Raw genomic sequence first — 66,279 nt, forward strand, 5'->3', positions numbered from 1 at the left:
CTACATTTTTTGGCAGCACGCCTAAACACACACACACACACACACACACACACACACACACACACACACACACACACACACACACACACACACACACACACACACACACACACACACACACACACAGTCACTTGCAAATACTCTTTGACCCAGGTCTGGAAGTGAGAAGCATAAGCCAACAGCCGACAGCAGAGTCTGCTCTACTTCTTTCTCTTTCATGTGATTTCAGCCCTGATGTGTGACATCAAAGACAAAATCTTATCAGCCCCCTCTGTCCCTTCTGACATGGACATTAGTGCATCTGAGACATGCGTCCCTCCCCATTGTCAGCTTCTTTCTGTTCTGCGTAGAAAGATTAGAAAGAAGCCGACAGGGGCGAGTGACGGAGGGAGACAGATTTGTGCAGACATGAATGGCTTGCAGGTGTTTTTCTTTTCTTTCTTTTTTTTTTGGAGAAAAAGAAAATGGATAGAGTGGGAGATGTGGAGCCGTGACTTTCTTTGCATGCTGTCATTATGTTTTAAGGCAAAAGAAGTGTTTGTGAATCTAAAGCGAAATGTTGTAAGGATGGGGCATGTGAGAAAGAGTGATAGTTAAACACCAAGAGTATGTGCAGCACAAAGACTGTCTGTTTACATGTCTGCTTGTTACCAATGTATCTAAAAGTGGAGAGTGAGAAAAAGAGAGAGAGCATTGCCTTCAAGTAGCGCTCAAGGAAAACAAACAGAAATGAGTGCAGGTTGAGTGAAGGTGAAGGAGTCACTGTTAACCTAAAGGAAGGGCAGACAGAGGCAGGTAGAAGACAGCTGTGTGTTATTTCTGTGCAAAGAAACTGACATGCACCTTTAAATAAGTTCACAAAAGTAAATTTGCAAAAAGATTTTAATTGGCATTGTTTTAATCATTCTTGGTTCAATTTACAGTTTTTTTTATTCATTCTTGTCAAAGGTAAACACATTTTCTTGTAGTTGTCCTCAACATTAGTAAATGCTTTTCGCCCGCTTCCCAAACCCCGTAATTAACATTACAGAAGAGCACATTCTCTCAAACACACTTGCATATTCAGATCCTACAAACGACTCCTTAACAGGTACGAAATTTCTAAGTGCCACATACTCAGAAAGCGCGGACAAACACATTCTACATACATACGCACACAAATGTGCACACATATGTTTTTTGACTCTTGCTCGCTCCCAAACACGCACACACACACACACATGCGCGCAGAAAAGCAGGCAGATAAAGCCTTACACGCACACGCTCATTCACGCTTGTGCACGCACATTCCATAACCGGCTTGTATTATAAATATACATTACAATGCAGACTCCTGCGTTTCGCAAGCACAGCACTTGAGGAATGCTGCCCTTCCATCAACATCAGCTCTGTCTGTGCACTCACAGTTGGTTTATGACATGCTCTTCAGCAACATGATCTGGTTAGAAGTATCTATTACATGAGAATAGGGTTACTGAGTGTATGTCCCTACTGATTAGTCATAACCAATAACCCTCTTGTCTTGTTTTGTCAGGCTGAATTACATCTGACTATTTATCTACACAAGCAAATGCTGCAGTAAAAATTCCACCGTTTAAAAAAAATGATAAAAAAATGGCACAATAGCTTATTGAGCAAAGGCCTACAAATGCACACTAATAAATTAGGTAGATAAATAATATACTTTAATGTTAAAATAAATACATTTGAAAAGTAAATAAATTAAAAAAGCACAACATTGTAATCTGATTAATGCCAGCCTACGTTGTCCTGTATTACAATATAAAAAAAGTGAACTTTTCTTTATTTGCACATTCACACGTGTTGTGTTTTTTTGTTTTGTTTGTTTTTTGTTTTTTTGTTGTTGTTTTTTAACAAAATGGCGGCAGCGTTACTTTGAGACTCAAAGCACAAATTCTCCTCAGGCACCTGCCGCACTCTGGCGACTGTATGGGGTCGTTTCCATGGTGACTCTGACTGCTGTAATGGCCATCAGCACTGATTGGCTAGGAACCTCTGAAGTGGAAAAGGAAAAGACAGGGTTGTCTGGGATTAAAAGGGAACTTGCTGCTGAGAGATGTTCTAAGAATTGTAAATTAATGGTATTCTGAATGACTCTGCTGATTGCTGTGAGGAGAAAGGTTTGACATCCGGAAAATTTACGCCAAGTGCTTAAGATAAATGCATCAGAGCAAAACACACATCTACCACTGTCTAAGTGCCATCAAATTACTAGTCCTGGGTCTGTATTTTTCTAGGGTTGTTACAGTGTGAAGGCAAGAAATGCAGACAAAGGACTAGTTCTAAGAAGGCACTCGCTATCCTCTAAGAAATGCAGGCTTTGCATCTGTACCTATCACAAAGCCAGGGGTATTTTTGATGTCTGGAGAAAATGGATTCTTGAAAGGCCCGTGGATATCCTCACAAAGTCCTTTCCTTTTCTTAAGAAACACCTTGGGCTCCTATTACCGGCAGCTCCCTCACACCAACGTGAAAACATTCCTCAATGTCCAGGACAATGGCAGCAGTTCTCATCACTGACTGATTATATAAATATCCTGTATAGCTCAGGTAAGATCAGTACAGTTCCAGAGTCCAGCTTGCTCTTCACTACATCAAAGTAGACTTTAATCCAGGAGCATAATTGGTCCGTGGTCCAAGGCCTAAAATCCACTGCAAAGTCCACTCCTGTTATGTTTGCCGCCTTCTTCAAATCTTACAGTTACAAAAACCTAAGATGCAGCTTAAAATCCTCAGGTGATTTGATATCCATGCTACAATAAGTAAGAGTGTGTAGTCTACATCCAACTCATTACTAGTTCACTTTCTCACTGTCGGCTGCCAGGCGTGACAGCAGCACAGAATTCTGATTTTGAATATAGATTGTGGTTGTGGTCTCCATGTTGTGGCGAACACACCGGTATGAAATTCTGTGGTATTCATATGATAATGATGTCCAAAAACACATGGAGTGTCAAAATACACTGGTGTAATTATGACAGCAAAAAGGCCTCTCCTTTTTTCTTTTTTTTAAAAAAGTTCAATAAGTAAAGTTGATGTGATGTATGTCCTTTTGATTGTGGTTTTGTTGCACTTCTACTGTGTTTCTGCAAACTTTCTCATCAAAAACTTGCGGTTGGTGGATACAAAGCCCTTTGGACAAGGCGGTCCAGCTATGTGTTAAGCATCACTCATGGTGACAGTCGCTAGGACAAGAGCACAGCAGACACGAGCAGCATTGCCACTGTGAGAAGAAGGCGGTCACGTGAGGGGCTACTGCCACTGACACTTTTCTCCAGTTTGGGAACTTCAGGGTTAAATTCATCTGGAGAGAAAAAGCACAAGAGAGAGAAAGTAAGAAAGTGAGAAAAGAGAGACTGTGAGTATGAATCAGCTAGAGAGATAGTGTGTGCATGTGTGACACAGAGGGAAACAAACCATTACTGTACTACATTATTAATTCATCAATCTCCAGACAATGTGTGATTCATGCAAATGGTGCTTTAACATATACAGAGAAAAAGACATGATGCAATTATCAACAAACCACCAATTATCATCAGCACTGCTACATATGGCCATTTCCCCCCAGGGAGAGAAAATTAAAAGCTCTTTAGTTTTTGATCAGATATATTTGTTTTTTGTTACTCACGTATTCCTATTTTCACACTAATGATGTTTTTATCCTAGAGGGATTTCAATCAAACCAAATTACTTAGGTCTTGTCATTGATTAGACACAACAGAACATTAGCTGGACGGGAAAGACGCAGAAAGAGCTGGGACAACACATTTTGTAGTATTTGGTAAAAAGTGGATTACACTGAGTTATTATGCTTTGTCTCGACATAATGTTTCCCATTATACGTAGAGGGTTATGACCTGCCAAACTAAAGCAAAAAGGAACCAAACAGAGCCTTGCTGTGCACAATTACACATCCATCACAGATTTTAGAGCAACCCGAGGTAGCTGCAATGAGGTGTGTTAGAAAAACCTGTCTTTTTCCATAAAGTAATCTAAGTAAGTGCAGAAGAAAGCTGCAATTTCTTCCTGACGTCAGTCACATTAAGCCACATCAGACATAAAAGAGAGTTGAAGGTGAAGAGGAGAACGTTTTCAGCCTTAAGATATGACACACTGATGGTACATTGTACATTATCAGGAAATTTGAGTTTAACAACTGAAAAATCACACCGGAGACAGAAAAATATACTTGTTTTGATGCAAAATATAATATAGTTGTTTTGCAAATTGCACCTCAAAACTGACAAAATCTTGTTTGTCTTTTTAAATTCCATTACTTTTACTTCTGTCAGTCTACCCTCAATGTAAAATCCCTTTCTGAAATCTGTTCCAATGTGAAAATGTATCAAGTGAATGAAGCAAGGTGTCATCAAGATACTGTTTCACACCAACATTAAAGCCAGGTCCGGAATTTGCTGAATATAATAGAGGCAGTAACAGCTACAACTAAAAACAAGGTAGGTGATAAGAGATATCAGATGAAGACAACAAACACATGACAGGTGATGTCCAATGAATGTACGGAATTTTGTTTTTGCTGTCTCTAAAAGTAAACCATCCGACCACTCTGGTTTGTCCTGGTCATGTGGGACTCTTGCCCACGTCAAAGCTGGTTTTTGAAAACACAAAACATCTGTCTGCAGCACTGAGTCACGACATTGACAATCACACTGCCCCGCACCGGGATGAAACAGAAAACAGACAGTGAAGGCAGGAGGGAGAATATAAACCAGCATTGCCTCAGGTAGAGCTCACAGGTCACAACCTGGCCTTCATACTGTCCAGTTTCATAAAATGTACACTCAGTGACCAGAAAAGGGAACAACCTGCCTCTGCAAAATAAGTTATCTTCATTACTTTTACATAAACAAGTACATGCAGTAACAACTCTATTAGCATAGTTGCTTTGCATTTAAACGGATTCACTTCATATGATCTAACTTATTTGTGAGTTCCAGAGGCTTTGACACTCACAGCGGTGTACAAAATGCAATCATTCTTCAAAAACCTTGCTATTTAGGGAGGCTTCCCTTGGAAGATGAATGTGGGGGACATCTTGTGCCTCAGGCCATAACAAGTTATCCACAGTATGACACCTCACATCACAGTACAATTGTGGGATACAGCAATCAATTTCAGAGCACACAATCCGGTGTAGTCGTGTCTGTATAAGGTACAACAACAGAGGAGCGCGCGGGGTAGCTTTCCAGTCCATGGTAAACTGCCAAAGGCATTTACAGTGAGATAAGAAACATCAGCTTGAGACTGTCGATGAGTGGAAAAAGGTTGTCTGGTCTGATAAATCCTTGTGCCAACTCCAGTGCACCACAACAAGGGTGGACCTGCAGTGAGGCGTAAACAACGAGATGATGGACCCATCGTGCTATAGAGGTCAGTGGGGGAGGTGTAAAATGTATTACAACAGCCTTACATTTAGCCTATTAATACCTGCAGATCAATGCAGTAATACCAGAGTATAGTTTAATGTCATAGCAGGTTCATACTGTACATTTATGACCATCACAGCAATTGGTAATTGGGTAGAGAATGCTCTTCGTCACGCTGAAATAATTGTCCGGGTAAGGCTTCAACCTTGGGCAGCAGTGATGTCTTTGTGCCGTTAAAGCTGATTACTGACTTAGCTTTAATACTGGGAGGCTACATGCCCATTGTTAAGATGGGCAAAGCTACAAAGCTTTATCAGAACAAAGAGTGATTGAACATGTTTCTGAAGTAGAAGCATCTTCTGGTCATTGAGTGTACAGAGAGTGTACTCTATAAAAAGTCTTTTGGTGTTCATTGTTGTTGAGAATATTTGCATATAACAAGACACTTGGCACAGATGAATCAAGGCTGCCGGTGTCTATTGATGGTTCTTAAAATTATTTGTTTCCTGTTGCATTTTCTGCTCCATCACTTAATTTATGCTCCAACCTTTCCTCCTCCACCATTGCTGCTGACATTTAATATAGGAGGAAAGGGTTTAAGACTTCTATGATTAATTCAAGAACAAAGCAGCAAGACTGGCGCTGAATTCTTGTACAGTAGCACATCTGTGGAAATAAGTCGTTTGCTATACGATGCTCTGCCATAAATAATCTCAGCTATTCATAACTCGAATGTAGTGTACGGTCTCAACACTCAATGCGTAATTGCTGAGTTCTGGGTACACTTTGATATCGCTTCATCAAAGTCTAATGAGGCAAGAAACACAAGCGGTCAGATGATCAGACAGGTTGTAAACAAGCCGACAGCAGCCCATTTCACAAAAGTGATTCACGAGCACCAGTTATACGTAGATTGTGTGTAACAGTTCCAGTGTCTTGTTTCGGAAATGACTGTTCTTCACAAATTGCAGGCACACTCGGGAGTCCTACTGTTTTGATTAGTGAATGAGTGTTAAATGAGTGTGAAATGGGCCACAGATTCGTTAGATTATCAAAACGTGTTTATTTTGAGGTAAAATCGAAAGGGAGCACACCCGAAATGTCGGTAAGAAAGGAAAACTTCATCTTCATTTTCTTTACCATAAGTTTCTCTAACCTAGGGGTTTGTTATAAAGGTGTGTGATCATGCAACATGCAATTAACATGAAACTATGAAACTGTGAAAAGTATTACCGAAATTGATTCAACCATAACTTTTCTGAGAATGCTAAATGTTAATGCAAAAAGATTGGAAGTGTAGTAGCGAATTAACAGTCCAATATACTTCGTTATTTAAAAGATGTCAAAGTCCCAAAAGATTCAAACAGAAAAATCCCCAAGAGTCGTCCAGCTGAATGCAGTTAGAGTTTTATTCATCGACAAATAAATCCTCAGAACCAAAACAACAGAAATGATACAATGATTTTAGATAAATGTTTCCTTTTATAGTGATAATTGTCTGACCATCGTGGGAAAGTGGGAAATCCCCTTTGCCCAAGTAAATTTCAACCAATCAGATTCCAACTTTTCTTGGCATCGATCCCATAATGCTCTTTTCGTTCAAAACTCTAGTCGCAGGTGCATGGAGTTTTTTTCAGAATGTGGCCTTGAAACTTCAGTGTTTCATACAGGGGTTACTTCAGTTCAGTTTCTTCTATATAAGGGTTACCTCCGTTCATTGACTGATGCCCACTTACTTTGAGTTATATACTATCTCAATTACAATACTGTGTTGTGACTTTTGTTACTGCATTCTTTTCTTTTTAAAAGATAATAATAATAATAATAAAAGTGTAGTACATTTAATCACATATAATTCAGGGTATGTTTATCAAATCATTAAAGTGCTTATTCATTCAGTAAGTGCAGAATCACATACACCTCTTCTTTAATCATAATGCCCTCAGTTTTGATTATCTTTAGCAAATAACAATCAATAATCAAGTACCCTTTAAGCAGATACAACTTTGTTCATTGTTAGTATTTATCATCCACATTTTACACTACAGAAGCAAAACTAATGAAGGAAGAGGACGACAGCAAGTCCAACCATATGAGGAGAGAAGGGGAGAGATTTGTTGATTCTGAGCCAGTCTGTGGGCTGGTCTGGTCCTGAGGGTGAGTCAGAGAGTGGGTGTCCAGCGGTCAGCAGAGCCATCAAGGGTACGGGTTGTTTTTAAGTGTGCGTGTGAGTGTGCATAAATCTGTGTGTCTGGATTTTTGTTATGCCTCCAAATCTATTCAGCAAAATGCATCACAACGCTAGAGGCTATGATTTTTTATGATTCCTTGCCAGTGTGTGTTTTTTTTATATTAAATTCTACGTAAGCTCGAGCCTGAGTTACTGCTGAGCAATTCGCCCACCACTGAGCTTTTCTTTCTTCCGCTGCCCCTTCTATCTGCACCCCCCTTTCTCTGCCCCCCACTATATTTTTTATCTCTTTTTCTGCCTGTCTCTCTCTCTCTCTCTCTCTCTCTCTCTCTCTCTCTCTCTCTCTCTCTCTCTCTCTTTCTCTGGCTTATCTGTCCCTCTTTCTGTCTCTCTTTCACTGCCTCATTCCTCTCTTTTATCTCTGACTTTCTCTATCTCACTTTGTCTCTCCCTCTCCCTTTTACCAGCCTCCCCCTGCCTCCCTCTCTAACCCCTGTCTCTCTTTTCTGCCTTTCTCTTTCTCTCTATCTCTCTCTCTCTCTCTCTCTCTCTCTCTCTCTCTCTCTCTCTCTCTCTCTCTCTCTCTCTCTCTCTGAAGGTGCTCGTTGCTGATGGCTCAAGAGCTCTTTTCACTCTATCTCTGTTGGTGTCAGTTTCCATCTCAGGCAGGTCACACTCTCTTAGCCCTCGTCACAGACTGCCTACAGCTCCCAGAAACAAGCATACTAAATGATTCCCGGCAAGAGGCTTTTGTTTGAGATGGGGATGAAGAAAGAGAAATGAAAAAGACAGGGTTTATGTAACCACTCAGCTGCACAATTGACTCGCTCACTGACATGCTTTCTTCTTAGGTAAACACAGACCTTTCATTCCTTACAAGACCTCCACTGACCTTGTTCATTTTGTGCAGGAAAAAGTAAATGGCAATGTGTGTATCTTTGTTTGGAGTGGTTTTTTGACAATTTAAAGAATACATATTAAATATTAAAGAAAAAAGTATTTTCCTGTCTTACTTTCATTGTTTTAGCTATAGTCTTGGTTAATCGTTGCACTCTGGGAAAGTGGAAGCATTGTTAAAAGCCCAGATGGGGCAAGGAAACAATGTGAAGATTTATTTAGGTATAAACAAAGATAGACAGTACGCATATAACCCAATCTGTCCTTTTGTAAACATCCATCACAGTTTACAGATACAATTCCTGCTTCTTGCTGTATTGTATAGTATATTTGTATCTTTGTATAATCAACATTTTAGTTCCAGTCATATTCAATCTTACCTTCAAATAAAGGGGTTTAGATAATCTTGCTAAACTGGCTTGTTTACAACCAGTTTTCCCCAGATATCAGCAAGACCCTTTCTCAACATTTTTACATGTTATAGCAGGAAAAGGAGACTCATGGCAGCATTCCATGCATGCAGGTTTCATAGCCCTTGTATTTTGCATGCTGGCTCAATGGCTCGGTTTACTGAGAAACCTAAATGAAATAGAGACATTCTTATTGTTATTACTAACACCTGTGCTTTTCTTGCCATAAAAAGCCTATGTATGTACCGTACATGGGTAAGAGGCATGATGGCCAAGACCATGAAAATAAGACCCACAGTGTAATAAATTTGAATTATCCTTTCATGTTGCATAAACGGTTTAATGCTCTAAGGGTTAAGTGAGTTTGTTTGTTTTATTACACAGATTCCTGAAAATACTGTATAAGCAGTGCACAGTATGAGTATAAGAGTATTAGCAAGGTGCAAAGGGGGATTTGACTCTGGTCTATATATCCCTGCCTCTGCTGAGTTACTTTTTATCCACAGTCGAGAGAAAATGTTGTCCCCCTCATAGTAATTTATGCTGCTTCACCCATGGACCACATAAAATATCGAAACTAAAAATAGGCTATTTTTTTTTTAAAAGGACTACAACGTGAGAACAGTCATCAGTGCAAGCAGTCAAATCAGAAATGGACTTGACAATGAGAGACAGTAGAGATGATACAGCGTCTAGTCTACGTGATGACTCAGTAAGTGGACTGGGTTTTGCCTCCTTTCCTGCTCAGGAATTTGCAGATATGTGAGTAAAAGAAGGGTGACATGCCACAGATGACCCCTCCACAGGAAAGCATAAAAAGAAGACAAAAGTCCGTCATCAAAATGGACTCTTTTCTCAGTCTGACAAGTTGGCATATAATGTAGCCTATTAATTTGTATCATGTTACATGTTGTGCTATTGCATGTTATGATTATTTTCTATTCAGTATTGAAGTTTGCTGCGCGCTATGCATACAGCTAAATTAACAGTGACTTGCAAGAATGTGTTGGTATTGGCACATCCGGCGGAGTGGTGTTATCACATCTATCACATGTTTTATGTGTCTAGATGAGGAAAGAACAAGGTTTGAACTTGAAGTATTTTTGCACTACTTGACAAATTACATTTTTAACAAATGGGTTAAAGTATTCCTGCAAATGCAGTGATCAAGTTCAAATTTAATAATTTGTATACATTACTGTGACAGCTGCAAGAAATAGCCTAGTAGGCTCCATAGTCTATGTAAGGCTCACTGTGGTTCTGATTTATTTTCATGAATAGAAACGTTTAAAGAACATCCCCCTCTCTGATTTTTTCACAGATCACACCCTCAGAATACTTACATGTGAATCCTGCTGAATCACTGATGTTGCTGTTCATGGTGTTACCCATATTGCACAACTCTCAAGAGAGAAGAAAATAAATGCTTTACTCATAAACCAGCTATGGCCTGTGAATTTTCTTTTGCCAACCGTAGAATAAAAACCCAACAAATGGTTGGTTCCATTTCACAATGATTGGTACACAAATCAAACTTTGCAGCCACAGCCAAATATTGACCAGCATCTGGAAATTGGCTGCAGTTCATTTGCAGCAGCTCAGAGACAGAAGCACAGTCACTCACCAATGTTGTGTATTTTAATGTTTGGCCTGACTGTGTAGTCGGGAGACGACTGACTGGAGTCATCATCTGCCTGGGAGACTGGGAAACACACCACATATACACAATGAGAAAGAGAGAGAGAAAGAAGTGGTAGCAGAGGAGGGAAAATAGAAAGATGGAGAAAGAGAGACAAGGAGAGAAAACAACCCATTAAAACAAAAGCACTGAGGAAAATGTGCTTTTCAGGCACCATTAAATTGTATACAGTTACAGCAGTTAGTGTACCATGGCCATTGAGAAAGTATGAAGAAATCCTGAATGTTGAATCCAGGCTTCCATGTGAAGATTAAAAGCATTTGGAACCGATGGATGAGAAAACATTATTGCATTTGCTGTTCGTCTATACACAGCATTATATTCAGTCTGCACTGCCAAATTATCCTTGAATGAATGATGTGTGGGTTTGTGGTGCAAGTGTATACATCTCTGCGTATTTTCTGCTCTGTGATTCAGAGTCATAGTTACGGTAGGAGGATGAAAGAGCATTTACTGAGAATTTTCATACAGTAGAAGCTGGTAGTAATCAATTTGCAATTCCCCGCAGATACACAGCATATGTCATGAATACTTACATTTCTATCTAATCTGAAAGTCTTGTTAAGAGTTAAAGTGTGAGACATGCAGAAGAAGAAGAATGAGAAGGATCTGTAGGCAGCAGAAGTCTAGTGCGTTTTTCATCGCAAGCTGTTAAAATGACCTTGCTGAGTAAAGGTTGTGTGGATTGTAAACTGACGAAATGCACCAATGCACACAGATATTCATGCCCAAACACATACACATTAAAACATTTACGGCTGAAGTACTACCATGTGCAGACACACATACAAACATACTCAGATGCACACAATGAGCACACAAACACACACACACACACACACACACACACACAAGCGAGCGGAGGCGTGGTAGACACATCAATAGATTAGCCGTGACACTGGGATGAGGGGGGGGGGGGGGGGGTGTTAAGGTGATGTGTACACAGGGGCTGACACTGGCCTGAGTGTGGGATGCATTAGTGCTGACAAGGTTAGAGGAGAGGGGGAGGCTTTCAGCACAGGGCTGCCTGATCAAAGGTCTGCAGGGGAGAAAGCAGGCTACCAGGGTAAAAATAACACACACACTATACAGAGCAGCAGGCATCAGAGAGCTAGCAAGAGAGAAGTAGAGATAGACAGTGAGGGGTTTGGGGGGGGTTAAAGATGGTCAAGAAAGCTGTTTTTCCTTCTACATCTATTGTATGGCTTCATGAGAGCATGTCATTTACAGAGAGAGACAGAGCATTACTGTAATAGCACTGAGACAAAGAATAATATTAAGCCATCACCCTCAAAGTGCTGCTTTGGGGGAAAAGACACCATCATCAAAACCTCGCCAAGACAGCACAAGGCAGAAAAGCCTCTTTCTGAGACAAGACTGTCAGATCTTAGTTTTTCCCTCTCTTTGCCTCTGTTTCTCTGTGTGTTTGTGTGTTGGGAAGATACAAAGAGATAGAAGGGGAGAGGAGAGTTGAGAAACTGACACAGAAAGAGAGGAAATGAAATAAAATGAATGAGAGAGACCTGTGGAGGTAAGACAGGGGTGTTGGGTCTCACCAGTGGAGCAGCAGACGTAGACTCTCAGTCTCAAGCAGCTGTGGCCGTGGTGGTGGGTGGGTGTGGCTAAAACAGAGAGAAAAAACATACACAACATGTCAACCTTGTGCCCTCTGCAGGCCACAAAAAAAACCCTCAAACAATGTAAACTAGCCCTGCAATAGAGCAACTGTCTGCAGCTGAACTTCCAGAATCTATTAACAACACCCACACACTGTCAATACATGTGGGTGACAGCAGCTGAAGAAAAAGCTTCTCATTATAATCTCAGATCAAAATATTGGATGTGCTTTCCTATCCACTGCATTGAACCAGCGCTGGTGTTCACTGGCCTGACTCACAGATATAGTAGTACTCCTGGCCCACGCTGAACTCGTAGCCCAGTGAGAAGGCGCTGTAACGCTGGAATTTCTCAGAAAACTTGATGGGTCCGTGGGGCGCATGTGGCCTGTTGCACTCCCAGCGTTTGAAGCCCAGCTGGGGGTCACAGGTTCGGTAGCCGCGGTAGCTGACCATGTAGAGGATGTACTGCTCTGCAGTGTTGCGCTCTAGTGTCCCTCGTTGGGTGGTGTTGTAGTGTGGGCAGTAGATGTCCAGGTAGTCGTTGACACTGACCTGCACGGTGAATCCCTCCCTCCGTAGCCTGTGTTCAAAGAAGAAACAGAAAGAGTTGACAAAGGAAAGAAGAAAAGACAGACAAAATATAGATGAGTAACTATGGCTGCAACCAATTTATTATATTTATTATTATTAACCAGTGGGGACTCCAGGAATCTCTGCACCTGGCCAGTAAGTGTACTACATAGTCCCGCTTAAAACTACAAATTGTTGTTTTTGTTGTTGTTTTTAAATTTGTACTTTGTAGGGATTAAACAAACAAGATATAACTGTTCCTGCCGGTTCCCAGTCTTTATGCTAAGCTAAACTAAGCTAAACTAAACATCTCCTGGTTTAAGTTTCCTACATAAAAAAACAGATACAAGAGTTGTATTAATCTTATCATTCAAGTCTTACTAAGAAAACAAATAAGCTTATTTTTCTTAAAACATAAATGTATTATCTTAACCTCTCAGTTATCTTTATTAATCAATTATGTGTTTAGTTGATAAAATATCAGTAAATTATCACTGTTGGAAAAATACCCATCTTAGGTTCCCACAGACCAAGGTGATGTCTTTGAATTGCTTGTTTTCATAGCAACCGACTGTCAGAAACCCAGATATTTAATTTACAGTTATATAAACAGAGGAAACTAGCAAATCCTCACATTTGAGAAGCTAAATGTCCTTATTCTTTAATATTTATATTTGACAGATGACTTCAGCTATTGCTCAATTATCAAACTCATTGTCAATACTTTTCTGCCTATTTCAACTCATCTTTTTAGTACAGGTCACACAAAAGCAACATAAAGAGGCCACAGAACTACTGACTTTTCCATCAGTGTACATTAACACCCTCTTTGTTCAAAAGATTAACTATTGGACATTTCTCCCCCCTCTATATTATAAAACACACATTTTCCAAACTAAATGCCCTGTGGCAAGTGCTGAGAACGTTGCTGAGAATGATAATCTGCACTCTTGTCTTTCTCCCGGAGTAAGCTACGGGCGGGTCATTGAGGCGGAAGGAGATCCTGTCAGTGGCGATGTATGCTCTGGCCGCAGGGGAACCAGTCTGCACACAGTACATATGATGGACCAAGCTCCCCTGGCAACATTCACTGATGGACAAACACGCTGTTAGCAGGTAAGGAAGTCCACTCTAAGGTTGTGTGTGTGTGTGTGTGTGTGTGTGTGTGTGTGTGTGTGTGTGTGTGTGTGTGTGTGTGTGTGTGTGTGTGTGTGTGTGTGTGTGTGTGTGTGTGTGTGTGTGTGATGTATATAAAGGTACATGAACCCTGTATTCGATTTGAGACTCCTCAATGAACAACTGGGATGAGATGATGTGTTATGATTTTTCATTCAGCCGCCACGCTGTGATCTTCACTGTTTATAATACTGAGTATACTTATTATGGAAATTACACAATCTGTAATTAGACTAAGTAGAAGTCATTATAAGGGCTCCTGCAGGTGAGCTGATGAGATGGGAATTGTCCTTGGATGTAATGATGTGTAACATGAACCAACTAGCGTTGTAATGACGTTTTTTCACCAGTAGGTAGAGGTATTGTGCTGCATAATGTTGAGAGGGCAACCCTCCCCTCTTTCTACCTCATCCTTTTTTCTCCTGGTTGTCTCCTCTTTCTTACACATTTTCTGTTAGACACATACAAAGGAGCACGCACTTACACACATTCACAACCATCCCGCGCTGTGTATACATTGCACCTGCACCCACACACATACACACACATACATACACACACATACACACACACACACACACACACACACACACACACACACACACACACACACACACACACACACACAAACACACACACACACTGTGGACTTACACAAACAAGCGCACACATGCATGCATTACTAGGTCAGGCCTCCAGAGAGATTACTATTCAATTACAAAATGAGGATCAGAAATGTCATAACACCTCTCTCCCTCTCTTTCTGTCTCGCCTTTCTTTCACACTGGTATTACAACTGCTCTTTTTTTTCTGAATCCTCTCCTCCCATTCCTTCTTTCATCTCTAGCCCTTCTCTTCGTTTGCGATTACACACATGCTGAGGCAGATGAATATCAATTCTCTTAACCAGTGTTCTTTTGGGCCATCAATCTTATCTCTGCTTTCTATCACTGTTGCTCAGATGTGAGATGACAGACTTTTGTCTTGCAGTGTTGTGGGAAGAGGCAACACAGCTATGCTTCAAAGGGACTATATTTAGTGAGTGGGGTTGGTGGTGGTGAAGGAGGGGAAGAAGTTGAGATGGGGGGGTGGGGGGTGGGTTGGTTAGAGGGGTAGAGATAGATAAAGAGGTACAATGGGTGCAGGATAGAGAGAATGGCAAGTAGACAGACCTAAGATGAAAGTGGGAGAAAGAGGGTGTGTTGAATATGAAAACACGAGATGAGGAAATCCTGGATGCCGGTGGCATGTAAAAAGTCAGAGAGTGATGCAGTCATTGAGAAATAATGTAGTTTGTGTGTGTTTGAGCACTCAGTAGTATTTATGGATAAAAAGGCTGCTCTATGTAACTGAGAAATAGTACAACGAGTGCAGCTTACTCCACTGCAATACATTTGCTCTCTCTGTTCCAAATATATACTAACTGCAGAGTCAGAAAATCATGCAACATGAGAGGCTACCGATATGGAGAATAATAGTTTCTTCGGTTCATTAGTGTGGCTTGGAGGTACACATTTTATTGAATTTTTAATTATTATAGTCTGTCAACACTTTTTTGATTAATTGATTAATCATAGGGTAATTGTGGAAAAAAAACAACAGAATTTCCCAGAGCACAAGGTGATGTCTTGAAATTGCTTATTTTATCCAACCAGCAGTCCAAAATCTAAAAGTATTCCATTTACAGTGATACATAAATGGGAAAACCCTCAAATCCGAACAGCACATTGAATAATTTTGGCATGGTGCTTAAATGATTGCCTGTAGTTGATTATCAAAACAGTTGCTGATTAATTTTCTATTGTTTGACTAATTTCAGCACTAGATAAAAAATATGACCTTGCTACTTTAATGTTTCCTATTTTGGATAACACTTAGTCTCATTAGATGTAGCTGCACAGTAGGAGGACCGTTTGTTCCAAAGGTGCAGTCAGCAATGGGAGAAAGAGGAGGAGGAGGAGAAGAAGGGAAGAGGAGGAGGAAAAATGACAGTAGGAGAGGTAAAGAAGGTAAGGTGGTGCAGAAGGGAGAAAAAAAGCATAAAGTAAGGAGACTAAAAAGGGTGGAGTGAGAAGAACAGGCTGGCTGGGTGAGAGGAGGCGGGGAGTCCCTCTAGGTGTATGGTGTTATATAAGCAGTCCACTTAGTGGCACAAGACAGAAAGGTTGCAGGGCAGAGAGGAATGGAGGGAGGAGAGAAGAAAAACAGAGAAAGGGGGTGAGAGGAGATTTAATAACTTACAGGGAGGGGGAGGAGGGGGATGGGTAAGGAAGGAAAATGCGTTGAATGATGACAACAAAGAGAAAGGCACAAAAAGGGAGGCAGAGGCCTAGACGCAGGCACAGTGTTCCCTGGGGATGAACACATATGAACATATATGTGGTAAAAGTGCAAAAAAAAGACTGATGGCTCTCATTCTCTCTGCTTTCCTCCAGCCCCGCTCCTTCTCTCCAACCCTCTTCCTCTCTTTCCACTGTGCATTGTCTGCATTGTGGTGGTTTTGCTGTCTCATCATGATTTTCTTATGAGTGGGAGTGCACAGCTAGTTAGTAAGGGCTGCAAAAGCTAGTGAAGACAGTCAGGGAAGGCAGATAGCAGGGGAGAGAGAGATGGGGAAAGAGAAAGAGGGGTGGGGGGGGGGGGGGGGGAAATAGAAAAAGAATAAGAGAGGAAGGCAAAGATAGCACCACTGCACCTTTCATATCTGCGCTAAAAAGAGTCTTTGGAGAATAGAGCCAGTATCAATAAATAACAATGGTGAGACAGCACTACATCTAAAGACACTTAAAAACATACAGTGGACGGAAACAGAGGAACCATAGAAAATCTTGTAGTGAAAAAGAAAACAGGCACAACAACATAATCATTTGAACATTTAAAAAAGAAGAAGAAAAAGAAATAGGAACAATTATCAGGAAATATTTCCCCACAATTTCCACATGAGTGATGCCAATCATTTCTTGTTTTGCTTCACTGAGCTTAAAACTAACAGTGATCCATGTCCTCTGTATAATAATTTTGTTAGATTGCATCAAGGTGAAAGTAGAAGCACAAACGCTGCTGACTTTTCAGGAATATTAATACCAGTGCAATATTATTTGGATTTTTCTTTCTCCACTGACATGAATGGATATGAAAATTCTAAACCCATCAAGGTATTCTACGCACATTGCTGTTTGTTCTTCTGCAGGTTCGCCCTACATTACTGCTAGAGGCTCCAACTGTTTTCAGAAATCCATTAAAAACAGCTGGAAGAGACCCGTTGCTGCTTTTGACAAAACGTAGTCCAACCTTGCTGTAGAAAAGGTAGTAATAGCTTCTGACTGTGGAAAAAAAACAACACTTGTGGGTTTAAACTCTTCAGCCGAATTAACGCGCATAGGGGCTGTAAAAATAAATTACACCTGTGTTATCCTTTGCAAATGAATGCTTGGCAACTGTGTGAGCACATGGCAACAAAAACATGCACATTTGACTGTATTGTACTATTATCTGTATCTGTACTAATCATTTATTGTTTTCTTTCATATTTTAGTACTGTACAAAACTCATGTATTTATTCTTTTTACTCTATCTATCTATCTATCTATCTATCTATCTATCTATCTATCTATCTATCTATCTATCTATCTATCTATCTATCTATCTATCTATCTATCTATCTATCTATCTATCTATCTATCTATCTATCTATCCATCCATCTATCTATCTATCTATGTGCCCACTGGAAAATGAAAATAGTAACTAGCTTTTATTACTTCTGATAGTTAACGTTTTCAAAACCAAAACCACATTTCCGCTTCAAACTCACTTTTCTTGCAAAGATATCCAAATATTTGCTCTCCATCTGTCTTCATGTGCTAGCATCAACATCAACATCTAACATCTACAAAGCAATTATCAACAAAGTCTTGCTGTGTCAAAAATAGCACTATGGAGTGTGATTCAATTTAAAGGATTGACTTTTGCATAAATTCTTTTGTCACTGCAGAGATGATCACACTCTCTACCCGAACAGTAATTAATCTATGCCCAATTAACACTAGCGTTTCTTTTTATTTGTCTTCATTGCTTTCCAAGATGGCTACTGTGAAAAAAGTAGTTCATTAAACTTTTTATGTTTTCATTATGTAAAATCTTGTACTTGATGTGCACCTTTGCACTGTTGCTGTCTAACTGAGTTTATTCACTGCTGTAAAAGTTTCTCTCAGTAAAGATGAGGTCAGTGTGGCATCGACACTGATGACCTTAAAAACACCTTCTCTGGGGTAATCAACATCAACCTCATCAGGAGGATAAACTACCGATGCACGAAATGGCGTGACTTAAATGCCATTCACCAGTCGTCTGTTTACCACCGACAAGACTCCTCCGATTGAGTCCCCTGGCAGCGACAAGCAAGGCGCTGCTGTTTTTCTCTGTACCTCAGCACCAAAACTCATTACTCGTGCACGCACACATGCGCACAACAGACACAGACAACCATCAGACGTGCATGCAAGTGTACGCACACGCATGCACACAGACGCAATATCTCCTGTGAGTCTTCACTGATTGAGTTAACGCCACAATTAACGGGCCGGTTTACAATGTTTCGATCCAAAATGGGAGGGTTGAGGGAGAAACAAGTGCTGAGCCAGTATGTAGGAAGAGGCAAACGCTGCAACTCTCTTCTATTACTATTAGACCACAGGGAGTCATTCACCAGTTTCTTCCACAGCCTCTGTCCACCCTGGCCTTAGAGAAATTGAAGAACATTACCTTTTTATATTTACCTATTCCTCTGTAAAGCTCGGCATGGTTTATTCTCTGGCCTTCCACCTTTCCTCTTCTCATTCAAAAAGCTCTGACACACTTCTTTTCTTGCCTTTATTTATTCAGGCTTTGCTTAAACACCTTTCACATTTAAAGACATCTATACCTAGGACTTAACCTGTATAGCTGCGATGGCCATTTGTTGGCCCGTATATCACCCACTGTATAGACAGTAGTTCTGCTGAACTAATTACTAGTCCTGCTCAAGGACAGCAAGCCTTGACAGCAGATCTTTTCAAGTCGATCACTTTCAGGGCAGTTCATCACTTCCTTCACAGCCGTTCACAGGTCAGCTTTCTGTTCCCTGATATCCCTGACAGTACGATTCTAGCTTTTTCCCTATTGCCTCCCTTCAATGTGAAGCCCCACCATCCATCACAATCTAAAGCAGCTCTACTCTGCTTCCAAAAAATACTGAAATGTCAGTTTCTTCAAATATATTAATCACAGTAATGAATACCTATGTGTTGATGTAGCCATGTCATGATATTTTCACTGCATGCCAAAAACAATAAGGTGGAACACACTTCACAAATGTTCAGTTTGAATACAGAAAGTTATTGATTTCAGCTTTGATGTAATATTTCATTGATTTCCTGTAAGTGAAATGCCTTTTCTTTTCCCTCTCAGGTTGAGGTCACAGCTAAAGAACAGCATCCAGCAGCTTGTGGGGCCGACTCTTGCCAACACAGGGGATGAGAGATGGATTTTTTATTTGAAAGATGGTCTTACTGCTCACTATTCCACCCTGCAGTTTAGTTGCTTGGTGTCTCCTTCTCCCCCAGCCTTGCTGCGGGCGTGCCTTTAGTAATGTGGGTGCGGGGGAGCTTGAGGGACCCTTTCAGAAATGTAAAGTATTAGCCAACTTAACTGAGGCAAATACATCTAAGCGGTGGGATGATGTAACACTGAATTTCCAGAAGCACCCCTGGAATCTAAAAGTCCGAGCTAGTGGAAGAGATGCTGTAGAAATAAGTCAGGCTTTGGTTTCAGCTGTTGGCTAAACGGCATAGACCACACACAGCTTATCACCGGTGTTCCCTGTCTTTGCTTTACGGAGGCTAAAGATGATAAGCAGGAATGCAATTTAGAATAAACTTCAACAAACAATTATTCCCATTATTAATTCATGTTTCGATTATTTCTCTATCAACTGATTCACTGTTTAATCTGTAAGATGTTAAAAAAGAGAGTAACATCCATCATAATGTCTCAGAAACAAAAGTGAGCTCTTTAAATTGCTTACTTTGTCCAACCAACAGTCCAAAACCCAGAGACATCCAATTTACAATGACATAACAAAGAAAAAAACCCAGCAAATTCTCAAGCTGGAAGTAACACATGTTTTGCATCTTGCTTAATACATAATTTAAAGTTTCCCTCCAGTAAAAATGTGTTTTGCTTATTGTTACTTCAGTTGGATTTTTGAGTTTCACTGTGCAGAATGATGTACGTGTGTGAGTTTGACAGCAGATGGCTGTTTTCACATTCATCTGCTGAAGAGGGAAACTTTCATTGTGCTCATTGTGGGCTTACCAGGATGATAATTACTTTGGAGCCAATCGTGGGCCAGTATTCAACCAATACGAGTGTGATGTGGAAACTTGAAGCCTTCGTAAACAGAGAATAGACTTTTTTGTGAAATAGGAGACACTTTTTGTCCAACAATGCAACTTTGAAAATGAAAACTATTTGGATATTCATTGATGATGAATTTTTCAATGAGGGAGAAGGATGAGATGTAATTTTAAGGATATTAATGAGGTAACTGGACTTTATATTTGTGAAAAAAACATATTAGACACATATTATTATTTCAAACAGTATTTTACATATATCTTACAACGTGGCAGGAGAGGATCTCTTAATAATTAAATGATTTTTATCGAAATTGTTTCAGTAGTAAGTGATACACAAAATTATGTTATTGTATGTTTTCCCGGTTAGTTTTATATCACTACACAACCTATTACAAATGATTTGCAGGTAGGTGCAGTGCTTCTTTTTAAGGGCTGAAAAGGTTGAGAGACACACACTGGCCAGACAAAAAGGCCACTTTGTGTTTGCCAGTTAGCCCAGTGGGCATGCCTATTTGAACTGTATCACTGAAGGAAACAAAACGGATCATGATCAACATAATAACACCATTTCCACAGCTTTAACATCTCGTTAAATCACTTGCAAAGCATTATGGGTTGTTGCAGAGCCAACTCATTTAAAGGGAATATGAAAAGACATACATTTCATTGATTAATCTATGTGGCTTAAGTTGCTCTTTACTTTCTAGACATCCACAGAAGAAGTTTAAATATCAAACAGAAATATGGATGACACAGTTGAATATTAAACTGTGGCTCTCCTCCAACTAGACTCTTTGCATAAAATAAATATAATAGAGGCCACCAGGCATCTTTTTACTTTTATTACACTGGAATGTTTCCAAGCACCACTTGGGAATGTTTTTATGGCAATAATTGGCCCTGGGGCTTTGTGCTTTGCATTATGTTGCAACTTAGACTGGCAGCTATATAGCTTATGCTTTAGTGAGCATTCAAATCCAGTAATTAAACTCCTTATTTTAATGACTATGATTTAGTTTAATGTAAGTGGGATTCTGACTGGCTAAAATAATGGTGCAATAGTCGCTCTAAAGTCCAACAATCTGGCCATGTCACAATTTTCAGTAATATAAACAAATGGGTAAAAAAAGGAAATGGGAAAATGGAAGCAAAGGAAGGAAGGAAAATCCCCTTTCTCCTAATGACAGCAGATATAAACCTTCAGAGCTGTCATGAGGTGATGTCAAATTGGTCACGGCCAGTCTTGAAAAGTCATCCATCCTGCTGAGCTCTCTGTGTGATTATATCCTGCGACAAGCCGCGATAACAAGAGTCCATCTCTCTCAAGGTGAGGCTCTAATTGTACCTCACTATTAAAGGCTTGATCGCTCACATCTGCTCTCATGCTGGCTCTGCGAGGTCGGCTCTCATTTACTCTCTCACAGCCAACCCCCATCTGCCTCTTGTTCACTATTTTGTCAGATGATAAAAAGCACAACTCATTCTCCTTTCTCCTTCATCTGATGCAGCCCGCTTTCCCGCAAAGGTCCTGCATTGGTACACAGAGAGAGAGTTTCCAGAAGACTACTGTGTGTGTACATGTGTGTGTGTGTGTGTGTGTGTGTGTGTGTGTGTGTGTGTGTGTGTGTGTGTGTGTAAAGGTGTTTGTATTTAAGTAATGACTCCAATAAACTCAAAACAAAAATTTACGCATCCCCAAGCTGATGAATATGGCACTGGGTGCAAATCATAACAAAGACACAAAGACAACACTGGCTAAGTCTGTGATTAATTGACAGTTAATGATGCAGATGGAGGAAGATGAACAGGAGACGGCAAGCGCCCTAAATCAAAGAGGACAGAGAGAATACTCTTAAGCAAAACAAGCTAAGTATTTATGAGTGTGGATGAGTTGAACGTGTGCATGAACGCCTTTGGATGTTTTTTTTTAAAGTACCTTTCATTAAATAAAAGTTTTCTTCCATCCATCATTGTTCAAAACAAAATCCATCACTTTGACTAAGCAATTATCATTCGCAAACTAATTAAATCGGTGTAATTTCTCTCAGACAACACTATATTTTGGTATCTTTTGTACATATTCAGTTTGCAATTCTGATGAACATCTGTTAAGTATCTTCACCAAAAGGACCACATGTCCATATGGTGCCTTGTGCATTATGGAGAATCAGGAATTTAGACCAAAAAAAGTCGAGATTCAAACAATGAATCAAGTGTAAAGATGTGAATATTTAAATGTGCAAAAAAAAATAATCAACTTTTATTCAAGGTTGGTTGAATAAAGTTGGGTTTAAAACATTTTGTTAAGAAAATGCTCTTATACATTCTCAGGGTATCTGGAGTGACACTGAAGCTGTAAAATCAATATCAACAATCGTTTCTTATGCCTGGAATTGATTCATCTTGGTGCTACAACCGGCCCATCTACCCAAAGTGGAAATAAGGTGCAGGTAAAATGACTTTGAGAGCTGGCGAATGAGACTGTGACAATTCTGACAAGTTCTTCTGACCATGCCTTTTTTGTCAAAAATCCTGCATATTACCTGTGAGAACACACGCAAATTTCCATTTTGTTTGTAGTATACTGTTGCTTAAATGTGAAGGGCGCTGGCCTTTGAAAGAGAGAGGGAGAGAGGGGAAGTTGGACAGGCAGGGAGACAGAAAGTGATATAGCAGAGGGGCTGTGACACACAATAGAAGCTCTCATCAAGATGAATTCTCCACAGTGTATGTCCACAGCGAGGGTGCCATGCAGCTCCTAGCCCGCCGTGGCCACGTCCAAAAACAAAGTGCTTATCTCGCCCGTCTCCAACTGTCTGGCCACTGACTGAGCAGAAGAGACGCTCAAGTAGAGACCAGGAGGACTATCAAACACACACATCAGAGTATATTAACGCGTCATAAGAATAAATTGAGAAAATAGGCATCAGGTAAAAGAGAAAATATACTGAAAATATAACACAAAAGTAAATCCACAGAGAGGTTCGTGAGCCATGAGACAACAGAGTCACTTCTATTCTCTTCATGAAGTGCAGTATGCAAGCTTTGAAGTTCAGTATGTGTGAGGGGCTCGGCGGCTCTCACAGGAAGTCAACCACAGTAGGGTGTTCACTTTCAAAAACCTCAGTCTTTAAGCCCCTTACTCTGGGCTGGCACACATATCCCTCTCTCAGTGCGAACGAAAAAGAGGAAAGAGAACAAAGACAGGAGAGAGTGAGAGTGGAGAGAGGTGGAAAAGAAGAAAGAAAGATGAAGGAAAGTAGTTCTGGGTCAGATTTAGACTGGACGATATTCAGGCAGAGCCAAACCTAATGGATGCCAAGTAGAATAATCTGGTCTTTTATCTCCAAGCCATGGCAACTCCAGGGTTTCATGTAGGTATGCAGCCCGCCCAAAGACCACCAAACACACACAAACACACACACTCATGCACTTTTAAAATGACAAACGAGACCCCAAAGCACACTCCCTAATGGCTGAGGCTCAATACAATTAACTTACGCACTGCATTTCACAAATAACCATCCTCACATTTCGTCATTTCCAGTCTCCTCTCATCACACGGCCTGCAATATCCCCCAAATACACGGAACATAAGGAAGCACAAATGCACAAACACTTCCTAGCAGGCCCCCATAAATAATTCACCCATTTTCTTAAAATAACCCGTCACCCTTTTAAAATATATCCTCTTTTCTTTGTGCAAACAGCCCTCCAGCTCGTACAGCAGAGTGGTCATGGAGTAATTATTTACACGTTCCGCCAGAGAGCACTGATAAGAGCCTGTATAGGAGGAGAGAGAGGGCTACTGTGGGGGCTGCTCAGGTAGCATGTCAATCCGTGGCCCATTAGAAGGTGATGCTAGGCAGGCATGTTCAAAGCAGCTCCTGAGGTACGACAGACCTTTCTCGTCTGAATAATTGACTGGTCACAGCCCACGTTTTCTCTGCGTCCTCTGTGCAACTCCTCTCCTTTCAATTGTTCTTTTCGCCACTCCTTCCAATCTGTCTCTGTCTGTTTTGTGTTTTATTTCATACTTTCCTTCTTTCTTTCTTTCCTCTCCATTCCATCACTCTCTGTCTCCAAAGGCTGTGAATTGTGAAGGTTGCCAGTACATATAGGCAGTTATATAACCGAGGAGATAAAGTGGGGACCATCCTGAAAGCATTCGACGTGAGACATCCTTGGAGAGGCGGTGCATCTTTCAGCATGTTTACTTCCTCAGGACAATTTCTAACACCACAGCTGCTGTATGGTAATGCTTGCAGACGGTGAAGGAGGACTGGGAGGACTGGCTGCATAAGGCTGAAGTGATTCACGTTTGTACTGTTTTCTGTTTAAACCTATAGATTGAGAGACGCTTTGAGAAGACAGTTCAGAGCCTTGAATATTGAGTAGGCTCAGATGAGGCTTCACGGAGATCGACCTGGAATAGAGTGAGGCATAGAAAGGGATGGGAACAGGGTTGTTACACCACACAATGATACTCAAGGAAATCCACCTGCTCTCTCGGTGGACACAATACCTCCTCCTGAATATGGAAACCCCCTTTTTGAAACAACTTTGTGATGAGGCACAATACATTATCCTAGAGGAATCAAATCAAATTCAAACATCCCCCCCTGCCTCCCTCTATGTGTAGCACAGCATCTGGCTGGGGCCATTAATGAATGCCGCCTCATGCAATCTCCTAATGGAATTGCCTCGTCTTGGAGTTCACTGCTGTGACACCGGCTCAGCAGTGGCAAAAAGATTACTAGAAAGATTAAAAGACAGAATAAACCAGAGGCTGCACATGACAGGCAGCCAGGCCCCAAGATCACACATTAGATAATTGGTGCAAAAAAATCCCCTGTCTCTGTCTCTCCTCTGTTTTCTACTGGGGTTTGGAAATGGTGGGCAGCAGATCCCCGCCTGGCGTGCTGTCACACCTCCGCAGTGAAAACTGTTTGAAGAGGCTGGAACAAAGCCTGTGTGGTGTATGTTATGTCTGTGTGAAAATGTTTCCTTTGTGGACGCAGCGATGAGCTTAAATCCATTGCCGTAGTTAGCGATTCCTCACGCAGCTGGTTAGATTTGGGAGTGATGTAGCGTCGATCTTACTTACATACGCAGACAGGCACAAATTCACACAAAGACAAGCGCACACACTTTCGTTCCCTCTCCAAAACAAAACCCCTCTCACTCCACTACACATGCACACTTTATCTCCCTCTCTCATTGTGCCAGTGCCTCTATCTCTCCGTTATTTTTTCCACTTTGCTTCCCTCTACACTATCTTTCTATCTATCTACAATATGTAGTTATCTCTCGCTCCATCTCTTCCCCTTTTCGAAGCAGCCCAGCGATGGGCTCGTGCCCTTTCATAATTCATAGAGTTGTTCTTATGGCTCAGGCAGCCATGTCGGATGTGAATCTGTGCGCTTCAAAGGCTCATTCAGCCTACACTGCCTCAGCCAGAAGGGTTACTGCTCGAGCTCCTGTGCTCAGGTACCATACAAGACTAAATCAACACGCTCAATCACTCCTGGGTCATGCAGCACATGCAAATTGTCTGCTTTTGTTTAAACTCCACTCCTTTTTGAAAAAAAAAAATTTGCTATATTTTTATGCAGCGAACAATAGGGCTGGACAAAAATTCAATATAATTTGCTAAAATGAACGTGCTTTGTGATGATATGATTTTTTCTTATGTTAGCGTTCTGAAAATGAGTGTTTCTGTAATGATTCTGAGCACGTAGTAATTACAAACTAGAAAGATTACTATAGTTTTTGTTGTACACATACAATATGATGACTATGATGATTTATTGTTTGACTCTCATGTTTGATTGTATTATACTTGATAATTGTATTTGGGATTTTGCCACATTTGCCGTATTGTGATACATATGGTATTGGATACTGATATTGGTAAATATATAACATTTTTAAAGCAAAAGTGCCAGCATATTAGCTGTTTTCAACTTCTCAAATGTAAGCATTTAAGGTTTTGTTTGTCATATATGATAATAAACTGAATATCTTTGGGTTTTGGACCATTGGCTGGACAAAACAAGACATTTGTAGACATCACTTTTGAATTTTTGTAGAGCAGATGATTTATTGACAAATCGTGAAAATTATTTGGTAATGAACATAATTGTTGGTTGCAGCCCTAGGTGAAAATATTACTTAGCCCTTGCCAACTATTTATCTGAAAATACATGTCTTTATTTTGTACACCACATCAATCGACTGTATACTGACTTATACCAAACCCCAACTTACTTTAAATCTTTAAAAATTATCTGATCAAGATTATAAGAATGAAAAATTGTGTGCACATGTACGGTATGCATACATAATGTACTAGTACATGGGGAAAAATATACAAATACAAATTGTGGAAAATTCTTGACATAGTCAATGTGTTCTTGAGGTAAAATCACATATTTGATTGGTCACTGGAGGTTTGGTTGATTGGAGGCTGAATTAAGCTGCAGGCAGTTTGGTTCTCACTGTGTAGATCAGTGGGTACAATTGTCCATGTGGCAGGAAAACAAAGGATAAGAGTCTCTGCTAAACAGGCAGCTGAATACGTGAGTGTATTTTATGAGCCTGTACACATGCAGACAAAGACACACATATTCGCCCGCGTACAATCCCATTTAACACACTGACACCTCCACTGTTAAGCACTCACAGCTGGGCTTTTCTTCTCTCTCACATACCCAGCTCAGATGAGTGACAGCTTTATGGACATGTTCTGAACACAAAAACCAGCACATAGAAACACATGCATTAAGCAAACGCCCTCACAGCCCCGACCACACACACACACACACACACACACACACACACACACACACACACACACACACACACACACACACACACACACACACACACACACACACACACACACACACACACACACACACACACACACCAACAGAATAAAAAGAAGACTTGTTAGCCACTTTAATCAATGTTAATCACTGCAGACTCGCCTAACTGTCAACAATGTCTGTCTGAGAAATAGAGGGTTAGAGGACAAGACAGAGCAAAACACATGGAGGGAGAGAAACAGAGACAGACTGGGTGGAGTAGGGCGGAGAGAGTGTTAAAATGTGAAATGGCATCCAAAAATATACACTGCCCATGGAGCAGTGAACCCATTGCAGTTTTGATGTACTTTATCTTGTTTTTCAAGGTCTTTTTTTCTTAGGTCTGTGTGGCTGAGCTTTGCTGGGGAGATGTGGTCGGGCCAGGCTCACGCCGGCAGGGTTTAATTTCAGCCGGGGGCAGGAGGACGGAGAGGGAGGGTAGGGGGAAAGATGGACGGAGCTGAGGATAGAGAGGGAAGATGCGAGAGGTAGCTGGGCAAGAAGATAGAGAGGGAGGATAGGAAAAAGAAGAGATGAAGGAATATAGGGGGGGGGGGGGGGGGGGGGGGGGGGAGATAAGAATTGAGTCAAACGGGGGAAGTGTGCGCAGGCATGGAGATAGTGGAGAGGTGAAACGCTTTAAGCGGGACAGAAGAAAGGGATGCAGAGACGGAGGGCGGCAAAGGAGGGAAAATTGAAAGATGAGAGGAGAGATTATTAAGAAAAGATGTATAATGCATAAATAACTAGTGACAAAGGGAATGGATCCGCTGAATGTGAAAAAAAACCCCATGATTTTGAAGTTAGAGCGGGCAGCTGTGGAGGCCAAGGTGAAGGGAGGCTGAGGGAGGGAAGGAGACGGCAGATTGGGAGCAAAAAGTAACAGACAGATTGTGTTTATCAATATGTAATACAAATGTAGGTGTTATGAAATGGGCTTTGGCCTTCACAATTTAACCAAAACTTTTGTGCAAAGCTTAGCCGTTGTGCAGACAGCAAGCAGGAGCACAGACTGAATAGTAATGTCTGCGAGTGGTGATTAGAATTTCAGATAGAGACAGGCAGGCTGCTTTGCCGTGATTCCTGGGCCTAATGTAGCCAGTCTGTGTAGCGAGGCATACAAGAGCTCTGAATGTGACCTTATATGCGTAAAAATAGAATACCCTAACAGCCTAATGTACAAGGCTTTGTTTGTGTGCGTATGTGCATAGCTGTGCATTCATATGTGCTGAAGCATGACAGAGCAAGGTGATCTGACCATATTTAACATGCATGAATCAAACTGTAAACACATGCTGTTCACAGCAACAAAGCAAACACAGGGTTAACTGTTGACCTCGTGCATGGGTCATCCTAACAGGCTTCACATCACATTAAGCGGACACCCGCGCACACGCATACTTCACATGCTGTTTCTGTGAAGTGTGTCCGTCTGTCTAAAATTGACGGCTGTCAGTATAGGGGGATTCGCAGGAGGAGAGGAAGGAGGGAGAGGTTAGCGGTGTCAGGGTAGCAGTGACAAGAAGAAGCAGATGGAAAGGCAGAGATCAGGAGAGGAGGAAAAGAGGAGTAGAGAGAGAATGAGAAAGGGACACAGAGATTGACAATGAAAAGCAAGAGAAAGAAAGACAGAGGGAAGAAGAAAGAGAGAGATAAGAGGATAACCCCTTCCCTCCCTTCCTGTCAGTCTTTATGATCGTCTATTCCTCGTCTCCTCTCTATCAGCGACTCGGTAACCTTCAGCACAAGACCCAAGTAGAGATGATGAATTGAGACGGAGAGCAGAGAAAGGACGGAGATTAGCAAACACGGACAGATGATGAAAAATGACAAACACAGAGAGAGAGAGAGAGAGGGGGGGGGGGTAGAGGAGGAAGGGTTACAGGAGAAAGTAAAAAGTGGAGGGAGGAAAGGTGACATTGAGGGAGGAGTGTAGAGGAGAGCAAGCCGCTGGCTTTTAGCTGGAGGACGGCCACAGGATGACATTAGGGGAACGCACTTTGGCTGCTCCTGCTGGGAGGTTCCACACACACACGCACAAATGCACAAAAAGACAGGCGGATAAACAGACACACGAACAGACAACTCTGCGCACACACCCACACACACGCACACACACACAGGTTAAAATAAGCACCTAACTGGCGCTGCATACTTATGCCTCCTAACCTGTGGGGAGCCTGCCCCGCCTCCCCTCCACCTCTAGTCTAGTTTGTGCGCTGGCCTGATAACCTTCATGGCAACTGGGCTAAACACACACTCGGGGTGACAGGTCTGCCTACCTGCAAAAACAATGATAACTTTGTCTGGGAGGGCTTCTGTGGCTGCTGCCAGTTAGTTACAGTCCCGATACAATTATTAGCACCAAAAATGGAACATTTGACAAGTTGTAATTTAAGCCAAATAAGTGTTATCACACTGAAACAGAGTCGTATTTTAGTGTTAATTTTATGGCAGGGCGGATATTACTTATTGCTTGGGTTAGACAGATAAATCAGCTTGCTAATATATTTGACTGATACTGGCTTTTAATTAAATATCAAATGTCAGCCAGTCAGTGTATAATATAATATAATGGCGTTTCATGCCTCCACAGATATTCAAAAACAGACCATAAAACCTGTAGTGACATTTAATTTATTCCAATTTTATATAAATTCATTTAGATATTAAATGTGTTTTTGTGAATTTATTATGAAAGCAGAAACATATCCCAAATGTTTTCCCCATGAGCACCGAGGAGTCCTGCTAATTTTAAATTAATTTCATTAGTCAATGATTTTATATGTCAGCAGCAGGGGAGGAAAGTGACTAATTGCAATTAGCATCATTACTACAACAAAGACGCTTTTAGCACAGCTGTAAGATAAATCTGATAATTTTACCATTTTATTGTATCTATGATGCTGAGGCATGTAGATGGTCTAAATAAACCAAAATCATAGCATGAAACTGGAATAAATGACTCAATGAATGAACAAATAAACTTAATTATCTGCACTATCAACTATCATCAAATTTAATTAGGAGAACAATTATTTTAATTTTCTAGTCCAACTCTACACACTATTTAAAAAATAATGTTGGCATAATCAACGTGCACATTCCTCATCACTGTAATGACACAATGACTTTGATTGTTTAATTTTACTGTACACATCATATCATACTGTATATACTGTATATGGTTGAACACCAACAGGTACTATGATGTTGGTCAAATTCAAAAAAGAAAGACAGCAATCAAACTAGTACCTCTTGAGAAGCAGTATGAACTGTATGTGAGGGAAGAGCAAGGCAGAAAAGAAGGAAAAAAACAACCTAATCAAAGAAAAGGGTGACTCACTCAGTGATGAAACAAGCATTACACTCTTTTTCCAAATTGCCCCTATTCTCACAAAAGCCACCTCAAACACGCAAGCATACACACACACACACACAAACACACACACACACACACACACACACACACACACACACACACACACACACACACACACACACACACACACACACAAAACACATGCACGCGCAGCAACTCAGCGCCCTTTACCTCTCCCTCGGAGCGAGGCATAAACGAGTGGAGTGACAGACATAGAGAGCCGATGGGCCCCCTCCCCAGAGAGGGAAAATGCACTCATCCGTTCTGATCTTAAAACAACAACCCCCCCCCCCTTTGCTTGCTTGCTTGCTTTTCTCCTCTCCATCCCTCCCTCTCACCTTCCATCTCTTCTCACCCTGACTCTCAACCTCCCTCTGGCCTCTCTCCTAGCCTTCGCACATCTCACGACCCCCACTTCATTTTCCTCATTCCCCATTCATTTTCAAATATCCTTGTTTCATTGCCACGTTTTTTGTTTGTCTGTTTGATTGTTCTGTGTCAGTTTGTTATTTGCTCTCGTTCTCTCTCATTTTGCAACCCGACATCAGTTCCTCTCACCCCCTCATCAGTAATCTTTGCTCTTTTAATTCATTCATCTCTCAATCTGCCTCATCCATTTGATCACATTTTCATGTCACTCTTCATGTCTCATAAATATCCAAGAAGTATCTCTGACCCTGCTCTAGTTTCTAGCACAATCAGCCTCTCTCTTCTCCTCGCTCCTCATTCTGCCTTGCTCCATGCTAGAGCAGAAAGAGTTGGAGGGAAATATCTAATTGAAATTCATAGTTGAGCAATACTGCAAATTTAATGTAATGTTACCATCTCTAAATTATGCACTAGACCTGTATTTGTGGTCTAAAAGACAGACACATTTGCATCAAGCGTAATCACAAAAATACTGTATCTACTGTAGTATCAAAGACATCCACCAAATGAATAGAATCAGGTAAAATAATACAGTTTTTTTTTTTTTTTTTGGGGGGGGGGTTCCAAATCCTGGAGATCCTGATTTAGAGTTAGTGATACACAAAAAATATTTATATGTTATTCTTACATTCTGTGCTTTTGTAATATGTGCCCCAATTATGAAAAATGTCTTGTACAACATGAATGAGAGTTGGAGTTAGACAATTATGCAGATTGGAATTGGAATATCCTTGTGGATCAAGCACAAACCCTCTTTGTGAGTAATACATTTGAGACAGATCTTGAACTGATTACACTGAACAGGTTAACAGGTATTTTAAGATATTTTGATGGTGATCGATGAGATTGTTTATGTAGAGAAAGACTATGAAAAGAAAAAGATGCAGCCTGCTGCATATTCTTAGTTGTGTATCTTCTTGGATGAAACAATCTTGGCCAATCACAGATAATACCACAACAACACAACACCTGCATGAAGACTACTTATTAACCAGACAACGGCCGACTTCTTTTTTTGTTGTGTGACTAAGCTTAATGTTAATTAGCTACAGCTGAGTATGTCTGCCAGCAACAGTTGTCATTATAGGATAGGATGTCAATAGTCTCTGAGTAGAGGTTTCACCTCCTACAGCTTTATAAAGACTGTTATTTATGCAAGGTTATAATTTCAATTTGAACATTGCATTCTTTTCAAATCAAATTGCGATTTCAATATAAAAAGTATTATTTGTTCAGCCCTACGGAATCTTTCAGTCTCTCTCTCTTCCAACGTTTCTCCCTTTGCATCCCTCCCACAACCTCTTTCAATCTGCCCTATTCCACTTACGAATCAATTTGGGACAGAGGTGCTCCGCCAGTGCCCTTAGTTTTCATTGTTTTCCAGTCCACATTTAAAATGGTACAACAGGCAATCTCCACAAGCCTGATTCCCATCTACACTCCAGCTGAGTGAGAGAGCTTTTCTCCGCTCCATGACACAGCTGAGATGCCACTGACGCAGTCCAGCATTTGACAAATGAGCCAACAAATTGACTTCTCCGAGCATTCAAACAACAAAGCCAAAACAAAACAAATCTCGCTTAACTAAATGCTGGATGAAATGGCGCAATAGAGCGCGCAGGCTATTACAAATGATTCCACCAGTGCGCTCCATCTCATCGCTCCCACCCCTCTTTCTTTCTGTTCTCTCAAACCAGAACCCCCCTACTCCCCCCACCACCTTCTCCCTCATTCCATTTTCTTGTGGTTTGTGCCCCAGACGCACATTGACCCCACGCTCAGGACCCAGTAGGGGGCCTTGTTCCTCTGCGTCGCTCCACTGCACATGACTGACGTTCTCCTTACGGGAGGAAGAGGAGGAGGGAAGGAGAGAAAGAGTCAGAGTCAGTCAGTGGAAAACAGAGTACCCCTGAGTTCAGGGAGAAGGGAGACAGAACTGAATGTGATTCATGATCAATGGTGCTTCTCCAATTACATTCCAATTAAAGGCAAGTCTCAAGCACGGCTCTAGTACACCGCACAGTAGAAGAGCTTTTGACAGGCTTTTGCACCGGGTATACTATCCCCATAACAATGGCCATTTATGCAGGGACCAGCGCTCTCTCACAACCACTAACTCTTAACACACACACACACACACACAGATACCTACCCACAAATGTTTATGCACTTATATATATGTGTGTGTGTGTGGAGAAAAGCCTCTGCCACCAAAATAAATGTGAGTTTATTACAGTCAGATTAAGGGCAGTTCAAAGGGCTAATGCCCACTATTACATCGATGCTGGTCTAACACCGCCTTACACTCAACAGTCAATAAAGAGCAAGGGAGATGGAGGGAGAGCAGTGGACCAGAACCACAGGGGATAGCGAGTGAGAGCAAGTGGAAAGAGAGGAAGGGGGAGGGGGGGGGGGCAATGTTAGAGGGGACTGAAGCATGGCGAATTGTAACATAAAGCTTTAAATGATTCCAGTTACACTTAAGTGATCAATTAGATTGTTACATTAGTTTGATTATGGCTGGCAGAATGCAAATTACAATGAGAATACGTCTATTTGTAATTGGTAGTGAATGTAACATGGTAGTTTGTATTAACTTCAAAGTAACAGGGCATGGTGAGAGATGAGATTTCAGATCTTACATTCAACTACATAAATATATAAACAATGGAGTCATACTAGTAGTATTAAATGTGTTTGGAGCATTGATTCTCAAAAACAGTCAAGTACTAAGTTTACATCAAATGGTTGATAAGATCGGTCTTATTCAGGCAGTTCTTGGACAACTGCTTGTGTTAAGACAACATTAAACACTATATAAAATGAATGAATGAATTTGTGCATAAAATCATATACATATTAAAGGTGACATGTGGAGTTTTCACGCAAACAAACAACATTTGGTTTATATTTAATGTTACTCACCAAAACCCAAATCAAATTTTCTTTCGCATAAAACATTTGAAGATGTACATTTTTTTATAGTATTTTCAATCTTGCATTGTTTACGAACTTGTTTACGAACATAAAGAAGTGTACACACACACACACACACACACACACACACACACACACACACACACACACACACACACACACACACACACTTTTAATGCAACACAGACTTAATATTGTTGGATTCAGAAAAGTTCTGTCTGGCTCACAACTGAGCAGCTGATTAATATCAGTCTAATTATAGCACTTCTTGTTGACATTATGATGAAACAAAATGCAAACCAATCAAAAGAAGAAAAAAAAAATCAAGTGTAAAGCCTGTAATCATTCACAACAAAGATGGGTGGCTTAGTCATCACCCTACGCTTTCTCACTCTTGGCAAACAGCATCCTGGCAGAATGGCACTTTGGACTGAGCTTGTATTTAGCAGCAGAGTTAATTATCCTGTGTTACATGCTATAATGCATTATTAATGTGTGCGAACAACATGAGTCAGTGTTCTCTGGCCCACAGGGGCGTCCGGCTCAATTCAAACTGTTCAGTCATTACTGATGAGAAAAGTGGACGGAGCCCGAGTCGGGAGGAAATCGCAGCCAGTTTCAGCCGGTTGGCTGCAGTTTAAGGCCCATATTGATTTATGAGGAAGTTAGGAGACCTCTGACACCCCCAGTGTAAAGCCAGTTCGATCAGTCTCCTCTCCCCTTCTCTGCCCCTGGGCATCACTACATGTTGGGCAAAGGGCTCTGAACCACCCAACTCCACAGCCGAGAGCGAGCAGGACACGTTCCACTCTACCGAATGTCACACTTGACAAATCAGGTACCAATCTCTACTAAACCTCACAAACAGTAGGCACTAACCTGTATAGCAACAGGGATATTTCTTTATCAAAGTTAGTAGCATGACTTTTTAATACTGCACTTGCACATTCCTTTTTTTCTCCAAAGCAATATATCAAGTAATGAAATATTTTTGAACAATGAAACCAGTAATATATCTTCCTGTGGTTTACATTTGTTTGGAACAGGAAAATACTGTACCATAATCTTAGTTGTAGGAGCTGTAATAAATAGGAGATTCTATCAAGGATTACTGGATCCTGATGCTTAATCTCAATAGATAAGTATATAGCATCGACCTGGGATTATCAAACACATCTCATGAGGTCTAAGCATGGCCAACCACAAGTGATAGAGCTGCTTTGTCCTTATTCGTTTTTGTATCTCTAGACAAATAGACACCACATATTCTGTTTCATGAATTAAAAACCAGCCTACTTAAAATGGTAATTGTGTCCTTTTAAATAAATAATCCATCGTTTTCTGTCAGGTACATTGGTTAAAACTGTGTAGCATGAAAGAATTTCTGAAACAGTCTTAATCTTAATTTTACATCGCCATTGTTGCTTTACCATCTCTCCTCATTTCTACATCTCTTTCTCCTGCTCCTGCTCTTCTCTCTCCTTAAATTAAATTAAATTGCCTTGAACACAAATTGCTAGGTTGGCATGACAAAAGAACATTTGTGTTGCCAAAGTGTGAACACAAACACACAAATTGAGCAAGGAAACAATAAGAGGGAACAATGAGCAGTGATTATAAAGCAGAATTAAACCAGTAATTCTATGAATGTGCATGGAACAATTAGAGAGGGAAAAGAGTTTTGACAGGCAGGTGGGTTTTTTCTGCCATACCCTCTGTTTTGAGGGTTATGACAGGTGGCGACAGGCTTTCTGCACACCTCTGCGTCGCTCTCAAGAGGGGTTCGGAATTATTGCTAAACTCATGTTCGCATTTACTGGCAGTTTGCGCACAGCCAGTGTTCTCCGACGATGGGCAAATCAGCCTCTCTGACAGGGACAAATAAATACACCCACGTTGTAAAAGGGACATGTAAATACAGTGACACTGCCCCCTGCAATTCTCCATGGAGAACAATGGATTAGGTGTACATAAAAATGGCATCCTCTTCAATTGACATCTTTCAGTCTCACAGAGCAATCCCACTAAGCAATTTGCACCCCCACGCACTTGCTCCATTCTTTGCAAATAATTACCTGTTGTACCCAGGCTGCCTGTGTGTGTGTGTGTGTGTGTGTGTGTGTGTGTGTGTGTGTGTGTGTGTGTGTGTGTGCGTGCGTGTGTGTATTTAAGTACCTCCCCCTGCATGTTCATGTGCAGAAAAACAGAACTCCCAGAAGCAAAGAGAGATGTGTGAGCACACTTTAAGCATAATGCTGAAAGCAGCAAAAAAAAGAGAGAGAAAAAAGAGTAACTGCACACATAATGGGGGCAGATGGACATTTTGAGTCATATGCAATAGTGCAATCTGTTCCACTTGCTAGCAGTCTGCACAGCAGTCACTCTCTACAGACAAAGCTGCTAAGTACATTATTGCATTGTAGTGACTTTCTACTAACAAGGAGCAGATCCTTTCTAAGACATCGGGAGGGTGAAACTTCAAAAACTACAGTGAGCAGGAAAGAGTTGGGTGATTTATTCAACTAGCTGAGAGTTGAGCCTATTGATTTTTTTCTCCATGTTGTGTTTCACTGTGTGTCTCCAACTTAGGTGTGTGCAGATTAAGTGAGGGCACTACTTTGTGGTGCTACTCCACTCTATCCCTGCTGCAACCCCTATTTATTTCCAGCATGAGCATAGACACACACCCCATAGCCCTACAATGCCTTTGATTAGTCAAGAGGCAACCATTAAGGATATCCTGTATGTCACAGCTGGAGCATCTTTATTGTTTTTTTATGTAACTTTATTGCCAGACTGAACGTTCTTATAGGAAAATTCTACAAAATGCTAAATCATGTTTGGTTATATTTTTTAACCCTGTCTATAAAATAATTAAAGCAGTTACCCTGAGATTTAGGAGCATTTTAATGTCTTTTAGCTTATTGTTTTGGTTTTATGGCCCAATACTTGACTATTCAGTTCAGTCTTACTTTTCTCATCAAACCCAGAAACAACACAAGTGAATGCTAATGTTTCTCTGTATCTTCTGGGTGTATAAATATAGGCTATACACTTTACAAATACATTAGCCAAATATATGAAATGTGTAATGACTGATGTTCAGCTTGTTGTGGCGCTCTGCCCCCCAAAAAAGAAAAAAACAAAGATTAATGCTACTTTAAATTATTTATTTACCTTCAACCAGAACCAATTTTGGGGTTTAGTGTGCTGCTCAAGGACATTTCATCATATAAACAGGAGAAGCTGGGGATCAAGCCGCCAACCCTATGATTAGTGGCCAACTCCTCCTGACCTACTATCGCTCCAGTTCTGTCAGCGTGGCAGTTACCGTATGGTTAAGGTTGGAGAAAGAATGTGGTCACGGTTAAAACAAGATTAAGATTCTACAGTCATGCTAGCGGTTCTGCAAGGCTGTATTTATACCAACATCAACATGCTGTCATGCTCATGATGAAAATCCTAACATGAAGATAATAATAAGAATGTTTACCATGCTCATCAATTTTTTTTTATTAGCATGCTAATATTTGCTAATTACACTTACACACAAAGAGCAGCTGAGGCTGATGAAAATGTCTTTAGTTTTGTAGTTATTTTGGTATTCAGGTATTTAGATTTTTTAATATTTTGTCCTGATGGTGGCGCTGAATGAAAAGTTCACAAATAAACAAAGTTATTATGATTCACCCTGAAGGAGACTGGAATGTGTGTACTAAATTTCAATGCAATTGAATAGCTTTCGAGACAAAACATTTCAATCGGCTGATAATGCTAGAAGAAAAAGTCAGGGGCTCATTAAAGTAGTAACAGTTATTCTCTGGGGAGGATGACTATAGAAATTGTATACAATTTCATGGCAGTCAAGGTATTTTTGTTCGAACGAATGTGGTGGACCAACCAGCATTACCTCCCATAATGCCATGCCACTGGCAACACTTGTTTTCACTGGTGCAAACTTATGAAAGTCAGACACTCTACATGCCTATCCACCCATACCACCCCACCCTACATCTTTCCCATTCCAGCCGTCCTGACCTGGCACTGAAGGTAACGTAAATTGTGTGCTGCAGAATTATCTAACATGAACATAATGTGTAAAGGATTCCGCCTGTTTTATCCTGTTCCCTTAACTCTTGGCTTTGAAGCCAACATGCAAATCAGAGCTCCCTCCACTGTGGAAAAAATCACCAAATACCAAGACAGTTTAGCATAATTTACACCACCAGAAAGTTGCAGTGAATACAGATGTTGTGTTTGAACATCTTCATTTGCTGCTGTAGTTTTGCTGTGATGCAGATGGCAAGTAAATGGATCAATTAAGTCATTGTATAGTGAGGAGACATGAATTCAGTATAGTTAAACGTTCAGTTTCGGTTGAACAGGCTTTCAGGAAATGCAGATGATGCAACATGTCGGTCAGACAGGTTATGTACACAGCACAGCTTGTATTCATGTATGGTACAGATTGGCCTATAAACTGTCAACTTGTGGTAGCGCATGGTGTGAGGCCGACAACATGTTCTGTTGCTTTTTTCCCCAGCCACCTTCAACTTCCTGAGGCACAGAACATTTTTGAAGGCAGGGCTGAAAGAGGGCAGAGAAATGCAATTACTGGTAAATAGAGACTCCCTGCTACTGCAAATTTATCCAGGGTCCAGAAATTATTCCTCACAAGCCTGCTAGAGGTGCGTGTGTATTTCTATGTGTGTACGTGCATGCCTGTGTGCGCGCGTCTCACATGGTGTGAATCATTGTGGCGGCGCCATTAAAGCTTATCAGACTCCAGTGGAGCTGCCAAGCTGTGGTCGGGTCTCTCCTCTCCCCCCTCCAGGGTGCCTCTGAGTGGCTGTGACTGCTGGTCGTTGCCCACTCACGCGCTCCCGTTCACCCTCGCTGGCTCTCGGGCAGAAAGGCAGAAAGGCTTTGGCAGCTTGATTCTAGGAGCTTTTAAAGACAAGTCAGTCTAATTCAGTTCTCACAATTCAGCGCTAATAACAGGTGGAAAGGGTGTCCAAGCTGGGCACTGTGATAATGGTGCTGGTACATTGTGTGCCACGTTCTTCCGCCACCTGCTTTAAAGGCCCCATGAGATGGAAGTTACAGTGACTATAGGATCTGTACTGTGACATATTTCCCAGTGAAACTAAATATTTGAGCAACATAACTTAAATGTGAGCGTCCAAATCCTTTGTATTTGATTGGACCACTAAAATGTGGGCGGAGACTGTTGGCTCCACACACAACCAAACCTGTTGTTAGATCAGGAGGATTAATTAATCAATTAATTAGTCTATTAATTAGACTACTACAACCCACAAATGGTGAAGTGCAGTTTTATATGACCGGTGTGGCAAGCTACGTGCCACGTGTCACATTAGATTGGATTAACTTTTGTAAATGCCCCTGAATGCAGGATGAGCCATCAAACATTTAAAACCGTTACACAGGAAGAGAAAAGACAGGGATTTTTGATAATTGATAATTTGATAATAAAATACTCTGATACTGATTTTCTTTATATATGTGGCATATAACTGCCCACACTGCAGGTTTCCTCATGTCCAAGTCTTCATTCAGAGTCACAGCTTTCTTCTGTAACACTCATGAGAGAATGACTTGTGATGACTGGTGGCAACTGTGACAACCTTCTCCATCTCAGGAAATGTACAATGCAGACTATATTGTGCTTTATGACAGCTCATTTAAGGACAAAACAGAATAGTGGCAGGAGTTAAACAGTAGAGAGGCGCAAAAAGCAGTCAACAGATTCAATGGTCATCAATGTATTTCACTGTTGTGCATTGGGTTTTGAAGCATTATTGAGGTTTTTCATCTGACAAATATTAATCAGCTGTCACTTGCTCTGTCTTGTGATTGATTAAAACTTCTTTTTTTCCATATTCATTCCCTTAAAATATGTGGGGCGGACAAAATCAAGGATACCAAATAGATTTATTCTATGTTTAAGATTGTAAATATAGGCAAGAGCCTGACCATTCAGGGCTTCGAAAACAAGCAGTAAAATGTTAAGATCAAAACTCACAGGTAACCTGTGAAGGGCAGAAAGGATTGGTGTAATGTGGTTGCTTCTCTTAGTCTGTGTTAAAAGCCTGGCAGCAGCGTTTTGTACCAACTGCGCTCTTTGGATGTTACACCTGCTGATACCAGAATAAAGAGCATTCCGGTAATCAAGTCTAGAGGAGATAAAAGCATGGATGACCTTTCTGCAGATAAAAAGAATGACTTGATTTTGGTTAGCTATGTCAATTGGAAAAAGCAGGATTGCCACACTTCGGTCACCTGAGTATCGAAAGACAAAACAGAGTCAAAAATAATCCCTAGGTGGCCTCTATATGAACATTATTAGATAAGGCACTTTCTCTTTCACTTTGAGATTCCCCTTTATCCATTAAGTGCAATAAACAGAATAATTTGTTTCAAAGGCACTGGTGCAGAAACACATCAACAACTCAAAGCACTATGTCCTGTGAAATGACACGAACACAGCAGGCCCTCTCAAACAGTGAGAAAGCACGGCGCCGCTAATAACAGGATTAAGCAGCGTACCTCATATTTATATGTATACTCAATATTCGCGACAATTACCTAAATTTCTTCCAAATCTATTCAAGGCCCTGAGTTGTAGTAAAATGAACAGAAACTAGCGTACCAATGTATCATAATGTATCCACAAATGGTAAATAAAACATAACAATTAAAAAGGCTTTTGCCCACATAGCAAAAGCTGCCTGTTGAGGTTTATCTTTAAATGTAAGATATAACATATGTTGCACAGCGATTAGGGACTTTAAACCCTTTTTTGCAATCAGAGTGACAGTTGTTATAATGAAAAGAGAATCTGCCTGGTGTTTTTTTCCCCCTTTTCTCAGTGTTAAAAAATGCTTTTGTTCAGGTGCAAGACAATTCTGTTTCCATCTGTTATCAATACATTTCATATAGATTTTTCCAGTAGTAAATAATAAACAACTGCATGAAATGTGCAAACCAATTTCTTTGAGTAGATGTTGTGAATATTGTTTTTTATTATTGCGAGTATTGCCAAAATAACTGCATTTAGTATTAGCAGCACTTATGCCCTCACAATCGATATAGCAAAATTGTTATCACAGTATGAAAGCTCTCTATTGTGTTTCATTCAATATATGATGTTGTTCTCCTTTTCTTTTTTCCTTCTTTTTGGACAACAGAAAGCATAAATATGTATTTTTTTAAGTTCTGATAGATTTTCAAGAAAACCATTTAGTAAAAATATTCTAACAAAATAAACATTTTGTCAACATCCTGCAACCCTCATCGAGACAAAGGAGATAGAAAATCAAGCAATAAATATAGGCAACTCACTTTTAAAATATCTTTTATGAGTTCCTTTAGTCTTCCAGTCTACGCCATAATATGTTAAGGATGTTTGTTTCAGCGTGTTTTCTAGCAAATGGGAGAATTCCCCTTTGAGCTGACATTACTGATTATATGTCTGTCCCAAAGAAGATAACCCGTCTCAAAGTCTTTGAAAAAATAAAGAGTCAAATTCCCCCTTTCATTAGCAAACCTGGCAACCAAGTGCTTGGTCACCATCACTCTCTGACTGGAGAGTCAAAATGATGTGTCCCCCTTGGCTCATCACACAGAGACATCAGATGTCTGCCAAAAGTCGGCATGTGAACAAGATGTGCTCCATGCATTATTAATTTGTGAACAGTACTGTGTGTGTGTGTGTGTCTCTCTCTCTCTCTCTCTCTGCAAAAGTTTATCATTTTTATGTGTTTATCGATGCTGATGTCCATCCATTTCGCAAATATTCTGACTGAATGCAAAGTAGAAGAAACTGATGAGCAAGTGCAATTTACAAAGCACTAGTCTTGAACTATTTCTGGATATATTATGGTAATTAATAACACAGAAGTAAAACTAAAAGACACAAGAACAAAAGTACACTACCACAGTGACCGCAGGCCTATAACTTTATACTGTAAGAAGAGACCAATAATACTTCTAATAAAACGCCTCCATCACTTCTTTTTTTTATGGCATTGCCATAAGTCCAGGGTGAAGCAATACACAAGCTCATAAAAAGCCATGTGACACTGGTGGCAAACTTGGCACTGGTGAAAACAGGAAGTGTGGAAAGGGTGTAATTTAGCTCAGGACATCCATCAATCCATCTGCTTGATTAATAAATCTTTTCTTGCATGCAGGTTTTCTTATTCATTATTTTAAGTGCCACAAGCTACTTTAGGCTATCTATCTATCTATCTATCTATCTATCTATCTATCTATCTATCTATCTATCTATCTATCTATCTATCTATCTATCTATCTATCTATCTATCTATCTAATTAACATTATAATGTATATACTCCAATTAAAAGCATAAATGCAAACCCCATACTCATAGTATAGTATAGTATACATAGTATTACAATCGGGTATTCAAGCAATCCAATCAATACCTAAAATAGCTGAATTATTGCAATGTTAGTGCTTGATTGGCAACATTATGATAAAGACAAGGCTCCTTATGCACAGTAAGAAAATGCCATTTCGAGCAGTTGATGTGTGGTGCTAATTTTTCACATTACCTTGACTGTCAGCATCAGGCCATACATGCCACACGTCATTGATGGGGTCATGCATTTTTCATAAGGTTGTACATGTATTTTAATGAGCAGGGCTGATGAGGTGTGCTACATTGGCATGGTGGACGGCCTTCACCACTCCCTCTCATTCACCATGTTCCTCACAACCTGTCAGTCAACCACTTCAAGGCCTCCTAACGTCTGTCTACAGTAGTATCCTCGAATATCAATCACACCAAAATCTTTGCATATTTTTGCGAGATAATTAAGAGGAGATTGAAACATGGTGCAGACGATCAATCTGCAAATCAGTGGACCAGATTAAATCCAAATTCCGACTCCGTTTCACAGATGGCAAACTAAACAGCCTAAACTGACAGAGATGCGTTTGGATGGCAAGTCGGATACCCCCCTGCCGGGTGGAGGAGCCCATGTCAGTGCCTGTGTGTAATTTGGAATTAATGGGACGGTAAAACTTTTAATTCAAAATCCCAGCCTTGGGGACAAACACATTTGCATACAAATGAACACAATTTCCTGTTTGTTCTGTATGCAAATACAAAATAAGGAACTTACAGAGGGGCTGCCAGAGTTGAACAAGCACAGTGACTCTCGCCTGAGTGCAGAAAGCGTAGGCACCCAACCGAGCACTTCAAATACAGCTCTGTTTGAGATATCAGACTATGGCAGGGGTGAGCTAAGACCATCCTGAAGGACCGCATGGTCTTGTGGGGCTCCGGGTAACTTTTCTCTCCTCATCTCATTTACACCTGGAAATAACAACTGAGGTGAATCTTCCTCCGAACGTAAGAGGCAATTAAAGACTAGTGATCTGAGGTGGGAGAAGAGAGAAGGGTGCCCATCCCAGGGGCAGGATGTGGCTGAAATGCTCTGAGTAAGAACTGGAATCATTTCCCAGTGTAATTAACAAATTGCACCCCTTTAGACCTTTTTCTGGGGAAATACTATGCAATCTCCTAAAGTAATTTTTGTATTAATTGCTGGTTTTTCCATACAATGGAGTGAGATAAGATTTTCTGAATAATGCAAATAATTCCAGGCATGTGGTTTTTCAATAAAGGTTGCACAAATGCTTTGAATGTAAATGACACACATGAGGCCACGATCTGATAGCACATAGCCTAATTCATCACTGGAAACATTAAAGAGACAGAAAGGGATGGGGGTGGGGGAACTTGTTTGCATTAACATAAATGACTGGCATTCTCGATGAGGAACAAACCCAAAGCTTGCTAAATTCGCCATCCACAGCAATCTGCTTGCCAGGTTGGATTTGGTTCAGACACTAAACTGTACTTAATACCATGGTGTGTTATGTTTGCATTGTGTGGGAAGTGGCTAACCGAGGAGGGCAATACTTATTTACAGTTACACATTTTGAGTGACAGCCAGAATCGCTATTTTTCACAACAATATCTAGTCACTGACTGGCAGAGAAAGACACACACACACACACACACACACACACACACACACACACACACACACACACACACACACACACACACACACACACACACACACACACACACACACACACACATACACACACACACACACACAAATACACACCACTGTGCACTAAATAGCAGGATTTGTAATTAAGTCTCAGGTCGTAACTGAAATGACCCCAGACATCGGGATATGTTAAAAAGCAACCCGTTTCCCAATGACTTCTCATTAGTAGGCTCTGCAGCAGCTCCCCATGTACAATCCTCCCTTGGAACTCTGAAGGTGACACAGCAGTTACAGTGGACTTTGATGGGGCACTGGGGAGCTGTACTTCATATCACAGGACTGCTTCCTCTGCAGAGTAAAAGGTTTCAACAATCAGTGGCTGCAGCCATTTGGGAGGAAGGAGGGAAAATCTTCCTTCTCTGGCAGGGGGGAGGTGTTTTCTCCTTGCTTTCCATGCGTCCAGAGGTAGACAGGCTCCTCTGCCAGCAAACGAAAGATTAACCTCCTCCAGATCATTCCCGCCTGCCACAATATAATCCACTCCCTAAATCATTAATTAATTGAATGTTTGCATCAACAGTAAATCTTGCAGATCTTTCAAAGGAGCGTCTGTCGTCTTCTCAGCATCTCACAACACTAAATCAGTGAGTTTGGGGGTCATCCATGCAAGGTCTGCAGACACTGCATAGAAGTAACAGCTTCAACATGCCATCAGCTTATTAAAAGTGAGAACTGAACCTGACTGCAGATATGTGGATGTGCTCAATTGACAGGTCAGATAGGATCAAGGTGCCTCCTCACCTACTAAGCCGATCCTCCGAACCAGGGATGGAAGCCAGCGCCCACGCTGCTGGGCCTCCAGTTACCACCGGCCTGATCACATTCCGTATTCACTCGCCGACTGCGGGGCTGATTAAATCTGTATTTAATTGGATCAGATCTAGTCGTGATGGAGCGCTCCCCCCGGCGTTTAACCCACGGTCCTCTGTCAAGTGAGAGGGGGAAAAAATACTGTGGGGGAATTAGGAGCGGGAAATGAATACCAATGATAGGCTGTGCTAATAGCCAGCGCTGGAGGAGTGGACCACACCTGCAGGGTTTATAGAGAGGAATCAGAGTTACCGGCTTTTCTTTTCTATGCATGTGCACAGACACGCATGTGTGTGTGTGCAGCCCCTTTCTTCCTTGATTAGTCAAACACCACCGAGTTATTCAGGTCATACAAAGACATTTTCGGTTGATTAGCCATTTTAAAAAAGTACATCACTGATAACTCAACAGTATTCAAAATCTCTCACCCAATCAAAACTTTAATCAATTTGTCATGATTACTATAAATGTATTTGGAAAAAGAAAGTGAAGAGCAAGCACATTTGCTTAATTTCTCAATAGTCAATACAATTTTACAATTATTCTTCTAAAAAATAAGCTTTAGTTGAGGTGAATCATAGGCTTACCGTGAGTGCGTGAGTCTGTGTGTGAATGTGTGTGTGTGTGTGTGTGTGTGTGTGTAGGCGTGTGTGCGCTCAAGCAAGATGTAAAGTATCTTCGAGCGGATTTACAGTGTATCTTGGTATAAATCACAGGGCTTATGGATGAAAAGCAGAAGATCTGGCGTTTGAGTGTTGAAGTGTGAGTTGAGGTGTCTTGCTGCACAAAGATTGATGCCACATCTCACCAGAAAGAGCTCGGGGGTGGTAACTGGATGCTGAGCGTATTTTAGGCCAAGCATCTCAGAGAATGAGTGTGTATTGAGGTGAAATTCTTCCCTACAATTTCACACTCATCATATAGACTGCTGGGTGAAACTTTTTTTTTCAACTCTTCGATATCTAGGCTTTATCTTATTTTTATAGCAGTGGCCTCAGGCAGGAGGGTTATATACACACTAAAACCAGTCCTGTTCCACTGGTCATTAAACAGCCTCTACTGAATAATTAAAAGTTTATTGCATTGCTCAAGAGCACCTTGACAGCAAACATTGAGGACGGAGGGTGAAGTGTTCCTCTTTCAGGAGCTCGCAACCACATCTTGCCAGACAAGAATGTCACTATTCAACGTTTTTTTCCTATACAGTGCCAATCCTTTTCAAATTGTCGCTTTATACAATATCTGCACATGGCAATTACAGGCTGGTTGAGGTCAGAAAATTATTGTGGTTAAGGCCAATAAAGTATAGTTAAGGTATGGTTAGGGTTAGACAAACACTTCAACAGTCAAGGCAAGGAAAGGTCCCAGTTACAAAGAGGAAGGTACATTGCAGGTCTGTCACAGACCTCAAACTCTGCTCTTTTGCATGGAAATCAGAGGTGCTGCATGTAAATTGGAATGTAGTCAAATATGGATAAACTCCCAGGGGATACTGCTGTATTTTCAGGTATGGATATATAACCTCACATATACACTCACACAGTGTATGTTCATACTGCTATACTTGCAAGGACACTCACTGATATAATGTATTCCCTAGCCTTGTGCTGCTCAATTATGGAAACAAATTACAATCACAACTATTTTAGTCAATATTAAGATCACAATTATTTAACACAATTAATAATTGACTTTGGAAACATGTTTTGAACTTTCTCATGAATACGTAACTATTTAGCAATGGATTTCCCTGAACTTTAATATAATTCAACTGAAAATGAATTTAAAAATAAATGCAAAAAATAAACCTACTGAAAAACTATAGGGGATAAATTAGACCAAAAGAATTGAGACCATATTATTGTAGTGATTGTTAAGATGCAAGTTGTGTGAATAGTGATCAACACTAAAATAATCACTCATCATGGTACCCTAAGAAACAAGAGGTTTGACACAAATCATTGACTTGTATTATCCTGCAGTGTGTTTACATGCAGTTGAGTAACCAGGTTACAGTCAATTTTCTCTTGAAAGTTGATTTCTTAACTGTCTCTGTGATCGGAGTATGGGATTAGTGAAACCTCATTTTCAGAGGTAGATTTTACTTCCTGGGGAACACTGATTTCTCTGCCATTTATACACGTAACCAGGTTTCTAATCAGCTTTTTAGTAAGTAAGCATGCGCACAATAACAGACTGCAGGGAGAAAAAGTGCAGCACCAAGCAGCTGAATGAAAGGAGAAAGATCATTACACGGAGTAAAGCTTCCTCATATACATTCCTGACTGCATCTAAAACAAAGTAGCCTGCAGATGTCTAAATAAGTCAGTTTCCACCACTGAACATTTGACTGTTAAAGTCACACTGTGACAAAGAGCTCCACTCTGCATGTCCGTCTTTCAGTGCGCTGTCAGGCAGCTCCGAAGCACCATACACTGGATTTATAACTCAAGAACGAATGAGAGCATCATTGCAAAACAGAATACAGCACAATAATTGTTTTATCTCAATTATCTTGTTTTCATAATCATTGGAAGCCAAAATCTTAATTAAAAATGAAATTTGATTAACCGCCCAGCCCTACCCTAGCCCCTTACCCTAATCTTAACCATCCCAACTAAATGCCTAACACTAACCCTAAACCCAAACTGAACTTAAACCTCGTTCTAATCTAAAACTCTTCTAGTTCTAGTCTTAAACCTCCAACTGGCCTTGTCCTAACGTGAGGGCCGGCCAAAATGTCCTCACTTTTCAACAGATATTTTCACTTTTAAGCTCTAAAACCTGTGTGGATAGACATACAAGTATACACATATACACACAGGCGCACACACACATTCGTAAGCATTCATTACTAATGGAGCTTTGTATTTGTACCATTCTTGTTACCTTATTATTTTTCGTTATTTTGATTCTGGACATTTATGGTGTGTTTTTATTTTTGTAAAAGTGTGTAAAAAATCCCTGTGGTAGTAAGAATAATACAGTGAAAATTTGGTTTATAAAAAACATTTGCAGCATTACAGTCCGTAGTTTAAACATTAACTGTTTTTTTATTTTTATTTTACTGTAATAACTTGAAGCAAAAAATACAGTTTGTGTGTTACACTTGTGTCAGTGGGTTTAATTTCATTTTACTGACGAGGAGAAGTTTAGCGATTGTAACTTTTTGATCTGTCAACAGAGAAACTGAGGCCAGTCATGAAGGTCACATGGCATTTAATTTAAGAGTCACATAAATTACCTAAGTTAAAAAAGAAACTTCTTCGGATTCATAATATTCACACCTTAAACTTGTGGCTGAAATGCTCACAGTCAACCACTTCGACCTCTTCAGCCAACAATACAACAATTTCTTATTGCAAATACTTTTTTTTGCTCACTTTTAATTGCCTCATTAGTGTTGTGACCAATCTGGGAAATTGTTACTTTGTTATGAATAATGTATGCTCATATTTATTTCCAGTAAAATGTTGCCTGACCTGAGATTACCTCTGCAAAATAACCTATTAACAGTAAGCACAAAACAATAGCACTTGTTTAATGACAATACAGCAGTCAACGGTACGAACATAACTCAGTCAGTGCCATTACACCACCAGCGGTTCTCCAAACGCTCAGGCTGTTATCTTTAAGTGACCGCCCTCCATCTCTTCAGAGGCCACGAACACAGTGTGCAGGTGTGTGATTAAAGGTGTCATTCCACCAGGTGACCTTGGGGGTCAAAGGAATTGTGGGTAAATTACCTTGCAGAAGGCCAGACCTATATCGAACGCCTCAGAATGAACCACAAGGTTGATTGAAAAATGGATATTTGCATACAAGGCACTGAGCAGGGGCTGGACGAGCAGCAAACCCTGGCTCTCTGCTCGGGTGGAAGTGCCAACTCTGGGAGGGAACGAGTCCTCATTAAGCAGAAAATCATCATTTTCTGAAGCTTAGAGTTCTCTATCCCTCTCCCTCACAATACAATAGGCCTGACACTAGTTTGAAAATATAACCGAAACCTAACTAAAGAAACCTGTGCCTTGTGTTCAGAATGAACTGGGTTCTGCTCATAAATAATACATATAATGATAGATTGCTGATGAACTGTCTAATGAAGAGGAGGCAAGAGGGATGGGGAGGGGGCCAGGGCTTTTGCTGACGAACAGCAAATTATTATTTTTTTTTATAGATTTAAAGACCTCGCACACAGCACGATGCAGGAATGCTAATGTCCCTGGCATTTTTGAGAATGCTGTTATCTTCCTGGCACTGCACATTAGCTAGAGATATGGTTTCCTTGGCACTAATTTACCCATATACAGCAGGCGCTGGAGGTTAGAATCAAAACTTAATGAAACCTCTAATTTGACCAAAAGTTCATTCCCGTTAGGGAAATTAAAGCCTGCTAATTAGGGATTACAACCTGTTTTATGAAATTTAAATGCCAAGTCACAAGTTGTTAGAGATATTAGGAAATCGTAAAACATGTTGCAAGTAAACTTTCTTTTAGCAGACTAGATTTATGTTGTCAGTTTGATACAGTATTCCAATTTACATTATGCCTCCTGATCAAATGAAAACAGTAACAGCCAGAGACTTGATTATCAGTCTCTCTCTGTTTTCAATCATGACCCACAATGTTTTTAATGGCACTCAGGGCTCCCTGAGAATAAACTTCTTGGTATAATACCAATTTCCATAGAAGGAATCTATCTTCTGCAGTCACTGTGTCACACTTGCTTTTCTCATCATAAACAACGACCCCAGGCTGTATAAATATTCTCTTCACTACATCATTTAACTCATAACAACATGCTCCCTTGTTGTTCTCCCTGCCACCATACTATAAGCCTATACTTCCTCTACATCTCCCTGTCATTTGCTATATGACGAATGCCATATTCATTTCCTGCGCCTCCTCCTCTCTTACGTTTCTGCCTCCGTGACAGGCCTGTTCTTGGTCCTGTCATTGCCTGTCACCTGTGACACGAAAGACAGCATGTTTCTTCCTTGCATCATGTGGTAAATGAGCGCCACTTCCATCTCTCTCTCACCTCTCGATTCCTTTCTGCTCACGCAAATACATGTGCACACAGGCAATACACACACCTGCAGCTCCTTCTCTTCTCCTTCTTGCTGTAGATCCTGCCGCTGACAGGTGCTGGGAGGGCTTTCAGAGTCCTGACACAGCAGCAACTCAAAAATCAGTGAATGTGCCGATAATACAGAAAGAAGGAGATGCCGAGTGAATGAGAAAGACTGAAAAGAGAGTAAAAGAACCAGAGATAGATAGATAATGTGAGAAAGAGAGTAAATGTTTGCTGTGTCTAAATCAGCAAGTGGAGCAGGTGCTGCAGGCCAGATCTCTACCTCCAGGCAAAATGATTTTGGTAATGAGAGAAGAACAAACAAGTCACCTCTAATAAACATGTTTTAGCGAGCCAAACAAATGCTTAAATGCTGCTGAACTAGCTGGACAAAAAAATCTGCCAATGTGATATTGTGAGCTCTCACTGTTATATTGCCTTTTCCAGTAGTTCTGGCCATTACAATTTGTTTCCTGCAAACACAACTCCTGATAATGAATATATGTGAGTAAATTCTGCCATTGATGCAGCTGCTTATTCTGCATTTTTCCCTGTTTTTTTACAGCAGTGCCTCTAAGCTGCTGGCTCCGATACAGTACGCATGAGCACCACCAGAAAGGTTGAGGTCTTTAAAGATACTCCACTTCCTGACACACCATTAATATTCTCCATACAGACTCTTCCTCTCCTCTACATACAAATACCCTTCCTCCCTCCCCCTATCTCCACATCAACATCCACCCTATGCCTTTACATCTCTGCACTGCCTTATATCTACCGCCTCCTTTTTTTTTTTGGTACGCTTCCCTCCCCCATCCTGACTGTCTTCCCCTTCCTTTTGGTTATTTTTTTTGTCGTAACTTTCTCTATCACTTTCTCTTCCTCTTCCTCCTGGGAAGTGGCACAGAATCGCTTTAAGTGCTGCAAAAGCAAATCTATTTATCACAACCATCTATCTCTTACTGTACATATACTTTATGCAACGCTGAAAGACACACTTACATGCACAAACACAGGGGCTGCAGATGAAGAAAAGCACAGCTCATCTCATGTGTACTTACAGGCTGTACTAGAAAGACAAGTGCATGTGCAGTGAGCGAAAGGATTTCTAAATAATGACACAATATACTGTATGTGATTCACTCTTTCAGTAGAAATAGAGTGATAAATTAAAGGGAGGTAAATGGGCGGTAGTGCCCACTCTCCTCCCACGCACAGCAATGCGGTTGAGCGAAGCGGTCTTCAGGGACTTCCCATTGACTCCACGCAAGGTGAGAACGGAGCAGGAACAGAAGGCTGAGCAAAAACACTTCAAACAGCACGGCAGGAAGACAGAGAGGGCTGCTGCTCCGTTAGGCAAACGCAACCAACAGAAAAGGAAACACAGGCACGAGGGAGAGACTGACCAAAAGAGACGGAGAGGGCCAAGACGAGGAGACAGAATCGTTACTCTGCTTTCACCAACAATCAATCAAACAAATGTGTATGCATGCGCACACACATTCACCCAGAGAGACAATGAGACATGAAAACACCTTAAATGCCACCTAATAGCAGCCAGACACACACGGAGAATGAGAGAACACAGCAGGACATTGATATTCTATACACCCACACACAGCATGGTGAAGATCTGGGCCCGACTCTGCGTGTCTTTCAGTTTTACACACGCTGGTCTAGACACAGTCCCATGCAGCATTACACAGGTTGTTACCGTCAGAAAACACCATGTAAGTCATTTTCTGACACATGCTGTACACACAAAGTAAATGTTTTGTAAGAGATGGTGGTTTTAACACTATTACAGTCATGAGAACAACCACACACAGATGCCGTCTGTACATCACCCAAAGCAACCCAAAAGCAGCTGAACAAACCAAATAAATACCTTTACAAACAAAGCATTGCTGCTGATTGGTGCATAGCCAGAGGAGGATTTGCACTGTTTTAACAAGGGAGCATGGTGAACAGGTAGACTAATGCTATATATTTTTTCCTGTAATCTAGTCATTAATAGTTAAGAATTAAAAATGTAGTGATAACAAGCAGGGCGCTAACCCTTCTTGCCCCCCCTTAAATCATCCCCCCCTGGCTGTAACAAATGCAAATAACAGACTATACTGTAGAGCTGCTTCTCTTACCACCACTACACACTGATAGAGAGAGCAAGAGACATATATAGAGAGAGAGAGAGAGAGAGAGAGAGAGAGAGAGAGAGAGAGAGAGAGAGAGAGAGAGAAGGCAAGGGGAAGAGAAAAGGAACCCCCCCCCCCTCCCCCCCATGCTAGTAGTGCGAGATGAGTCACCTACTGTCCATATAGATCAATGGGTAAGAAGACCAGGAAGCAAAAAAATGCATATGTGTGAGTAGAGAGACATGATTATGCATGTGCTGTAGTTCATGTATTAACCATTACTGAATTTACACATCAAGGCGGCAAATGAATTCCAAATAGATTTTTGATGCAGACCAACACGAGACCTGATTAAATGATGAGGTTGAAGATATGGAAACATGGATGAGAAGAAAGGAGTGAGGCAGCACTGTCTGACTAAGTTTTACTCTGATTCACAGACTTTGTATTGCGTAATGAATTGTGTGCACAGGTCAGATTACAGTAACAGTTACCTGCTCTCTCCATAATGTGTTTTATTTCTTAACTCTACATAGCTTCCTGCACCACACAGAGTATTTAAATATCTGCAAATGTAAAAATTTGAGCAGCACAGCCCTCCAGCATCCTCACAGTTTTCACTTTCATTTTTTTTCTTCTTGCCAGTATGTAGCTTCCCATCCAATCCACTTACATCACACTTTCAAGCTCTAAAGACTTTTGCTATCATATTTGTAATAGAACAGTTTCGCTTGAAGATATACTGATTTAAATGTTCCCTCTAACAATATAAGAGGGACACATTAAGCCACTGGAGGTGGTGGCTGCTTCTGCTGAAGGGTCAAATTACTTTTAGTCATTCTGGATACACAGAGCACTGGAGAGGGATTTCAATTTTCTTCAAATATTCTCATTACAGAGATGACGGCTGCCAAAGGGTCTCAGACCTTCATATAATTACATCTTCAATAGGAAAAATCTCAATTATAACAGAATACCTAATTATCACACTGCCCATATTGGAAATTGCCCTCGTATGAAAGGAAAACTGGAGCCGTATCATCCACTAAGCTGTGAGGACAGTTTCCACTTCTCGTAACACCGCTGTTGTTAAGCACCCAAGAGCATTAGAGGGAAGACCTGTCACGGCTCAAGACCTGAAGGGAATGAACAGAGAACAAGATATGACAGAGCACAAACCTGTGTCCTCGCTCGCTGCCTTTTTTATGAAGGGACACTGATAACTCTGAGGGCGCCAGTCAGTGCAAAATACCACCTCAATTGCCATGCCTCAGAAGAGGCCTTCTGCTTCAATAACAAAACAAATTATTTTGGCCAACTGCTGTGGCTGCCATATCGTTTTCCGGGCCATGTAGCGTAACAAGGCCCATTTCCCAAATAATCAAACTCTAGCCAGTGACCATCCACCTATCAACAGCTTTGATCTTTTTCCTACATGGCAGCCATTTCCATCATAGCAGCAATGTAATTTCCCAGTGGGTAACTGGCACTGCGGTGCGGACTCCCAGTGTAATGTGCTGTGGAGCCACCATTCAAAAGTTTGAAAGCCCTCTTTGTAGAAAGCATTTGCATTCAAATCATTGAGTCTGAAATTGGTTCTACCTGTTGGGATCAGGACTATCTCCTGTGGGTTCCCACTGCCAGTTAAGTGCAGTTTTTATAACCTTGCAGCACAAGGAATGCTAATGGCTTTTGATGGCATATGAGGGGCCTAACTATGTTTTTCTTTGGACTCCTCAAAAGAAAGTAGCATTCGCCCTCACCTGGGAAAGCTCTTAGATGAGTCCCATGGCACTTTCCCATCAGAGCCAATGAACAGGCAATAATAGCCCAGCAAACCTCCAAATTTCTCACAATAATGAAGCTGAGAAGACTCCAGGTACCTTGGACGTCAAGAGGGGACAGAGAGTAATAGTCAAAGTTTTCACAATTTGCTTTTGGTTTATACCTATTCAATTCCAGGTTGATTAACTGCCACCTCTAGAGGTTTTCTCTGTATCCCCACCCACCTTTTAATTTAACTCACTGCACTGTAGAGTAAAATTAGTGTTTACCAAGAGCAACAGCCCAGAATGAACATTAATGTGTTTGTGCTTTTTTTTTCAGTTTTTGCAATTAATTGCATCTATGTTTGACCGTAAGGGTGGATATATACCTAAAATACAAATAACAATTCTTTAGTCATGGCATATACTAGATATGTTTGCCTTGGCTTGCTTTGAAATGGTATGCTGATGAACAGTGAGACAGGTTCCCAACCAAGCTTTGAATATGTTAAATGAACAGATCTGATTTACAGCTCAGCAGATCTAATTAACAGTTCATGCCTAAGACCTTTTATTCTTATGTTGCAGGTTAGTAACTTACAGTTTGTTAGGTCCCCTAGACTTATTATAACATATCTTCTTTCATCTGGGCTCAGCCTCATATTTTTTTTAACCGTTCCCTTCTCTGCTGCTGCTATACCAAGGCCTTGTTTTGTGTAGACATAAGCCTCCATGGAGCATGAACCCTTGAGCAGTGACTGACAAGTCTGTAATAATCAATTCTCAGGCATGCTGTTCCAAGGCAATACTTGATCTGAGCTTCCCGAGCTGAGCTCAGAATATTTCATGGCAATTTACTGACACCGTGAAATCAAATTAAAAATGCATTTGGACATTGATCACCTGATGCACCCAGATTGATTACTGCCCAGAAAGCAACCTTGTTGTGTTTTTGTTCGGCCAGCCCAGGGTCCATCCACCTTCCCCTACCATATAAATGTATTGATCCCCACACCCACTCTTGGATCTATATAAACCATTAAACATCCTTTCAGTGTTTCTCCTTCCATTTACGTGACTCATAACAATTTTCAATGAGCTAAAAATGGCTAGCACCACACTAGTGCAGGTCTGCAGCATAATGAAACCAGGTGATAATGTCAAGTTAACTATCCATTTAACAGTGTGGCTCATCAACCTAATCTCCTGGATGTCTAAGCCAGATAAAGAATATAAAGCATTCGCATATTCGCAAACAACTTGAATAGTTGGAGAGGAAAATACTTCATTAGAGTTGAGGAGACATGTTTAGTTCAAAAACATACCGAAGGTCAATTTTCACTTTTCAATCAGTGTTATACTAATTTAACATAACTGCGTCTAGGTAAAAAGCGACACACTATCTAATGGTGTTTAAGGAGCTTTTGTTTTACAATGAATGTGAAAGACGAAATTAAATCCCAGTAAATAAGACGCATTTGTAAGCAAAATTGCAGAGACAGACCAGAGACGGAGCTGCAGGTGGATGGACAGGCATGTAATCAGGTAGCAAATGCGCTTCTCTCCTTTATGCTCCATATGTGCCGTGTTCGCTGGGCAGAGGGGCAGGTGAATGGCGGAGGGTATTGTCTCTGAGCATTGGTCCACATGAATGACCAAGCCTGTGTCCACATTAGCACAGATCAACTCCCTTGGGTATCATCTCCTTAGAAAACAGCAGCTCCAGCAAATTCGACCAAATAACCTAACTTCCATATCCGGTAAAACCCGCTCTCTCTTTCACCCTTCCTGACTTTTGGCCAACTCAATCAATCTTTCCCTCGCTTGTTTCCCCTGAAAGACTGCTCTGCTTCCCACCTTTCCACCTCTCCATTACACCCACCTCTTCTTCTCTGTAATATTCTTCACACTTTGCATCCTTCTATCTCCCTCCATCTATCTTCAGATTTCCCCTTCTCCATCACTCACTCTCCATTTTCTTCATTTCTCAGTAACGATTCACTCCACTGCAACAAAATAACTACAAACCTTTCCCTGTAGGGTGTCAGGGTTCTCCTCTGCCCCACAGGGAACCATATTCAAGTCTAGCTGGGTCTCTGCACACCCGCACAGACCAACCTGGCAGTTAATGAGCCTGTTGAGTAAGACGGCACCTCGACTCAACATTGATCACTAGGCCTGCGTACCTCGAACTCTCAGAGAAGCTATTTGTCACGGTGATAATTTATTTTGTAGCACTGGATATGGTGTGCCAGGGATCGGGTTGTTTTTTCTTCGTTAGGTTTAGGGGCCTGACAGACACCATTTCAGGTCCAAATCGGGTTCATAATGTGAGTCATATGAGACATGCAGAGCTGTAACTCACCAAGGATCAACTACACACAGTGAAAGGCAACTTTCATCTCACTGGACAGGCACGGAAATGGCAATATAGCAAAGAGATGGATGCTACATTTTCAAATTTCCTGCTATTCCTTCCCACATGTGTGCAAAGATTTTTTACTCTGGTGTCCTGTTACATTATGAGCATTAGTGGATACACTGTGTGACTTAGAGAAGGAGTGGGAGAGTGAATGAAAGCCACACTGTTGTTTTGATCCTGCTGACATGGGGTGCCCAATTATGGAGATGCGGCCTGCCTAACCAGTGAGGCCAAACACCTGATGGGAGGAGGTGGCAGGAGCATAGGACGCTGCTTGTGGGTAGGCGAGGCTACCGCAGAGCACCGCTGCTCCCGCGTGCTCTCAAGATGTTCCACATCTCCCCCCTCTAATTGGCAGATGGCCTCAGATGCGAGATGATTTAATGGCCTGCGTGTGTGTTTTTTCCTGCCTCAGTCAGCCATTAGCAGGGACATCTGTAACGAGTTGGCCAAGCACACTGCTGTGAGCGGAAGCTGAGAGCAACACTTTCTAATGGGGGGTAGTGCGGTCGTGACGGACTTGGGTGGTAATCAAAGCACTCTGAGCTATTTCTTTGGGTTATGATAATCGAGACATCTCGTTTCAAATTGTCCGAGGCAGAGGAAAAAGCTATAATAAATCGTCTGATGTTGTTTACCTCAGAAAAACAGCAAAAAATCAAACAGCACAGTATTACCGGGTATGAACTGTGTGACAATCTCCTTTTGACTTTCAATACACCAGAGCAAGACATTTCTAGCTGAGCGTTATCATAAAAAGCCATTTTCATGGCTTTGGCACAAACAGCTTGACTTCCAAGTGATCCCATTTCTTGCAGCTGTGCCGTAACCATCTGTGCTGAATGCCGCACTCAAGGGTAAAACATTAAGGCCTCAACCAGTGTTTGGCCCTAAAGGCCTCTGGTTTCTGGCTCTCTGTTGCTACCTTCATTTCTTACTGCTCCCTCCTGAGCTTGTCTCTGTAACCAGAGCTGGATGAGGGAAGGAGCTGCATCGTTGAACAAGCGAGGCCTTCAGCTGGTTCTCTATGTTGACAGAGTGGTGGAGAAGTGGCCCGGAGCCGAAGGCCTTTTAAAGCTTGATGGCTATCAGTATTCTTGCCATAGGCTCTGAGGATTTGTCTGCTACCTGTAAACTGGGTCAGTTTTTGCATTATTTTAGAAATGTTTCATCTCACCACGGAGAAAGAAGAGGTTTTGCACATGCAGGCATGTAGACCCACCTGCACTTTGTCTCTTTCTCTCTCTATTTCCCTCCCTCTCTCTCCTTCTCATATACACACTTTTCTGAATTCATTAATATGAGCACATATTTGTCATTTTACCACATAAATGTCAATTTAAAGCAACAAAATGTGCTAACACTGTAATGAATGACTAAACTGAGCAACCATACCCATGCTGTGAAAATCATTTTAGACATAGACCAGCATACTGCGGAAAGACTAATTAAAATTGATAAATAGGACTAATAGTGATTATGACATGCAGAACTTTTATAACGCTTTAAAGCAAGTAAGTCCTGCTTAATATACCCTTTCTCTATTCATGTCACACTGACGGGATTAACTGCAGTCATAAATCTAAAGCAGTTTTGAATGTGACTGCATTCACACATAAACATTAATGAGGAGCTGACAGTGCCACACCACCTTTCCATCAGTTTTTTACAGCAGTTTTTGTACTGTTCGACTTTAGGAAACCTTCAAATATTTGAATGAACCCACCATCCATATGTATTCAAACAACTTTCATACAATTTCTAAGTCTAATCATCTACTGTATGTGTACTCTCAGCTGAGAGCCTGGGAGGTGAATGAAGGACCAAGAGCAGATGGGGGGGCGGTAATGAGATGCGGAAAAAAAGGGAATTGAGGGGGACAGGCCGGCTGGTGAGACACAGTAGAAAAATAAGAGAGGGAAGAAAATAACCAAGTATGAGATAGAGAGAGGCGATAGGAGAGACCCGTGTCGAGGTGAATACAAATGGACGGAGGAGGAACACAGATAGAGAAGACGGAGGAGGAAGAGGAGAGGAGTGGGGGGCAAAGAGGGAGGTTGTGTGAGGAGAGGAGATAAAAGAATGTGAGAAAGATGGATTCACTGTTGGCTAATGAGAAGACAAAGGCTGTAGAATCCACATCGATCTCTGCCCCACAGCTGGCTTTATAGCTCACAGGTAGAGAGACTGGGGAAGCTTACCTGAGGTAAGCAACCATAGTGTTGTAGGAGGAATCACAGATTCAGACTCAGATGTGTGTGTATGTGTGTGTGTGTGTGTGTGTGTGTGTGTGTGTGTGTGTGTGTGTGTGTGTGTGTGTGTGTGTGTGTGTGTGTGTGTTTGCGTGAGTGAGTGAGTGAGTGCATACATTACAGGTAATGTGTCTGTGTGTGGCAAGCATACTTATTATCAGTGAGCTCATATTTAGTTCGAGCTGTATATGTGAATTATGTATCTGTGCTGCAAGGGGGGCACGTAGGATGATCGACAACGAAAAACTGAGAGCATGGCAAATGAAAAGATGACTGCTTAAATGAGTCATTATTGTTCAGCAGTAGATGGATGGACTAATGTGAGATACAAATCAAATATTTATAGCAAACCACTCTCAGTGTGCTGTGTAAAAAGATGCGGAAACAGTTTGCCTGTGCAGATGCATTATTCAAACTGATTAAATGACCGGAAAAGAAAGAAATATGAGGCACAAAATTATTCAAGAGATGACAAGATGCAACATTTTATGAGACTTGACTATCACAGACAATCAGGTGATGTCTTATTTAAAATGGAAATGGTCTTATTGTTTGGTAGTTATTTAATGTAGGTATTTCAGTGGTGTTTCACAGCCTTCATGCTGGAACTTAAAGACACATAGCTGCAGAGGATGAACACAGTCTTTTAAGCAAGTTATCAGCGCAGGTGCACATCAACAAAGAGCACAAGTGAATTTGCATTGAACACAAACAGGGCTGCAGACAGCCACTTACAGTAGGTTTGAGCTGTTCCAGTACACTGCATGCCGGTCGCTGGCTCTCGACAGGTGCAAGTTTGCAAGCGCCAGCGTGATGAGGCTGAGAGAAAATAACGTTGCGAGAGCCATAATCCCTCCGGTGCTCGTCCAGCGCTGGTTCCCCTCTCTTCCTTCTGCGTCCCCGCTCCTTCAGTCCCAGGCGACGTGTCGTTCACAACATCCCAGCGGTCAAAAACGCCTTTTCAAGTTCCCAGTTACCTTAACAACGGGTTGAATCAGGGTGACTTCTGACTGCTTACGTGTTCATCAACTCAAATCCCATCGCGACGAGATCCATTTGGGCATCTTCACTTCTTTTTCGGTGCGCACTTTCTACTCACTCCTTCTTTTGTTTGGTAATTCTGCTTTCATTCAAAAAGAGGAGCAAATCTTACTAATGATAAGGCAGGAGAGGTTTCCACATTCAAAGGTGACAGCTGAGGTCGGTGTTTATTGTTCTTCACACAGCTTTAAAGTCGCATCCAAGCCCCGCTGGATCCCCGTTGAAAGGTTTGTGTACCTGCCTCTCCTCTCATCATCATCATCATCACCATCAGCAGCAGCAGTACCAGCAGCAGCAGCAGCAGCCACACGCTGCGCACACAACGCTACAAACCCGCCCTCTGATGGCCGAGATGCGCTCACATGTCCATCTATGCTGCTGCCCCGCCCCCTCACAACGTCCACCGTGTGTGTGTGTGTGTGTGTGTGTGTGTGTGTGTGTGTGTGTGTGTGTGTGTGTGTGTGTGTGTGTGTGTGTGTGTGTGTGTGTGTGTGTGTGTTAAGGTTTAAAATGATAATTAGGACGAAGTTTCTTTCAGGATAGAAAATTATAATAATGGTTTGTTTGAGTTTAGAGTGAAGGTGGGGATTAGGACTACAGTAGGTTTAGCTGTAGGCTTTAACACACCATCCAAAATGTAAATACACAGGTCACATCACATCTACTTTTAATAGTTTATAGGTTTTACTGCATTGGAATTAACACAGGAATGGAATAAATTTGATATACCAGACAAATTCAAGGAAAAAACACAGCATTTATTATAGTCGAAAGGCCAGAACAGCCTCAGTGCACCTTGGTATAGATTTAACAAGGCTCAGGAGGGATGAACATCATTAATTCTTCCAAATGACATTTCCCAATTTAGTGTTTGGATGATTGTGGAGGACAGAAGTGTCTGACTACATAATATCAACCCAATAATAGCCCAACCACAGATTGTGAAAGAATTGGGTGGTCAGGGTTGTCCAACATGAAATCTGGCATGCCTCTCAGCCAAATCAAGAATTTATGACTTTATAATCGTCTAATTTGACACAGAGACCATGTGAAACGGTATTTTAAAAATCACGTAGTCTTATTGAGGTATGACACACTGGTCCAACATCTCCCAAAGCCTTTCAACTTGTTGAATGTGGAGACTGTGAAAGCCGAGGCACAGGATTCAAATGATTTTCATCAAACCATTCAGTGACCCCTCAAGTCCTGTGTGGGAGCATTTGCATTTATTATATTTCTTCATTCATTTATTCAGGTTTTCCCTTTACTGTAATCTGTCACCTGTCAGTGCATCTGTGATGTTCAGAATGGTCTGAGGCTCAATCTGCATGTGCATTAATAATAGAGAAGTAGGTGTTTTTCTGTGATTTCTGTTGTTTTCAAGACAGGGTTTATTAGTTTATTCAGAGATTGTGTGCAAAATGACCTACTTATTCAAGGGAATAAAATAAGGTTACGGTCAAGGAATTAGGATTCAAATTAATATTAGAAAAGTCAGTGGCAGGCCATTCCAAGTGCAGTAATAACGTGTGTATGAGTAATTATATGTGGGTGCATACATGTGTGTGTTTAACAGTGAAATACAGTCCTAGGGGAAGTGTGTGAGAATTTGGAGACTTTAATTAACCTGTTTAATTTCGCCGGTAGTGGTTTAACCACTCTATCTAGCCTAACGGCAGCCTGCAGTATTAATGGCTCAGTTAATTCCAAATATTAAGCATTAGCCTCGGTTTGATTAACTCTGCCAATTTCATATCTCATAATAGTGTCCTTTTTGGAGGGGATATCAGTGATATTCACACCCATAAACGTGTTCGCTGTTGGTGAAACTTTAGCTGAGCGATCCAAACATTAATCTGAATGACCTCCAATGATGAATGAATGTTCATTACACTTCTTAGCTCTGTCCCTGAAGGTCAAATTCTTACTCCTTTGAGTGAGGAAAAGTAGCCTAAGTCAGTTGTAGATCTGCTGCCTACTTTCTTCTCTCTCAGCTCTCATTCATACACACAGTCTGTCTAGTTTGGTCTCGTTTGCTCTCACTCACTCTCAGCCTCTCTGTTGTTTTTGTCAGTGATGACGCCTCTCTTGAGTGCCCTCCAGGCATGTTGCCGTGGTGACTGGAGTAAAGGGGTGGATGAAAGAGCAAGTACCATCACTTTTATACCCCCCCAACTCTCCCGCTTTCTGTCCCACTACCTATCTGTGTGGCTCCACTGGATCACTCGCCTACATCCACTCTAACATTTGTCATCCTTTTGTCGCCTCGCACACAGGAGGAAAGTGCTGCATATAAGCAGCATATTCCTCAATTTCTTCATAAACTGATGATCTCTAGGTTCCCGTTGTGGGCGCCCACCACACAGTGCCAATGAAAGTGAGATGAAAATATAGAGAGTGACATTTAATATGTTTCCTGGACCCAGTGAAAACAGCAGAGGCACAAATGCATATTTATGATGTGTCTTTGTGTGTGTATATGTGTGTGTACTTGAAACATGTGACTGAGTGAAGCTACCTGGTGTCATAAGTTATTGAATACAGTTGTTCTTTCGACTTTGTACCACGTGATGCACTGTTTATGTATGCTTATTGCCTCCTGCAGCCTCTGCAGCTGCACAGTCTGTAATGCGCTGAAAACACCGGCACACACTATAGTAACTGTAACCATGCCTTGTTACCTTGACTCTGACTCTGTTTTTGATTAATTCATGAACAGTACCTATGGGCATATTGATTATTCAGACAATTTGCTATCATCAATCAGCCTCAACACTTTCATATATCCTTGTTGACTCGATATTGATTCCCTGACTTCATTCCTGGTGTAAGCAATATTCCTGGGGAAAATGTGCTAGTTTCATCCACAGTGGGATTTCTTTATTCCTCCTCCTTGATTGTATCTGTGCTATCTCCAATTTCCTACACCCATCTGTTCCTCTTTTCTGTACATTTGATTTTAGACTTATCTCAGTTTTAATGCTAATGGATTAAAATGAGGTTGTCTCGGTTGAGTTTAATGTCCAGTGGTGGTGTCAGTAAACAACCATTTATTTGATTAATCAGTTAATCTAGCAAAATGTCAAACTTTGAATATAAAGTATCTGTAACAAAAATAACAACAGCATCAGAAGCTTTTTGAACTCAGAGCCACAGACAAATCATCATCTCAGTGTAAAAGTATGAGTGTGTAAAAAATGTATCTCTGGCTTGCCCGCCCGTGCTGAGCATTGTGTCAGAAAACCACCTCGTCAACCTCCCTCATCCGCCTTTCCTCACTCCTTTCATCCAGTGTGAATCTGCATTGTGCAGTCCCTTAACTCCACTATTCCCATACAAGTGATAAAGTGAGGGATGGATTAAAGGAGTAAGGGACAAAAAAGTTATAGTGTGAGAGAAAGTGAGGAAGAAATAGCAAAAGCCTGGGGGCACAGATAGATCGAGTTTGGACGTTGGCCTACTGCAGAAAGAAATTACAGTGCTGGAATCAAGGGAGAGGTAGAGAAGGTTAAAGAAGACTAAGGTATGAACTGAGTGTTGAGAGAGAAAATTGAGAGGGGGACATGGAGGCATTAGGTAAATGGAAGAAAGGGCAACAGTGTTTTTGGTAATGGCACGGTGCTGAGGAGAGTCCTGGCCTAAGCTCCAGGTGGGCCTCCATCGTTTTGTCCCCTCGAGTGCGGTGCTTAACCTGCCTCGCTTCAGTAAGTACCCAGCTGTGCAAATGGCTAATGTGATTGTGAAGATATAAGCCCAGGATAATGGCATCTGCCAAGCAATCAAGAACAATGTTCCTCAGCGTCAGGCTGTGATGAAAAGGGAGCGCCAGGGAATGGCTGCTTGGATGAGGGTAGAGCCTTTGGGGAAGGGAGCGATGTGCTGGTAAATGGTCGTAAAGGACAGAGGGTTGGAGGAGCAAGGAGAAGAACTGCGAGGACAATCTGTTTAGAGGTACAGATAGAAATGAAATAGCCAAGTAATGCCAGGAGTGAACTGGCATGGATTAAAGGCACAGCGCTGTCCTGCAGTGCGTATGAAGTACAGAGACTCAATATGAGAAAGAAACTAATGTCAGAAGTGCAAGGACACAAAAACGCACAGAAATATTCATATTACTTTCCACTATGCAGCACTAACTATAGTACTGTTGTGAGTCTTGTGAATTTTATGTGCAAGACTGTTGGAAAGAGTGTGTGTGCACCTGCCGCCTTGCACTGCAACCAATGCATGTTTATTATAGAGTGAGATGGCTGATGGGAAAAGGGAGTTCTTTGCTCTGTTACTTTTGCATCTGGAGGTCTGAAGATGTCGTTCTTGAAGGCTTGAAGTATTGTGGGTGAAGTAACAGGTTTTTGATTTTTGAGAGAGCACAGGTTTTTGTAGGTGTCACTAAAACTGCCTTGCTTAGTGCTTTTTTGCTGGAAATATTCACAATATTTGCTGAGCAAGATCCTCTGGGCAGCCTTACCAAGCCAGCAGAGGATGCAGAATGTCACGACACCCTCAATAAAGGACATATAAAAAATTCTCACAATAAAGCACTCAGAGTCAGGAGGTTTGCTTTTCATAAGAAATGCAGCCATTGTTGATTTTTCTTAAAAAAGTCTGTGTGATAGTGCCACTTCAGTTTTTATCAATGGAAATCCCAATGCCTCTCGACAGCCTCACCATCTATCATTCTGTACGTGGGTTTGAAAAATAAGTAGAATAACAGTCGCAATACAGCAAAAGTTTACCCTTGTTTCTGAGAGAGCTTAGGCTGGATCAGGAAATGTTGTTGCTGAGCACTTATGAGCCCACGGCCAAGATGATGGTCCAGAGACGAACTTGTATGAACTGTAAATGACCTAAAGTGGCAGGAGAGTGACAGAATAGTGAAAGTGTCTGAGTGGTAGGAAGGATGTAAATTTGCCATAAATAGTGTACATTACTATATCACATTCTTGATCTCTGTCACTTGATCTCTTTGAAAATGAATGTGCTACAAATTGTTTATGTTATGATAACTGCATTTGGCATTTGTATTTCTTTGTTTAGTGCTTGAGCTTGGTTTTGTTTTCCCTTTGAGTCCGGGGGCCTGTACTATGAAGCAGGATTTGGGGTTAGCGAGGTAACTTTAGGTTTAACCCTGGTTCACATCTTACCGGGGTACAACACCATGGCAACGTGCTTCAGAGCAAGTTAACTTCAGAGGATCAGATCACATCCTGTCAACACCCCGACCACCGACCTATCAGATCACTCTGGGGAAAAAAGAGTAATCATTCCGACATGGATAAAAGTCCTGAGTTTACAATAAAGTGTCAAATAAAAAAACTGAAATATATAATGTTATAGGTCAGTAGAAACATTTTATTGTTTCCTGCTTTATATTTCACTGATTTTCAAAAAGAGATTCTAACAAACAGGGAGATAATTTATGACACTAAACACATAATGGTGATTTTAGCTTTATTTTAATTGTTCAAAGTTTATTTTGTCAGAGTGACAGCTGACTGTACAGAAGATTTTACATTCTGATTCATCACTGAAGCTCAGAATAACATTAGACAACTGTGTGATGTTAATTGGAAATAATAAGAAAAGTTGTCTTTTATTAAAAAAATAATCCAAGCACTGTTAATAGGCTCCCATGATTATGAATGCAACATTTCAGTCAGACAGACCTCATCAGTCATTAACAATTTTTCCACTCTTTGCTTTGGTAGCAGAAACATTCTGGCATTACTTTTAAGTTTTTTATGTGACAAGGTTTTCCGCTACAAAGTACTTCAATTATTGTTCTAACGATGTCGCTCGTAATTAATAGCCCTGCTTCTTTCACATGAATGTGCTCGCAGCTGGATAGGATAAACCAGAGTTGAGCTTTATCGGACAGGTTATTTTGACTGCCAATATTAGGCTCATTGAAGCCAGCCAAAGAAAAGATATCCTGGGTATGTTGAACTTGCTTTGTAGTACAGGCCCCAGGGCTCCTGTTTTCTTTAGTTTGATCTCTGCCTTGGTTTGGTTTTTAGTCTTGACAGTTTCTAGTTTCTTGTGTTTGTCAGGTGTTGTAGTTTTTTTCTCCTGCACACCTGTTCGGTGGTTAGTCTCCTTAGCCTTGCCCTGTTTGCTGCCTGACACACCCTCGTTGTCTTAATTTTTCAATAATCCTTGTGTTTCCTTCCTTTTCCAGTACCTCTCTGACTCCAGCTGTGTCTTGTTCTCTGATTACTTCCTTGTGTATTTATATACCCATCTGTTCTTTGTCAAGTCATGGTCAATGTATCCCGACGTTTGCAGCTGTTTTTTTTTCTCTTTATGTCTCTAGTCACCCAGTTCTGTTTTTGTCTTCGTCAGCCAGTAACCAGAGACTGTTAAATAAATCATTATTTTCTTCAGGTCCTGTCGCCTGCCTTGTTGTCTCGGCATTTAGGGCTACTTGCATGTACAACCGTGACAGTTTGTGATTATGAACAAAGATTAGACACAGAGCTGACATGTATGATATGAAAAAAAATGTCACAACGTACTGTAGGTAATTGGACAAAAGATATGGAGTTATATTTTGCAATAATATAAGCAAGGGGCATTGAATAAGGAACTCTATTCCATATTTGGTGTTATATTTGTTAAAACAACAGTCAAAATTACATGTACTTTGGAATAATGG

General features: G+C 41.1%; 1 protein-coding gene across 1 annotated transcript; it reads right to left on the minus strand.

Moving 5' to 3' along the window:
• Nucleotides 1-3,206: 3,206 nt before the first annotated feature.
• On the minus strand, nt 3,207-59,431 carry efna3a (ephrin-A3a). The gene is made up of 5 exons (XM_062436267.1): nt 59,319-59,431; nt 12,506-12,807; nt 12,165-12,230; nt 10,534-10,611; nt 3,207-3,325 (listed from the first exon to the last, which is right to left on the minus strand). Exons 1-5 carry the CDS (start codon nt 59,429-59,431, stop codon nt 3,207-3,209), a joined length of 678 nt encoding a protein of 225 aa, XP_062292251.1.
• Between the last annotated feature and the right edge of the window lie 6,848 nt (nt 59,432-66,279).

Source organism: Scomber scombrus, chromosome 16, assembly GCF_963691925.1.
Source record: "Scomber scombrus chromosome 16, fScoSco1.1, whole genome shotgun sequence".
Lineage (NCBI taxonomy): Eukaryota > Metazoa > Chordata > Actinopteri > Scombriformes > Scombridae > Scomber > Scomber scombrus.

Excerpts from the sequence above, each read along its gene's own strand:
- efna3a (XM_062436267.1), bottom strand. The coding sequence starts at position 59,431 with ATGGCTCTCGCAACGTTATTTTCTCTCAGCCTCATCACGCTGGCGCTT. Across the intron at positions 12,231-12,505 it reads CCAGGAGTACTACTATATCT|CCACACCCACCCACCACCAC; the intron begins GTGAGTCAGGCC and ends TCTCTGTTTTAG. Across the intron at positions 10,612-12,164 it reads CTACGTCTGCTGCTCCACTG|TCTCCCAGGCAGATGATGAC; the intron begins GTGAGACCCAAC and ends TGTGTTTCCCAG.